Source organism: Oncorhynchus masou, chromosome 28 (genome assembly GCF_036934945.1).
Source record: "Oncorhynchus masou masou isolate Uvic2021 chromosome 28, UVic_Omas_1.1, whole genome shotgun sequence".
In the NCBI taxonomy this organism is placed as follows: domain Eukaryota; kingdom Metazoa; phylum Chordata; class Actinopteri; order Salmoniformes; family Salmonidae; genus Oncorhynchus; species Oncorhynchus masou.
In genome coordinates this window covers 58,391,953-58,464,041 of record NC_088239.1, presented here as the reverse complement: position 1 = coordinate 58,464,041, position 72,089 = coordinate 58,391,953, and the positions used below count along the sequence as shown (strand labels likewise).

General features: G+C 42.5%; 1 long non-coding RNA gene across 1 annotated transcript; it reads left to right on the top strand.

Moving 5' to 3' along the window:
• Positions 1–40,858: 40,858 nt before the first annotated feature.
• LOC135518642 (uncharacterized) lies at positions 40,859–67,175 on the top strand. Its single transcript, XR_010452195.1, has 4 exons — positions 40,859–40,999; positions 51,036–51,254; positions 66,635–66,719; positions 66,944–67,175. It is a non-coding gene; the product is annotated as an uncharacterized LOC135518642 (long non-coding RNA).
• The last annotated feature ends 4,914 nt before the right edge of the window (positions 67,176–72,089 follow it).

The window sequence follows — 72,089 nt, the reverse complement described above, 5'->3', positions numbered from 1 at the left end:
ATTCGGAATAACAAACTAAGTGCGTTTGGGAAGAAGGCTCTTTTACAAGGGCATAAAAAAGTATTGTGTGTGCGTTAATGTGTGTGCGTGTGTGTGTGTACAGTCTTGTAATCATATACATTACAGTGACCTTTGTTAAACAGCTAAACCACTGGGAAAGTATTGGTATTTACAAACTACAGGCCACTAAGTACCCTGGTTTAAATTAAGATATGGATTTACAAACTACAGGGTGCTAAGTAGCCTGGTTTAAGTGAAGATATGAACTTCTTACCTTTCTTGTAGGGTTGTGAGAGGTCCATTTACTGTCATCTGGTGAACTTTTAGCTCTATTGCCTTCAGCTATGTCTAGACTGTTGTGGTCATGTTTTCACATGTTCTAGTGTACTATAAAATACATGGCTCTCCTATTCTTAGCACTTTGCCCAGTCATATTCAAGGTTAGAACTACCTTTCTATGGGTCCTGATCATTCTAGCCTTGAGTTGCATTTTTGATAACATAATTTCAGTATATCCCTTTTGAATGTGTATAGTATTGCTTACTAGGTGTTGTCCAATGAATTCTGTAACCACTCCCTCTTCAAATCAAGGTTGATTGGGAAAAGCTGTTTAAAAGAAGACATTGTATTATCATATCGTTGTACTCCCTGACGAAGGCCATGCAGCCGAAACAAGTCCGTTTTTAAACTTTGTTTCCATTGAACATGCCATACAAATAAAGGCATTTGAATGTCCACTAATACACAACAAATACATTCACAGTCATGCAACCATGCACGCACAAATACACACACACACCAGGGTTGGGCTCAATTAAATTGAAATTCAAATTGAATTGGCCCCACCCCACAGGATGTAGAATTTTTATTTAATTTTGAGTGACGGGAAGTAGAATTTAATTCAGTGCCATTCAAATAAATTCTACTCAGTAATAGAACATGAGTTTCATTGAATGTGACAGGCCTCACCAAAGAATACGTCACTTCTCTCTGGTAACAATGTCCATATACTCTTTCAACCTTAGTGCTTAGAATAGCCAAATATATTTCCACCTTCTTTATGAAGGCCTTAAACTAATGCCTTCTAGGAAATGTGGTATTTCCTCAATATTGCAGAAAATTGAAGTGATTAATTTAATATCGGCCAAAAAGTTATACTTTGGACTCATCTGTCCATAAATCATTCTTCTAAGTCTTAATGATCATCCAGGTGCTTCCAGATGCTTTTTGGCAAACTTGAGTCAACTTTTTTGGATGAGATTGGTCCCATTATGTCTGGCGAAAACCAAACACTACATTCCACAGTTAAACCTCATACCAATGGTCAAGCATGGTGGGGGTAGTTTGATGGTTTGGGAATGCTTTGCTGCCTCAAGACCACTTGTCTTAATAAAAGTAACCATGAATTCTGCTCTGTATCAGAGAATTCTACAGGAGAATGTCAGGCGATCCGTCTGTGAGCTGAAGCTGAAGCACAGCTGGGTCATGCAGCAAGACAATGATCCAAAACACGCATTGAAGTCTACATGACAATGGTTAAAAAACAACAAATTAGACATTCTGGCATGGCCTAGTCAAAGTCCAGACCTAATCCCAATTGAGATGTTGTGGCAGGACTTGAAACGAGCAGTTCATGCTTGAAAACCCACAAATGTCACTGAGTTAAAGCAGTTCTGCATGCAAGAGTGGACCACAATTCCTCCACAGCGATGTGAGAGACTGATCAACAAGTACAGGAAGCATTTGGTTGCAGTCGTTGCAGCTAAAGGTGGCACAACAAGTTATTGAGTGTAAGGGGGCAATTACTTTTTCACACAGGAAAATTGGGTGTTGCATGATTTTGTTAATTAAATACATCAAATGAGTATCCATGTTTTTGTGATTTGTAAACTCAGCTTCCCTTTATCTAATATTAGATTTTGGTTGAAAATGCAAAAATAAGAGAAAATCAGAAAGGGGTCAAATACTTTTTCATAGCAATGTATTTGTATAGAGTACACCTAATACAGAAAATAATAGGCATTTCAATTTCACTGAATTCAACTGTAATTCATTTCATTCAAATTTGAATTGCAATTCTGTATCCTGTTTACGGCTTCAATATTTTTATGGCATCATGAATTCAGCAATCACTCAGGTTAATGTCAGTAATTGCAAGAGCAATATGACACTTCACACAGTAGAGCCCATAACTAGCCATGACAGCCTGCTTTTCTCTCTCAACAGATGTTTCTTGTAACACATCCCAGCTGTCATGTGTTTACACACACTTCATTATGGTCATTTTGTCATGGCACGTATAGTGTACAACACACAAAGAACACAGTTCAACAAGGGACAACTTATCGAAAATCTGAAATTGTAGTAATTGAAACATGAATTATGTCAGTGATAAACAATGGCAAAATATTCATTTGATTTAAATTAAATTAAAATACATCTCAGATCTGGTGACATGAAATTAGGAAAATTAAGATTTAACTAAGAAGAGGCATCAAGTGCAGCTAAATGCAGGAAGTCTATTTAAGGAGCAGAGTAGATTGCACAGCTGGAAGATCGAGAACTCAGGGAGAGAGGACAGACTTCACGAAGAACTACAAGCCATATACAATCTATTCTTTGTACTCATCTTTTAAATCCAATTATGCCGTGCGACATTTCTCAGGGGAAGAAGCTATAGGAATACAGAACATCTGCTACTGTTTTGTGACTGGTTCACGTGACGTCGGTCCCTTGAGCCTCGGTAATGCGGTGCAACCGTACCCCATCACACCATGTACTTCTGTATCATCTACCTGTGTGTGTGAGACAAACACGGAAACATACAGACACAAATAGGACCTACAGAAAAAAGCCTCCATGTCCCTCTGTCTGAAGCACCTCTTTATGTATGCCCTACAACGGTGCCCTTTGATATCTACACCCAGGTAATGATTTACCTCTCATCACCCAACTTTCTACTTCAGTTGTCTCACTGGTGGTGAGTCAGAAATGACCAAGTGAGTTCAATTCCACCTCCACAAATGTCAAACCTCTGCAGTCTACTTCTCTGCCCTCAGCGGGGACTTTTATTCCCGTCAGAGATAATTGTAATCTCTGTCTGTTCAAAATGGCGGCTGATATATTGAATGTTAAATGTTATTCCTGTGTAACAATTTGGGGATGTTATTTCCTGTAGTCTGGATTAGGGTTGTGAGTCACATCATCATAAAATGGATGAAATCACTGCTGTACATAAGACAACGACCATAAATGTACAGTACAGCTGTTTATGTGAATAAGGTTAAGGTCTTTAAGTGGAGGTTCTGAATGTTGCATCACTGAGGATGTGGGATAGGACAATTACATAATGTTCCATACAGTACCTCTACTCAGGGTATTTTCAGGCGTTAAATACAGAAGCTACCTCTTAGAGTTACCGTAAAAATAGATCTGGACATCCAAAAGTATTGTCTTACAAGTCCAGATAATAAGTCCTTAATTGACTTTGAATGGGGAAGTACAAACCTTCACCGTCCAATAACAAGCATTTCAATGGGGCTCCTCAGCACTTCAGCCCTCTTCACTGTCCCTACTCCCCTGAGCCTACATTGTATATAGGTGAATCCATTTCAACATCCATGTTCCTCCCAGTCTATTCCGGAGTTGCGTCATGCTCTTTGAAATTCAGGTTTACCAATGGAAAATAAATAAACACCTATTGCTACTATGGGCTGTCAATGTCTGGAATAAAACTCAATTTTCAACCACTCCACAAATTCCTTGTTAACAAACTATAGTTTTGGCAAGTCGGTTAGGACATCTACTTTGTGAATGACACAAGTAATTTTTCCAACAATTGTTTACAGACAGATTATTTAATTTATAATTCACTGCATCACAATTCCAGTGGGTTAAATGATTACATACACTACGTTGACTGTGCCTTTAAACAGCTTGGAACATCCCAGAAAATAATGTCATGGCTTTAGAAGCTGATGGGATAATTGACATCACTTGAGTCAGTTGGGGGTGTACCTGTGGATGTATTTCAAGGCCTACTTTCAAACCACCATCAAAAATCCAGACTACGGTTTTCAACTGCACATAGAGACAAATATCGTACTTTTTGGAGAAATGTCCTCTGGTTTGATGAAACAAAAATAGAACTGCTTGGCTATAAGGACCATCGTTATGTTTGGAGAAAAGGGGGGAGACTTGCAATCCAAAGAACACCATCACAACCGTGAAGCACAGGGTGACAGCATCATGTTGTGGGGGTGCTTTGCTGCAGGAGGGACTGATGCACTTCACAAAATAGATAGCAACATGACGCAGGAAAATTATGTGGATATATTGAAGCAACGTCTCAATACATCAGTCAGGAAGTTAAAGCTTGGTTGGAAATGTATCTTCAAAATGGACAATGACCCCAAGCACTTCCAAAATTGTGGAAAAATGGCTTAAGGACAACATAGTCAAGGTATTGGAGTGGCCATCACAAAACCCTGACCTCAATCCCATAGAAAATGTGTGGAAAGAACTTAAAAAGGGTGTGTGAGCAAGGAGACCTACAAACCTGACTCAGTTACACCAGCTCTGTCATGAGGAATGGGCCAAAATTCACCCAACTTATTCTGGGAAGCTTGTGGAAGGCTACCTGAAACGTTTGAGCCAGGTTAAACAATTTAAAGGCAATGCTACCAAATACTAATTGAGTGTATGTAAACTTCTGACCCACTGGGAATGTGATGAAAGAAATTAAAGCTGAAATAAATAATTCTCTCTGTTATTATTCTGAAATGAAGTGGGGATCCTAACTGACCTAAAACCTGGGCTCATTCATCCCCCTCCTCTCCCCTGTAACTATTTCCTAGGTCGTTGCTGTAAATGAGAACGTGTTCTTCGTCAACATACCTGGTAAAATAACGGAAAAATACAAATACATAAAAACAAAGCATGTTTACGAGGATTAAATGTCAGAAATTGTGAAAAACTGAGTTAAAATGTATTTGGCTAAGGTGTATGTAAACTTCTGACTTCAACTGTAAATATATGTGTGTTCTCTGTAGCTGGGCAGCCAAGCGTCTAGTCCCCTCTCTGACCCACCAACTAGCAATCAATAGGAGTTTACTCATGGATTAGATGTACTGTACCACATCTGCAGGTGGTTATTGCAGATGAATGAACTCACATCCCCCCACCCTACCTAGCTGGGCCACTCTGTTATGTAACCAGAGAGCACTAGCCCTTCTCCATCCACTCTGTTTGTCCTCTATCTCCCCCTCTCTCTTTCCCCTCTCTTTTCTGATATCTTATTGAGTCAGTGTACACATCATGCATCTTTGTGCTCCCAGTACATTTTAGATGTAGAGACGGAGACGTAACAGCATTTTGTCTGCCCTCAATATCCACTGTGTGAAGAGGATAAAGGCAAAGGAAGGCAGGCAGGTAGGCGGTGCAAACATACAACTCCAACCAGGAAGGAACATCTGAGTCAGTAATAGCAGACCATAGAGATAGAGGACTCATCTTTATATCTGTGCCATTATAGCATCTGTGACAGCATGGACAGCGCCATTGGGGCTATTTGGTAAAAGAACAGCTCAAATGACAGTCTCTGCTGCAAATGATAAGTTCATTAGAGTTACCAGCCTCAGAAATTGCAGCCCAGATAAAAAACAGACACATCTCAACATCAACTGTTCAGACGAGACTGAGTGCTAAACACCAGTTTGAGGTCATGGTAACACTCGGGAACTCGGGTCAGGTCGATGGATTCTAAAGACTCGGAAGTAGAACTCGGGGAATTCTGGAAAATACAAGTAGCTTGGCACGTAGGACCCCACTGCTTGATAGTGCCCACAGACCAGTCGATGTGAGGGTTATGGCTGTGAAGCCAGGGGTATCCAAGGACGAGAGGGAACTCGGAACAGGAGATCAAATGAAAGTTCATCAATTCCTGGTGTTGTGAAACTGAAAGTCGCAAGGAGGTAGTGACATGAGTGACAAGTCCAGATCCCAAAGGGCTTCCATCCAATGTAGTGACCCTCATGGGTTCACTTAGAGGTTCAGAGGGAACGCCATTCTCCTTCGCCCAGACACCATCCATGAAGTTACCTGCGGCTCCAGAGTCTACCAAGGCTTGAAGGTGAAGCTTGTGGTTGTCCCAGGAGAGGGTGACTGGAATGAGCAGACGGGAGTTGGACGGATGGGAGGAGGTTATGTTTCCCGTTACAGTTCCCCCGGTCTGTACGGGACAGAGCGTTTCCCTGGAGCCCGGGACACGTGGAACGGAAATGGCCCGGTTTGCCGCAATATAGACAGCGTCGCTCCCTCATCCGGCGGTCTCTCTCAGCCTGGGAGATGCGTCCAATCTGCATGGGTTCCGATGGAGACAGCGAGGATAAAGGTGGGGACTCGGAGCTGGGACTGATAGGGGCTAGAGGTCTACGGTTGAGTTCTCTCTCTCTCAGACGCTGGTCAATGCGTGAGGCCAACTTGATCAGGGACTCGAGATTGTCCGGTGGATCCCGAGTGGCCAGTTCATCTTGGATAGTGTCGGAAAGGCCTTTCAGAAAGCACACCGTGAGCGCCTCGTTGTTCCAGCCACTTGCTGCTGCCACCGTGCGGAACTGGATGGCATAGTCCGTCACGCTGCGCCAACCTTGGTGGAGAGTCAGGAGCTGTTTGGCTGAGTCAGAACCACTGCTTGGGCCTTGAAACACTCGTTTGAATTCCTCAGCAAAGGCAGAGTAGCTGGCACAGCAGGAACTATGGGCATCCCACACAGCAGTAGCCCAGGCCAGGGCTTTTTCCGACAGCAGGGTGATGATATAAGCGATCTTAGACCGGTCGGTGGGAAACGACGAGGGTTGTAGCTCAAAGGAGAGAGAACATTGGGTGAGAAACCCTTTACAAGCACTTGGATCACCTGAGAACCGTTGGGGAGGTGGAAGACGAGGTTCAGCCAGGGGGTTAACTGCCATGGGTACGTGAATCTGAGGTACTGGGACGGGAACTGTTGCCGGGGTAAGACGATCAGATATTTGCTTAATGGAAGTCAGCATCTCCGACAGAAGATGAGAATGTCTAGCCATTAAGGCCTCTTGCTGAACCAGGGCGGCTTCGTAGCGTTGGACAGTCTCCTGGTGGTGGGACAGCATGGCAAAAAGGTCCTGGGAACTGGCTGCCTCTGGGTTCATTTTTGGCTCTGTGTTTCTGTCAGGACCCGGTTACGAACCTGGGTCTCCGGAGTGAGAAACAGTCACTTAACCAACTGAGCCACGAATAGTCAGCAGAACCCAGAAGATGAGGCAGACACAGCAGTACTTAAGACGGTGTATTTAATTAAGTAAAAAGGAGAAGTCCTTCAATACAAAAATGGCAAATCCAAAAGGTGGTAGGAATAGCACAAAAAAGCCTCAAGAGATACTCAAAAACAAAAACAGAATTCCACAAGAGCATCCACCGGAATCGACAAGAATACACAGAACACTAGGGCTGGGTGCTAACATACAAACACAGAGCACAGAACTGAGGGAAACTAAGGGTTTAAATACAATCAGGGGAAACGAGGCACAGGTGCAAATAATAATGGGGAACAAGGGAAAAAACATAAGGTCAAAAAGCACAATGGGGGCATCTAGTGACCAAAACCCGGAACAACCCTGGCCAAATCCTGACAGTTAGAGGCAGAGAATGCGGGTGGAGAGAGGGGAACCGGCCAGGCAGAGACAGCAAGGGCGGTTCGTTGCTCCAGGGCCTTTCCGTTCACCTTCACACTCCTGGGCCAGACTACACTCAATCATATGACCCACTGAGGAGATGAGTCTTCAGTAAAGACTTAAAGGTTGAGACCAAGTCTGCGTCTCTTACAATCGGTAGGCAGACAATTCCATAAAAATGGAGCTCTAAAGGAGAAAGCTCTGCCTCCAGCTGTTTGCTTAGAAATTCTAGGGACAATTAGGAGGCCTGCATCTTGTGACTGTAGCACACGTGTAGGTATGTAAGGCAGGACCAAATTGGAAAAGATAGGTAGGAGCAAGCCAATGCAATGCTTTGTAGGTTAGCAGTAAATCCTTGAAATCAGCCCTTGCCTTAAAAGGAAGCCAGTGTATGGAGGCTTGCACTGGAGAAATATGATCAAATATTTGGGTTCTAGTCAGGATTGTAGCAGCCGTATTTAGCACTAACTAAAGTGTATTTTGTGCTTTATCCAGGTAGCCGTAAAGTAGAGCATTGCAGTAGTCTAACCTAGAAGTAACAAAAGCATGGAATAAAGTTTCAGATTTTTGCAATGTTACGCAGATGGAAAAAAGCTGTCCAGTCTTGATATGTTCGTCAAAAGAGAGATCCTGGTCCAGAGTAACGCCGAGGTCCTTCACAGTTTTATTTGAGTTGACTGTATATTGTCAGATTCAACAGAAGATCTCTTTGTTTCCTAGGACCTAGAACAAGCATTTCTGTTTTGTCCGAGTTTAAAAGTAGAATTTTTGCAGCCATCTACTTCCTTATGTCTGAAACACAGGCTTCTAGCGAGGGCAATTTTGGGGCTTCACCATGTTTCGAATTTTCGAATGACATCCCCAATAGGTAAAATATATAGTGAAACCAATAGTAGTCCTAAAACGGAACCTTGAGGATCACCAACATTTACAGTTGATTTTTCAGAGGACAAACCATTCACAGAGAAAAATTGATATCTTTCCGACAGATAAGATATAAACCAGGCCAGAACTTGTCCGTGTAGACCAATTTGGGTTTCCAATCTCTCCAAAACAATGTGCTGATCGATGGTATCAAAAGCAGCACTAAGGTCATGGAGCACGAGGACAGATGCAGAGCCTCGGTCTGACGCCATTAAAAGGTTATTTACCACCTTCACAAGTGCAGTCTCAGTGCTAAACCAGACTGACACATTTCATATACATTGTTTGTCTTCAGGAAGGCAGTGAGTTGCTGCGCAACAGCTTTTTCAAAAATGTTTGAGAGGAATGGAAGATTCAATATAGGCCGATAGTTTTTTTATATTTTCTGGGTCAAGGTTTGGCTTTTTTAAGAGAGGCTTTATTACTGCCACTTTTTGTGAGTTTGGTACACATCAGATGGATAGAGAGCCGTTTATTATGTTCAACATAGCCTCCTAAGATTTGTGAAGTTATTTGGCCAATCACAGGAAGCAGCTCTTTCAGTAGTTTAGTTGGAATATGATCCAGTATGCAGCTTGAAGGTTTAGAGTTCATGATTATTTTCATCATTGTGTCAAGAGATATAGTACTAAAGCACTTGAGTGTCTCTCTTGATCCTAGTTCCTGGCAGAGTTGTGCAGACTCAGGACAACTGAGCTTTGGAGGAATACGCAGAGAGGTGTCCGTAATTTGCTTTCTAATGATCATGATCTTTTCCTCAAAGAAGTTCATTAATTTATTACTGCTGAAGTGAAAGCCATCATAATTTCTTGGGGAATGCTGCTTTTTAGTTAGCTTTGCGACAGTATCGAAAAGAAATTTTGGATTGTTCTTATTTTTCTCAATTTAGTTGGAAAAATAGGATGATCGAGCAGCAGTGAGGGCTCTTCGATAGTGCAAATGTAATAAAATGGTGGTCCGATAGTCCAGGATTATGAGGAAAAACATTAAGATCCACAACATTTATTCCATGGGACAAAACTAGGTCCAGAGTATGACTGTGACAGTGAGTAGGTCCAGAGACATGTTGGACAAAATCTACTGAGTCGATGATGGCTTCGAAAGCCTTTTGGAGTGGGTCTGTGGACTTTTCCAAGTGAATATTTAAATCACCAAAAATGTGAATATTATCTGTTATGACCAGAAGGTCCGATAGGAATTCAGGGAACTCAGTGAGGAACGCTGTCTATGGCCCAGGATGGCTGTAAACAGTAGCTATAAAAAGTGATTGAGTAGGCTGCATAGATGTCATGACTCGAAGCTCAAAAGACGAAAACGTCATTTTTTTTTTGTAAATTGAAATTTGCTATCGTAAATGCCTTTGCGGGATGCACGGGGGATATGGTCACTAGTGTAACCAGGAGGCGAGGCCTCATTTAACACAGTAAACTCATCAGGCTTAAGCCATGTTTCACTCAGGCCAATCACATCAAGATTATGATCAGTGATATCACGATCTCTTTCAATAATGGCAGGAACGGAGGAGGTCTTTATCCTAGTGAGATTGCTAAGGCGAATGATGGAGGGATTGTGCATTCCTTGTGTAACTCGGGGCTGTTGATGTTGATGTTGCCATCCTGTACATGTCCCACAGATGTGATGTTCGGATGTACCGATCCTGTGCAGTTGTTGTTACACCTGGTCTGCAACTGCGAGGACGATCAGCTGTCCGTCCTGTCTCCCTGTAGCGCTGTCTTAGGCATCTCACAGTATGGGCATGGCAATTTATTGCCCTGGCCACATCTGCAGTCCTCATGCCTCCTTGCAGCATGCCTAAGGCACGTTCACGCAGATGAGCGGGAACCCTGGGCATCTTTCTTTTGGTGTTTTTCCGAGTCAGTAGAGAGGCCTCTTTAGTGTCCTAAGTTTTCATAACTGTAACCTTAATTGCCTACCGTCTGTAAGCTGTAGTGTCTTAACCACCGTTCCACAGGTGCATGTTCATTAATTGTTTATGGTTCATTGAACAAGCATGGGAAACAGCTTTTAAACTCTTAACAATGAAGATCTGTGAAGTTATTTGGATATTTAAGTATTATCTTTGAAAGACAGGGTCCTGAAAAAGGGACGTTGCTTTTTTTGCTGAGTTTAAAAATATATGGATGAGCAATGTCAGACTAAGATAAAGTAAAATAGAATACAGTATATTTAGGAAATGAGTAATGCTAAATATGTTAACATTATTAAAGTGATTAGTGTCCTATTTATTAAAGTTGCCAGTGATTTTAAGTCTATGTTAAATAGGCAGCAGCCTCTAATGTGCTAGTGAAGGCTATTTAACAGTCTGATGGCCTTGAGAAGCTGTTTTTCAGTCTCTCGGTCCCAGCTTTGATGCACCTGTACTGAACCCGGCTTCTGGATGGTAGCAGGGTGAACAGGCAGTGGTTCGGGTGGTTGTTGTTCTTGAATATTTTTTTGGAGGGCAGGTAATTTGCCCCCGGCGAAGCATTGGGCAGACCTCACCACCCTCTGGAGAGCCCTGCGATTGCGGGTGGTGCAATTGCTGTACCAGGCGGTGATACAGCCTGACAGGGTTGCTCTCAATTGTGCATCTGTAAAAGTTTGTGAGGGTTTTAGGTGCCATGCCAAATTTCTTCAGCCTCCTGAGTTTGTAGAAGTGCTGTTACACCTTCTTCACCACAATGCCTGTGTGGGTGGACCATTTCAGTTTATCAGTGATGTGTACACTGAGGAACCTCCACTGAGGTCCTGTCCATGTGCATAGGGGGCTGCTCCCACTGCTGTTTCCTGAAGTCCACGATCATCTCCTTTGTTTTGTTGATGTTGACTGAGAGGTTAGTTTCCTGGCACCACACTCCCAGAGACCTTTTATAGTCTTGTCATTGTTGGTAATCAAGCCTACTATTATTGTGTCGTCTTCAAACTTGATTGAGTTGGAGGCGTGCGTGGCCACGCAGTCATGGGTGAACAGGGAGTACAGGAGGGGGCTGAGCATGCACCCTTTTGGGGCCCCAGTTCAAGGCACACTTAACCAGCGTGGCAACCACAGCATTCTCCAGTGATACACCATCCCATCTGCTTTGCGCTTGGGACTATCATTTGTTTTTCAACAGGACAATGACCCAACACACCTCCAGGCTGTGTACGGGCTATTTAAACAAGAAGGAGAGTGATGGAGTGCTGCATCAGATGACCTGGCCTCCACAATCACCCAACCTCAACCCAATTATGATGGTTTGGGATGAGTTGGACCGCTGAGCAAATTAAAATCAGCCAACAAGTGCTCAGAATATGTGAGAACTCCTTCAAGACTGTAGGAAAAAGTTTCCAGGTTAAGCTGGTTCCGAGAATGCCAAGAGTGTGCAAAGTTGTCATCGAGGCAACAGGTGGCTACTTACGTAGAATCTAAAATATATTTTGATTTGTTTAACACTTTTTTGCGTTACTATGTTATTCCTTATGTGTTATTTCATAGTTTTGATGTCTTTACTATTATTCTACAATGTAGAAAATAGTTTTTCTTAAAAGGCTTCCCCCAAAAATGTATCTTTCGTCTCTCTGTGTCTCATAATTTTCCTTCAATTCGCAAGCGGCTGAATGTATCTCACAGGAGAAAGCATCCAAGTGAGCGAAACAGCACCCCTCTGTCCTCCTATGTGTAGGCCATCTATCTAATGCTGTATGGTCCAAACGAGTATGACATTGTTGCCTTACGTAGCATTGAAGGTAAGGGAAGCCAGCGAGCATCTGACCTTCCTTGACAAAAAATATATACAAAATTTGCCAATCAGCGTTTTAACTCGACTGAGCGAGCTCAACTGTGAATGGTCCTGGTGCACCCAAATAATTGTCAAGGACCCAGCTTGGATCATGCATCAATCCTATCAAATCCCATTGACAGCGTATGACATTGACAGAAAAACTTGAATTTTTGCATCTCGCTGTGTTGTTATCCTCCAGTGGCTAGCCAGCTAGGTAAAATGTTGCCCTTTCCTCAATTAGCCATGGATGGGGATAGGGATTTGGACTTGTGGTTTTACTTAATTCTCCGAGACTGGCCAATGATTATAACATAGATTCTGATCTAACCATTAATTCATACATTGTTATGCCCCTGGCCTAAGAGGATGGAAGTTCAATATGTAGGTACTGTAGATGTAGAAGGCTAACGTTAACACGCTGAATGGAAATTAGGCTAGTGACCAAGCATTTTATTCAGGTAGCCTAGGACAACAAAAAAATACAATTGTGTACTGTATGACAGAGTGATAGACCATTTTGTCAACATAAAAGAGAGCAGGATGGCATTGCCGTTTCTTTACAAGTAGAGTGAGTCAACATGTAGTTCTACTTGGCTTCCCCAGTGATTATACCCACACACCGCTACTGCATGTTCCACTTAATTCAGTTTGATATGCTCTTCACAAATGTTTCTGTTAGATAATATAAAGGGCTGCTCGTCATCTAATTTAACCCTATCCAATTGATATGTAAAAAACAGAGCGAACAGAACAGAGCAAAAATAACAGACTCTAAAATAGAATGTGTTTATGATCCTTTCAGTTTGTGAAGAAAAAGGACAGGAGTTTTCAAACATAACCAGGAATAAAAAATTATATCCAAAGCGTTGCACATCTGCACCGACAGAGCTTTGCCGAGAATACAGGATTGCACTCACACTTCTCAGAAATACATCTGGCCCACCACCCTCTCTCCACCCCTGCTACCCCGCTGATAGAAAAACCTCCTTTTAGAAAGATAAATATTTGGAAGCTGCGCGCCAACGAGAATCAACCTTTACTCAATTGTATAAAGTTTATCTTCCATCACTAAGAATGTGGTGAATGATGGTTTTGGCCGGTGCTAAGGGCTCAAAGCGGAGTCCAACCTGGCAGGGAGGCTGTACTGTCATTGGCTCATCTTCCCCCAGAGGCCCAAACCAAATGGCTAACTGTCTCTCACAGCGTTGCTAGGAGGCGAAAGGTCTTCGGAGCAGAGACTGTAATTATGTAATACAAATTGTGACATGTATCTTTCTCTCTGTCTGGGGTAGACTAATGATACAGCGCATTCGGGAAGTATTCAGACCCCTTGACTTGTTACGGATTTCGTTGTACTTTACTCCGTTCGTCTTTCCTTCGACCCTGACTAGTCTCACAGTCCCTGCCACTGAAAATCATCCCCACAGTATAATGATGCCACCACCATGCTTTACTGAAGGGATGGTGCCAGGTTTCCTCCAGACGTGACGCTTGACATTCAGGCCAAAGAGTTCAATCTTGGTTTCATCAGACCAGAGAATCTTATTTCTCATGGTCTGAGAGTCATTTAGGTGCCTTTTGTCAAACTCCAAGCGGGCTGTCATGTGCATTTTACTGAGAAGTGGCTTCCGTCTGGCTACTCTACCATAAAGGCCTGATTGGGGGAGTGCTGCAGACATGGTTGTCCTTCTGGAAGGTTCTCTCATCTTCACAGAGGAACTCTAGAGCTCTGTCAGATTGACAATTGGGTTCTTGGTCACCTCCCTGACCAAAGGCCTTCCCCCTGATTGCTCAGTTTGGCTGGGCGACCAGCTCTAGGAAGAGTCTTGGTGGTTCCAAACTTCTTCCATTTAAGAATGATGGAGGCCACTGTGTTCTTGGGGACTTTCAATGCTTCAGACATTTTTTGCTACCCTTCTCCAGATCGTTTCCTCAACACAATCCTGTCTCTGAGCTTTATGGATAATTATTTCGACCTCATGGCTTGGTTTTTGCTCTGACATGCACTGTCAACTGTGGGACCTTATAGACAGGTGTGTGCCTTTCCAAATCATGTCCGGTCATTTGAATTCAACACAGGTGGACTCCAATCAAGTTGTAGAAACATTTCAAGAATGATCAATGAAAACAGGATGCACCTGAGCTCAAATTCGAGTCTTATAGGTTCTGAGAACTTATGTAAATAAGTATTATGTATTTTTATTTGTAATAAATTTGCAAACATTTCTACAACCCTGTTTGTTCTTTATCATTATGGGGTATTGTGTGTAGATTGAAGATTGAACATTTGTAATTAATCCATTTTAGAATAAGGCTGTAACGTAACAAAATGTAGAAAAAGGGAAGGGGGCTTGAATACTTTCCAAATGCACTGAATATGTCCAAGTGTGTGACTATGTCTCCTTAGGGACAGCACCATGGATCAGGCAATAATGTGAGAGTTGTGGTTTAGAATAGGATCCCCTGATTATCACAAGGATAATTTACGTGTAATTACTTATATCCATGACTCATAAGGAATCACAAATCCTAGCGTCTGTCCTAATAAATATGGTTCATTCTTCTTTAGGGACCAAGTCATCACTGGGGCTATAATGTGAGTTTTGTGTATCAGAATTAGAAGAATGTGTGTGTGAATACACATTTTATAATATATTGTACTTTATATGACATAACAAAAAGTAAGGGTGACCTTTCTGTCCATTATCTGTAATGTCTGCATGTACAGTACAAGATGTGCTTTTACTGGAAAGCTAAATCAGCTGATAAGAACAGAGATTTGAATGGAAGGGGACAAGGAACATCCATTACAAAGTGTACCAAACTGCACAAGATATATTAGTCTGTGATTATAGCAGTTCAAAATACTCAGTGAAGAGTAATCCGGAACATATTGTGAATCTGTATTTTTAAACCCCTGGAGTTGATAGTGTGTCAATCTAAGTAACATAATGAAAAAATCCCCATCAAATTCTTGGATGCGTCTCAATCCATCGCATCCGCCGATGTCGCACTTCCGCATCTGTAAGTGAAAGGTGGCAGAGCGGCAGCAGTGTTTGTAAGACCATGAGACGCCTTTTCACGAAAACGTCTGTAGCGTCCGAACGGTTGGACGACAAACTATTCTGACCACACTATGGAAAGGGGAGACTATCAACAACCCCCACAAGTGTCACGGATGGAAGTATGGAGGTAGTTTTGTGCCAAAAACAGTCAACAGTGAAGTCTCAACAGTCAACAGTGAAGAGGCGACTCTGGGATGCTGGCCTTCTAGGCAGAGTTGCAAAGAAAAAGCCATATCTCAGACTGGCCAGTGAAAAGAAAAGATTAAGATGGGGAATAGAACAAAGTCGCCTCTTCACTGTTGAAGTAGAGACTGGTGTTTTGCAGGTACTATTTATTGAAGCTGCCAGTTGAGGACTTGTGAGTCATCTGTTTCGAAAACAAGACACTCTAATGTACTTGTCCCCTTGCTCAGTTGTGCACTTGGACCTCCCACTCTTTCTATTCTGGTTAGAGCCAGTTTGCGCTGTTCTTTGAAGGGAATAGTACACAGTGTTGTACGAGCTCTTCAGTTTCTTGGCAATTTCTCACATGGAATTGCCTTCATTTCTCAGAACAAGAAAAAACTGACGAGATTCAGAAAGAAGAAAGTTCTTTGTTTCTGGACATTTTAGCCTGTAATCGAACGCACAAATGCTGATGCTCCAGATACTCAACTACTCTAAAGAAGGCCAGTTTTAATGCTTCTTGAGAACAACAGTTTTCAGCTGCGCTAACATAATTGCAAAAGTGTTTTCTAATAATCAATTGGCCTTTTAAAATGATAAAGTTCGATAAGCTCACACAACTTGTCATTGGAACACAGGAGTGATAGTTGCTGATAATGGGCCTGTCACGTTCTGACCTTTATTTCCTTTGTTTTGTCTTTATTTAGTATGGTCAGGGCGTGAGTTGGGGTGGGCAGTCTATGTGTGTTTTTCTATGTTGGGGTTTTGAATTCAGCCTAGTATGGTTCTCAATCAGAGGCAGGTGTCGTTAGTTGTCTGATTGAGAATCATACTTAGGTAGCCTGTGTTTCACTTTTGAGTTGTGGGTGTTTGTTTCCGTGTCAGTGTTTGTTGCCACACGGTACTGTTTCGTTCATGTTCAAGTTTATTGTTTTGTATTTTCATAGTGTTCAGTTTATATCTTATAATAAACGTTATGGACACTTACCACGCTGCGCTTTGGTCCTCCGATCCTTCTCGCTTCTCCTCCTCAGAAGAGGTGGAGGAATGCCGTGACAGGGCCTCTACGCCTATGTAGATATTTCATTTAAAAAATATGTAGTTTCCAGCTACAATAGTCATTTACAACATTAACAATGTCTACACTGTATTTCTGATCAATTTGTTATTATTTTAATGGATAAAAAAGGTGCTTTTCTTTCAAAAACAAGGACATTTCTAAGTGACCCAAACTTTTGAACGGTAGTGTGTGTATGTATACAGTGGGGCAAAAAAAGTATTTAGTCAGCCACCAATTGTGATAGTTCTCCCACTTAAAAAGATGAGAGAGGCCTGTAATTTTCATCATAGGTACACTTCAACTATGAAAGAGAAAATTAGAAAAAAAATCCAGAAAATCACATTGTAGGATTTTTAATTAATTAATTTGCAAATTATGGTGGAAAATAAGTATTTGGTCACCTACAAACAAGCAAGATATCTGGCTCTCACAGACCTGTAACTTCTTCTTTAAGGGGCTCCTCTGTCCTCCACTCGTTACCTGTATTAATGGCACCTTTTTGAAATTGTTATCAGTATAAAAGACACCTGTCCACAACCTCAAATAGTCACACTCCAAACTCCACTATGGCCAAGACCAAAGAGCTGTCAAAGGACACCAGAAACAAAATTGTAGACCTGCACCAGGCTGGGAAGACTGAATCTGCAATAGGTAAGCAGCTTGGTTTGAAGAAATCAACTGTGGGAGCTATTATTAGGAAATGGAAGACCACTGATAATCTCCCTCAATCTGGGGCTCCATGCAAGATCCACCCCATGGGGTCAAAATGATCACAAGAACGGTGAGCAAAAATCCCAGAACCACACTAGGGGACCTAGTGAATGACCTGCAGAGAGCTGGGACCAAAGTAACAAAGCCTACCATCAGTAACACACTACGCCGCTAGGGACTCAAATCCTGCAGTGCCAGACGTGTCCCCCTGCTTAAGCCAGTACATGTCCAGGCCCATCTGAAGTTTGCTAGAGAGCATTTGGATGATCCAGAAGAAGATTGGGAGAATGTCACATGGTCAGATTAAACCAAAATTTAACTTTTTGGTAAAAACTCAACTCGTCGTGTTTGGAGGACAAAGAATGCTGAGTTGCATCGAAAGAACATCATACCTACTGTGAAGCATGGGGGTGGAAACAACATGCTTTGAGGCTGTTTTTCTGCAAAGGGACCAGGACGACTGATCTGTGTAAAGGAAAGAATGAATGGGGCCATATATCATGAGATTTTGAGTGAAAACCTCCTTCCATCAGCAAGGGCATTGAAGATGAAACATGGCTGGGTCTTTCAGCATGACAATGATCCCAAACACACCGCCGAGGCAACGAAGGAGTAGTTTCGTAAGAAGTATTTCAAGGTCCTGGAGTGGCCTAGCCAGTCTCCAGATCTCAACCCCATAGAATTTTTTTGGAGGGAGTTGAAAGTCCGTGTTGCCCAGCGACAGCCCCAAAACATCACTGCTCTAGAGGAGATCTGCATGGAGGAATGGGCCAAAATACCAGCAACAGTGTGTGAAAACCTTGTGAAGACTTACAGAAAACGTTTGACCCCTGTCATTGCCAACAAATGGTATATAACAAAGTATTGAGATAAACTTTTGTTATTGACCAAATACTTTTTTTCCATCATAATTTGCAAATAAATTCATAAAAAATCCTACAATGTGATTTTCTGGATTTTTTTCTCATTTTGTCTGTCAAAGTTGAAGTGTACCTATGATGAAAATTACAGGCCTCTCTCATCTTTTTAAATGGGAGAACTTGCACAATTGGTGGCTGACTAAATACTTTTTTGCCCCACTGTGTATATATATATATATATATATATATATATATATATATATATATACGTTCTGAGCTTTCTTATATCTCCTAGATAGGACAAACACTTCAAAACCTTGTGTCTTATTATTATTTTTTTTTACTGTCTTTTTTGCCAATTATGAATTTGTTATTCAATGTGTTTCTCTGGGCTATTGAAGAAAAGGCCAAATTCAATATTTGATCAAATCATTTTTCATATTATTTTTTGATACCTAAAGGGGTCCTAAAATGAAAATGAAAATATGAAAATCTTAAAACAATTCCATGTCAGCTTAGAATCTTGGTCAGGATGAGGAAAATTGTAGAGTAGCTCTACGATGACCACCCATCACTCTCTCAGAAATGGGAAGCTCCCAATTCTGGTGTGTGTGTGTGTGTGTGTGTGTGTGTGTGTGTGTGTGTGTGTGTGTGTGTGTGTGTGTGTGTGTGTGTGTGTGTGTGTGTGTGTAATACATATTCATCTTAGGAGAACGGGGATTCAATTTTATTTTCAAGTAGTTCATAGTTCACCCAATAGCAGCTTTTCATTTTTACATGAAGTGGGTAAAGTTAGTAATAATTTTACGAGCAGAGAGGCATGGTTGGGAGAATCTTCTTTTCAAAAAGTTCCAAGCAGTCAGAACCATGTCTTTTTTGAGACAAGGGTGTCACCAAAGCTGTGTTTTCTTCATTAGGTGTGTCGTAGGTCATTTTCAAAGATAGATAACATGCTCAAAACATTGTTTAAAAAACAACAACATTTTCTTGAGAATCAATCATTACCCCATATTCCATAATCGTCACAGCCCTATCTGCACCACACTGCTTTCAGAAGTTTTTAGCATGGGAACAAGGTACGCTCGTGAAGTAGCTTTTGGCGGTGACATCATCAAATGTGGCCCGGGACTGCTGGGGGATTTACTGGCTGCTGAGTGGATGTTGATGCTACACAGCACTCTTACTGCCAAAACACTGCAGACCTCATGGCTGAAATATTTGTTATTAGCTTTGTATTTTCACCATCAAAGGTACACTCAGACAGGCAGCCTTCAGGCCCATTAAGAGCTGAGAGGGGTTTTAATCGTCTGTAGTACAACTTCTCCCACTGTAACTCAGCCTTTGTTGACATTGTTCAGTGTTTCTCTCAGCTGTTTTTGAATTTCGAAAAAAGAACATTTACATTTACTGATAATTTCAAATAATGTTTCAGTTCTGTCTTAAACCATTTAAAGAGGGTTTTGTTTTCTGCCCACTTCATCTTTTGAATAAAGAATCTTCCAAGAAAAATTATCAAATTAACTATTAAAATGTAAATCGGGGTCCATAACAGTTGGGTTAAAATAAAACATAATATCAGTCTTCCAAATAAACATTAACAGTAGAATCCATTTCAAATAAAGTATTCTAACTAATCCCAAATCTTCTGACATGAGATTAGTCTCAAAATAAACAGTCAATAGTTTCTGGATCACAAGCACAAAACACACATTTGTCATCTATAGCCATTTTGAATCCATGTACAATAAAGGACTTTACAGGAAACACTCTGTGAATTAGTTTATATGATACTTCTTCCACCTTGTTAGATATACAATATTTGCTAGACAACAACAAAACGTTGTTCCAGTTCACCTGTCCCGGGCTGCATTCCAGTACATTCTAGCAGAGGGAATAGTAGCACCTTGACAGAGCTTTATTATATACATGTTATTACATTCAGAGTTTAAAATGTTAAATTCTTCAAGCTAAATTGAGGCTACAAATGACTCAACAGTTGCAGTTGAAGTAGCACAATATTATCCTAAAAGAAGAACAACACTTTTAGGGAAAGCACTAACCATTATTTAAAACTCCTCGGGAGTGATTGGAACATGGTGTGTCTTCATGCATACAGGATAATTATATAGTTGTCCATCGTTATGCAATAATTGTTTATCCCAGATAATGCTGTTGTCAACCCAGTTCTGGAAAAACAAAGACTTGTTTTTGTATCTTATGTCTTTAATATTCTAGATTGTATATCTGTAGGGAAAAGTTGTGTTTGTACATGATATTCCAAGTCAGAAGTACTTGTTTATGAAAGTTGACAAGTTTAAAAAAATACGACACAAATGAATCATAATGTGTCTGATTGTTTGTTTGATGCGGTCTAACAAAGGAATAAACATGTGACACAGTTTCTACAAACTTTTTGGACACATTCTGTACAGAAGTAGCCTGCATAATATGATTACTTTTCAATGATGTTCTGCAAGGGGAGGACTCCACATCATTTCCAACAGTGAGCTCATGTGAGGCTGTCAATAAACATTCTATACAACATTTTGTGACACATTCCATACAAAAAGTAGCCTACTACATAATATTCATATTCTATGAAGTTCTCCACGGGCACGGCAGTGTTGGTTGGGTAGGTGAGTCATCACAGTGTTGGGTATGTGAGTCACCACAGTGTTTTGTAGGTGTGTCATCACAGTGTTGGGTAGGTGAGCCATCACAGTGTTGGGTAGGTGAGCCATCACAGTGTTGGGTAGGTGAGCCATCACAGTTTTGGGTAGGTGAGCCATCACAGTGTTGGGTAGGTGAGCCATCACAGTGTTGGGTAGGTGAGTCATCACAGTGTTGGGTAGGTGAGCCATCAGTGTTGGGTAGATGAACAACCACAGTGTTGGGTAGGTGAGTCATCACAGTGTTGGGTAGATGAGTCATCACAGTGTTGGGTAGCTGATTGATCACAGTGTTGGTAGGTTGGCCATCAGAGTGTTGGGTAGGTGAGTCATCATAGTGTTGGGTAGTTGAGCCATCACAGTGTTGGGTAGGTGAGTCATCATAGTGTTGGGTAGGTGAGCCATCATAGTGTTAGGTAGCTGATTCATCACCGTGTTGGGTAGATGAACAACCACAGTGTTGGGTAGGTGAGCCATCAGAGTGTTGGGTAGGTGAGTCATTATATTGTTGGTTAGGTGAGCCATCACAGTGCCACTCAGTGAATGAGTCATCTTCCAGCCTGCCAGCCAGTGGTTGCTAAAAACGTTACCTTTTGTATTTTCACAGTTTCCATTGTTACACACTGTTATCATTCCTGTCCTTGGCTGTCTGAGAGAGGTCCATGCTCAACCTTTGTATGGCAATCAACACAACCAGAACACAACACAATCACACTGAAGTAAGACCCGCCTGCAAAACACAGACAGCCAATGTATGTTACTCCAAAATGTGTTCAGAGCCAAGAAATGATGGTTGTGTTGTATACGGTGTGTAACCATAATAGCATTAGACATGTCTGGTGATGATGTACTGTGATAATGTACTGTATGTGTGTGGTGGGTCTGAATTGTGAGGGCGTGTGTAACGACGTTCTTCTGTTGAAGGAGGACCAAAATGCAGCGTGATGGTTACTCATGTTTATTGATGAAAAATGACTTGACATGAAATAACTGAAATGTACAAAAAACAACAGACGGAAACGTGAAAAAACTATACAGCCTATCTTGTGACTACAAACACAGAGACAGGAACAATCACCCACGAAACACTCAAAGAATATGGCTGCCTAAATATGGTTCCCAATCAGAGACAACGATAATCACCTGACTCTGATTGAGAACCCCCTCAGGCAGCCATAGACTATGCTATACACCCCACAAAACCCCAAGACGAAACACACCACAATAAACCCATGTCACACCCTGGCCTGACCGAATAAATGAAGATAAACATAATACATTTTGACCAGGGCGTGACAGAACCCCCCCCTCCCTAAGTTGCGGACTACCGGACGCACATCAGAACAATAGGGAGGGTCCGGGTGGGCGTCTGTCCATGGTGGCGGCTCAGGCTCCAGCGCGGGACGTGGAACCCACTCTATAAATGTCTTAGTCCCCCCTCCTCGCGTCCTAGGATAGTCCACCCTCGCCGCCGACCATGGCCTAGTAGTCCTCACTCGGAACCCCACTAGACTGAGGGGCAGCTCGGGAACTGAGGGTCAGCTCGGGACTGAGGGTCAGCTCGGGACTGAGGGGCAGCTCGGGACTGAGGGGCAGCTCGGGACTAAGGGGCAGCTCGGGACTGAGGGACAGCTCAGCACTGAGGGGAAGCTCGGGACTGAGATGAATCCCAGCACTGAGAGGAAGCCCAGCACTGAGAGGAAGCCCAGCACTGAGAGAAAGCTCAGCCAGGTAGTTGAATCCGGCAGATCCTGGCTGGCTGGCAGTTCTGGCAGATCCTGGCTGACTGGCGGATCTGGAAGAGTCTGGTTGACTGGCGGATCTGGAAGAGTGTGGTTGACTGGCAGATCTGGAAGAGTCTGGTTGACTGGCAGATCTGGAAGAGTCTGGTTGACTGGCAGATCTGGAAGAGTCTGGCTGACTGGCAGATCTGGAAGAGTCTGGCTGACTGGCAGATCTGGAAGAGTCTGGCTGACTGGCAGATCTGGAAGAGTCTGGCTGACAGGCAGATCTGGAAGAGTCTGGCTGACTGGCAGATCCTGGCAGACTGACGGTTCTGGCTGCTTCATGCTGACTGGTGGCTCTGGCTGCTCCATGTAGACTGACAGCACTGGCGGCTTCTTGCAGACTGGCAGCTCCTTGCAGACTGGCAGCCCCTTGCAGACTGGCAGCTCCTTGCAGACTGGCAACTCCATGCAGACTGGCAGCTCCGGCTGCTCCATGCAGACTGACAACTCTGGCTGTTCCATGAAGACTGACATCTCTGGCTGCTCCATGCAGACTGACAGCTCTGGCTGCTCCATGCAGACTGACAGCTCTGGCTGCTCCATGCAGACTGACAGCTCGGGCTGCGCTAAACATGCAGGAGACTCCATCAGCGCAGGAGAGGAGGAAGGCTCTGGCTGCGCTAAACAGGCGGGAAACTCCAGCTGCGCTGTAGAGGAGGAAGGCTCTGGCTGCGCTGAACAGGCGGGAGACTCCGGCAGCGCAGGAGAGGAGGAAGGCTCGGGCAGCGCTGAACAGGCGGGAGACTCCGGCAGCGCAGGAGAGGAGAAAGGCTCCGGTAGCGCTGGGGAGGCGATGCGCACTGTAGGCCTGATGCGTGGTGCTGGCACTGGTGGTACTGGGCCGAGGACACGCACAGGAAGGCTGGTGCGGGGAGCTGCCACCAGAGGGCTGGTGTGTGGAGGTGGCACAGGATGGGTTTTTGTATGTGGTGTGTTTTGTCTTGGGGTTCTTTCACAGGTATTGGGATTGTAGCTTAGTGGGGTTTTCTAGGTTAGTCTATGTCTGTCTGAAGTGGTTCTCAATCCGAGGCAGGTGTTTATCGTTGTCTCTGATTCGGAACCATATTTAGGCAGCCATATTCTTTGAGTGTTTTGTGGGTGATTGTCCTTGTTACTGTCTGTGTTACTTTGCACCAGTGTAGGCTGTTTCGGTTTTCGTATTACGTTTCTTGTTTTGTAGTGTTTGTGTTTTTAATTGTTTTTTTAATTAAACATGAATCTCAATAGCCACGCCACATTTTGGTCCGACTCTCCTTCACCTATAGAAAACCGTTACAGCGTGTTATATGTTATATTTGTTTGACCTGAGCTATTACTTTGCTCAAAGGTCAGAAATGTAAAAAAAGATGGCTTTGTTGTAAAAAAGCATATTTCTGTGTTTATTCACTCCCTGGCCTTTTACGAAAATGTATTTTTTCCCAGCTATATTTTGTAACCATGGTGACAGTGGTGTGGTTGGCAGAAATGCACAACAGTAAAGTAATGATTTTATTTTCATGGTGCCTCCAACACATTGAACTGGGTTTTTTTCTCTGTATGTTTAGACGGGAGAAGCTGAGGAACGGATACAGCAAGAGAGAACATGTGGGACTGGGAATGTCAGCAGTCAAGGACACATCATCCCAAACCACCCTGAGAAAACTATCCAGTAACATTACACAGAATTCCACAATACTCAGAACTATCCTTGTGTCATCTAATGTAATACAGTATTTTGCTAATTTGGTATATCAATTGTAATTTTGAAGTTACTGTCACGTTCTGACCATTGTTCTTGTGTGTTTTCCTTGTTTTGGTAGTTGGTCACGATGTGAGCTGGGTGGGCATTCTATGTTGTGTGTCTGGTTTGTCTATTTCTATGTTTGGCCTGATATGGTTCTCAATCAGAGGCAGGTGTTAGTCATTGTCTCTGATTGGGAACCATATTTAGGTAGCCTGTTTTGTGTTGGGTTTTGGTGGGTGGTTGTTCCTGTCTCTGTGTTTGTTTGACCCAATAAGGCTGTTTCGGTTTTTCACGTTTCTTGTTTTGTAGATTGTTGTATTTTCATCTTTATTAAAGATGTACAAAAATAACCACGCTGCATTTTGGTCCGCCTCTCTTTCACCAGAAGAAAACCGTTACAGTTACAAACCTTTAATAACAAACGTGTCAGTGTGCAGTGGTGAGGACGGAGTCAGGCGCAGGACACAGAACTGAGTAAAATAACGTACTTTATTCGAAAAAGAAAGAACCATAAATTACCATGCAGGGAAAACACACCATAACAGAGCAGTCTAACACTCAACAAGGATCAAACACGCACAAAACGTATTGGGAACCAGAGGGTTAAATAGGGAAAATAATATGAACGTAATGGGAACCAGGTGTGTACAATCAAGACAAAACAAAATAGAAAAAGAAACGTAGATCGGTGGCAGCTAAAAAAGCCGGTGACGACGACCGCCGAACGCCGCCCGAACAAGGAGAGGCACCAACTTCGGCGGAAGTCGTGACAAAACCTTTAATAACAGAAAGTAACAAACTTTATGTCTAATGTGGCAGTATCAAAAAAATGTGGACATAATTCTCTGAAGCATCTAAAAAAGCTTTGTAGATGTTGTGTGTACACTACCAATGGCAGATACAAATATCTCAGCAAACACTCGAGTCATCCACCAATGTCCTGCTAAATTCATATCGGAGACCTGTTGAACCTGTTGAACTAAGTGCATATTCATGTGATAGCTAATCATTGATGAGCATATGGGAGATCAACAACAAGACCTGGTGACGTAGATAATAATAATGTATCTGTAAAACAGACAAAATTCTGATAAAAACACATCAAAACAATGATATAACAAGCTCATAATGCCACTTACAATAGACCCTGGCCAAATTTGGTGGAAATAAGACTTCAAAGGCCATCCAGATTATTTGTAGTAGTCTTGTGTTATGTTTTCCACAGTAGGATCACATTATGCTGGTGGTTAAGTACATAAAAATATTACCACAGACAATTAGCTTAATGCTGGCTATGCAGACTGAGGCAGATAGCCAAAGTAATACTGCAAAAAATGTGGCAAAGCAATATACTTTTTTCCCTGAATACAAAGTGTTATGTTTGGGGCAAATCCAGGGCAACACATTACTGAGTACCGCCATTATTTTGCACGCCCAATTTTTCAGTTTTTGATTTGTTAAAAAAGTTTGAAATATCCAATAAATGTCGTTCCACTTCATGATTGTGTCCCACTTGTTGTTGATTCTTCACAAAAAATACAGTTTTATATCTTTATGTTTGAAGCCTGAAATGTGGCAAAAGGTCGCAAAGTTCAAGGAGGCCAAATACTTTCGCAAGCCACTGTAGGTGGCCATTTTCCCTTTTGTGTTTGTGGGTTCTTGTTCTATGTTTAGTTGCCTGTCTGCACTACTCATATTAGCCTCACGGTTCGTTTTGTTATTTTGTTTGTTTGTTCAGTGTTCATTCATTTAATAAAGAAGAATGTATGTATACCACGCTGCGCCTTGGTCTCCTCCTTCGTAAGGAGGAGCAGCATTTTATGTAGAAATAGACCTGGGAGGAGATACTGGATGAAGCAGGACCCTGGACGCAGGCGGGGAGTATCGCCTTCCTAAGGAGGCGATAGAGGCAGCGAAAGTGGAACGGCGATATTACGAGGAGTTGTACCGAGGAGACAAGCCCGAGAGGCAGCCCCAATAATTTTTGGGGGGAGATTGGCTGAGTCAGGTTGGAGACCTAAGCCAACTCCTCGTGCTTACCATGGGGAGCGTGTGACTGGTCAGGCACCGTGTTATGCAGAGATGTGCACAGTGTCTCCAGTTCGCATTCATAGCCCGGTGTGATCTATTCCAGCTCCTGGTATTTGCGGGGCTATAATGGGCATCCAGCCAGGACGGAGGGTGCCGGTCAGCTCTTCTGGTCTCCAGTACACCTCCTTGGACCAGGATATCCTGCGCCGGCTCTGCCTACTGCGTCTCCGGTGCGTCTGCACAGCCCAGTGCATCCTGTGCTAGCGCCCCGCACTTGCCAGTGAGCATCCAGCCAGGACGCGTTGTGTCAGCTTCACGCTCCAAATCTCCAGTGCACCTCCACAGTCCAGTACGTCCTGTGTCTGCTCCTCGCACTCGCCCTGAGGTGCGTGTCTTCAGCCCGGTGCCACCAGTGCCGGCACCATGCACCAGGTATCCAGTGCGCCTCCACAATCCAGAGCTTCCGGCGACAGTTCCCAGTACAGAGCTTCCAGCAACAGTACCCAGTCCAAAGCTTCCAGTGACAGTACCCAGTCCAGAGCTTCCAGTGACAGTACCCAGTCCAGAGCTTCCGGCGACAGTACCCAGTCCAGAGCTTCTGTCGACAGTACCCAGTCCAGAGCTTCCGGCGACAGTACCCAGTCCATAGCTTCCGGCTTCCGGCGACAGTTCCTAGTCCAGAGCTTCCGGCGACAGTACCCAGTCCAGAGCTTCCGGCGACAGTTTCTAGTCCAGAGCTTCCGGCGACAGTTCCCAGTCCGGAATCTCCATCAACGGGCCACAGTCCGGAACCTCCAACGACGGACCACCGTCCGGAACCTCCAATGACTGGCCACAGTCCGGAACCTCCAACGACGGGCCACAGTCCGGAGCCTCCAACGACGGGCCACAGTCCGGAGCCTCCAGTGACGATCCCCTGCCCGGAGCTTCCAGCGACGGTCCGGAGCCTCCAGCGACAGTCCCCAGTCCGGGGTCTCCAGCGACGGTCCCCAGCCCGGGGTCTCCAGCGACGGTCCCCGGTCCGTTAATATCTATGTTTTCTTTATATTTTGATTAGGTCAGGGTGTGACGAGGGTGGGTATGCTAGTTTTTGTATTGTCTAGCGTTTTTGTATGTCTAGGGATTTTGTAGGTCTAGGTATTTATGTGTCTATGGTGGCCTGATATGGTTCCCAATCAGAGGAATCTGTTTATCGTTGTCTCTGACTGTTTTAAAGGCAGCTCCCTGGATCACAGTTATTGATGACATGGAGCAGATGCTCCTCAGAGAGAGAGAGATGAGCGTGACTATATGGGATTGAAGCTCAGGGTCATTCTCATTTAGAGGAAATCAACAAGCAGACCAGAGTTTAGGGGTGGGTGGGTGGGTGAGGGAGGGAGGCATATGGGAAGAAGGAGGGTCTATGTCCATATGAGAAGGTCTATGTCCCGATAACATAGCCTTACATCCTACCTTCAAAGTCCTTGTCCTTACTGACCTGTAAAACAACGAGCATGTTCCCCTTTATCCTCAGTTTGAGCTGAAATAGGGCGGGCCAAATACAGTACACCTACTACACACTCTCCAAGGAGAATAGAGTGTTGCAAACTGCAGCTGTGACTCCTGAAATACCTGCCCTACTTTGACCGCTCACAGACAAACACAGGTGATACAGGCTGGACAGAGAAATAATTGTTTATGTGCATTGATAATATCAAAGCTGTTTTTGAAGCAGCCATTCCCTTTTTTGAGCTGCAGTGTATATTTTCATTGTGTTCATTCTCCAACTTCATTCTCTCTTGGATCTCATAAACAAAATGTGTTTGTTCATAATGTGAGTGGGATGTGTGTGTGTGTGCGCACATGTGTGTGTGTGCATTCAAATTGTATTGAGCCTACAAGGTTCTCAAGCGTGTGTTTTCTCTCACCTCCCTGTCACAGATCAGAGGTGAAGTTCAATTCCAAGGTAAACTGAGGAGACGCAGAGCTTTGCCAAAACAGGGAAACATGACTTGGAGACATGACTGTACCTCCCTCAATACACAAACCTGCTCCAAGACAGATCTTTCTCATCTAGAAGAGTAGCTCTTAAGGTCAGTGCTGTGTGACCCATCTAATGTCTGTTGGTTGTCTCGTGATCCACCAAACTGATAGAACAACGAATTGACACACTCCTCGTTCACTCGACCACTTAACTACTCGATCACGGAGGAGAGAGGATGGAGGAGAGAGGACGGAGGAGGGTCTTTTTCCCAAACGAGACAACTCCTATGTTGTTGCACCTGTTTGTATGGGGTGACATGAGACTGGCACCTGGTTTTCCCGTCTTCATTCACTTTTGTGCAGCGTGACTGTTTGGCTAAGGGTCGGTCAGCGAGACTACACTGCTCCCCTCCACACCCCGAAAGGCTACCCTTCTGCTTCACTATGTGTCAATGGAGTAGTAGAGGTGTGTGTGTTCTTACGCCCTTGTGTGTGTGTGGCGTGAGAAGTGAGTGTGTGAATAGTGTTTGTTTAAGATGGTGGGGTGGCAGTGTTCTAGGTCTAAGACATATTTTACAACATGATCGTTTGGTTATGTTTATTCAAGTCATTTCATATCATAATCATTCAATCTAAATGGAAGTTTGACCTTTGCTCTCAATTTGTTAATAACCCCTTGGTTTGCAGAGTGTGTAACGCGTGAGTGTGGGTGTGTGTGTGATAGCCATGTGTGGTGTGTGTAGAGAGTGCGACAACAACCGTGTACATGAGTGCTGTGTGTTTTTAGCATGTGAGTGTTATGATGACACTAGTGATCTGAAAACTCCCACTGTTCTTTGTTCAATAGCTCTGCGGTCGTCTATGATCACACTGTCCACTATGGACCTTCGTCCAGCTCTTTTCGGTCTTAATAAGAGACGGAAGCAGCAGCATTACGTACAAATGAATTACAAACAATGCGAAAAAACAAACATAATAGCACAGTTTGTTAGGAGCCCGTAAAACAGCAGCCACTCCCTCCGGTGCCATTATTATTATCAGAATTCAAGGCAAAAGGGTGTGTGCATGTACATGTATGTACATTGTTTGTGTACACACACTTGAGCATGTGAGAGTGTGTGTGTGTGTTCAATGTGTGGGCATGGGAAGAGCTGAAAAATTACCACTGGACCCACGGGGCGGCAGGTTGACCTTTGTCAAGGAAACAGCTTGAGATAGATGAACTGAGCTCTGCACCAAGGTTCACTAGAACACATGTTCCCCTCTCCCACACACAGCATGCCTAATGACTGCTAACTGTCACTGTGTACAACAGGTGGCTGGCTGAATGGACATCCTATTTAAGGCACGTCAAAAATACCTAGAGTAGCAATGAAAAGGCAATGGACTCAATAGGTTCAGCAGACCATGAGATTATTTCAAAACCAAGGGAGGCTCAGTGATGTGGATGAGGAAGTTTGACCCTCAGCCCTCCCTCACTAAGTGGTTCTTTATTCAAGTATATACATGATACCAGGAACTGGTAACCCAAGAACAATTCATTATCTGATTACAAGTCAAGAATGAAAAAATAAATAAAAACCTGTCCCAGCCTTACACACAATTTCCCAGTGAGTCTGTCGCCAAGTGACATAGCCAGACCCCTCTGGTGAATTTTGGTACAATACAGCACTGATCTGAAAGGCGCCATTGGATCTTTTATAGAGCCCGGAGGACCAATAGTGAGTATCAGACTTATCCAACCTACTAGTCTGAGTCTCACACTATTTCTGGATCCGATCGATCTGTGTTGAAAGGCATGGATGGAGCTTCCACTGAGCTCATTAAGACTGCTACTGCCCCTGCATTTATATTACCTTCTCAATATACAGCTGATACCTTTCAGCCACACGCACGCTCTATTTTCCCCAGCTCCCACTCTCTCTATTCAGGGAAAGCTATCTAACAATATGGTGCCTGAGTTTGGAGTCCAGTTGTTGTATTTTAAGCCCAGTGTTGAGGACTATTCTTACTACTCCCCGGGAAAGAGAAGACTAGATGTATTGGTTCAATCCAACCAGTCCTGTTTTGGCCAGAGGTTGTGTTTGGGTATTATAGTGGGCATGTGGTAAAGGAGACACAAAATCCAAACGAAAGGGGAGGCATGTTTTGTAGACCCCGGAGTGGATGACATATTATAGAGTTTACATCATCATCAGAGAGATCATTATTATCACCGTTGGCTTCTGTCTCTCTCCGTAATAGAGTACAGGCGGGTTGTTTGGTGTTGTCAACAGGCGATTAATGTATTAAACTGCTAAAATAGACACCCCAATTGGCAATAATTGGTGTTTTTAAGCCCTGGCTATTCTAGTATTAAATAAACGGGTGCAAACACACACACACACACACATACACACTCTGCGGTCAGTGACTCATTCAAACCATTCCACGAACCATTGACTTTCATTAGTCTCTTAGCAACAACGGCTTCATCCCCAAGCAGCCAAGGCATTGCATTTCTCTTTTCTTCTGATGTCAAATTTGAAAACAGTATTATTGAGTGACTGGTCCTGTAACTGTTTTAAGCTCTTGGCTGGGTTACAAAGCCCATAGGCACCATTACAGATTGGACTTCATCGTGTCACAGAAGAAAATGCCTTCCAGGACGTACCAATCAAGTGTCTGTGTTTTTGTTTACAAATTGCTCCCGATACATAAACGCTAATAGAGCACATCCATATACCTGTGAAGGGAATCAAACATTTTAATCATAACCTAAACCACTCTGGAATTTGAAACTAGGGTTAGGTTTAGGGTCAGGGTAGGGTTGCAAAGGGAGGGTATATTACTGGAAACTTTCAAAGTTTACCAGTAAACTACTCGAATTTTGCTAAATTACATCTAGTGGCCTTTTTTGGTTACTTCAGATTATCACAGATAATTGAATGCTGTAATTACCTCTGGTCCTCTGGGTGGCCTTATCACATAAATGTATAAAATAATATATATATTTTTTAATGAATGACAAAGCCATTAAACATTATCCTAAATATAGTATAAACCATCAACTTCGTGAATACCATTGGTGTTTTCTCCTTTATTCTTGTCCTTACGTCCGTCAATCTAAGTAACAAAATAGAAGAAAAAACATGAAATATCCTTCAGTTTTTTTTACACACTTTTATTTATTTTACTATGTCAATATGTCTTCGTTGTACATGTTTTGCTGCCAAACTGGAGGCAGTTGTGAAAAAAAGTAATTAGTTAGAAGACTTGCAGTGGTGTTAAGTACTTAAGTGAAAATACTTTTGGGGGGAATCTGTACTTAACTTAAGTATTTATATTTTTGACAACTTTTACTTTTACTTCACTACATTCATAAGAAAATAATGTCATTTTTACTCCATAAATGTTTCCTGACACCCAAAAGTACATTTTGAATTGTTAGCAGGACAGGAAAATGGTCCAATTCAGGCACTTATTAAGAGAACATCTCTGGTCATCCTTACTGCATCTAATCTGGCATACTCACTAAACACACATGCTTAGTTTGGAAATTATTTCTGAGTGTTGGAGTGAGCCCCTGGCTATCTGTAAATAAATAAAAAACAAGAAAATGGTGCCGTCTGGTTTGCTTAATATAAGACAATTTGAAATGATTTATTTGAGGAATTACATTTACTTTTGATACTTAACTATATTTAAAACCAAATACTTTTATACTTTTACTCATGTAGTATTTTACTGGGTGACATTCACTTTTACTTGAGTCAGTTTCAATTGAGGTATCTTTCCTTATACTCAAGTATGAATTTGAGATGCTTTTATAGTGGAGATCAAGTTTAGAAATGTATAAAACGTCATAGATTTAGCTGGTGGTACATTTTCTATTGAACCATATGGTCAATCTACTAGAATCTCATGGACAATATGGACACAGATATAAAAAATGTAAACTACGCACTGAGCATACCAAACATTAGGAACACCTTCCTAATATTGAGTTGCACCCCCTTTTGCTCTCATAACAGCCTCAATTTGACGGGGCATGGACTCTACAAGGTGTCCAAAGCGTTCCGCGGGAATTCTGGCCCATGTTGACTCCAATGCTTCCCACGGTTGTGTCAATTTGGCTGGATGTCCTTTGGGTGGTGGACCATTCCTGATACACATGTTTTTTTAAAGTTCAGCAGTTGCCCAGCAGCATTGCAGTTCTTGAAACACTCAAACCGGTGTGCCTGGCACCTCTGGTTCAAAAGGCACTTAAATATTTTGTCTTGTCCATTCACCATATGAATGGCACACATACACAATCCATGTCTACAATTGTCTCAAGGCTTAAAAACCCTGTCCTCTCCCCTACTTTTACACGGATTGAAGTGGATTTAACAAGTGACATCAATAAGGGATCATAGCTTTCACCTGGATGAAGATGGCGCCAGGGAAGAAGCCCCCAACCGATTGTGTTTCTTTGTTTGTTCATCTACGTAGGTTGTAACTTATTTTTTGACTCTTTTTGTACATAATGTTGCCGCTACCATCTCTTAGGACCGAAAATAACTTTTAGACATCAGGACTGCGATTACTCACCACGGACGAGAAGAATCGTTTTTCTTCTTTCACGACTCTGACGAGCCCGAGGCGAATGATATACGGTTCCCTCGAGAATAGGCCCGACCCCAGTGATCTGCGTGAAGAGGAGGCGGAGAAAGAGAGGCCGGAGAGCGGGCTGCCTTCTGAGAAGTCAGAGGCGATCGAATAAACCCTCAATTCTTCTAGCAAATACACAATCTTTGGACAATAAAATGGACGAGTTACTGGGAAGATTGAAACCTGAAACATCTTATGCTTCACGGAGTTGTGGCTGAACAATGACAATATCAACATACAGTTGGCTGGTTATACGATGTACCGGCAGGATAGAACAGCGGCTTCGGGAAGACAAGGGGCGGCGGTCCATGTATTTTTGTAAACAACAGCAGGTGGACGATATCTAAGGAAGTCTCGAGCTACTGCTCGCCTGAGGTATAGTTTCTTATGATAAGCTGCAGACCACACTACCTACCGAGAGAGTTATCATCTATGTTCTTTGTAGCTATTTACATACTACCACAGTTAGAGGCTGGCACTAAGATAGCAATGAATGAGTTGTAATACGCCATAAGCAAACAAGAAAACGCTCACCCAGAGGCGGTGCTCCTAGTAGCCGGGGACCTTAATGCAAAGAAACTTAAATCAGTTCTCAATTTTTTTGCAGCATGTTAAATGTGCAACCAGAGGGAAAAGAACTCTGGACCACCTATACTCCACACACAGAGATGCATAAAAGCTCTCCCTCACCCTCCATTTGGAAAATCTGACTATAATTCCATCCTCCTGATTCCTGCTTACAAGCAAAAATTAAAGCAGGAAGCACCAGTGACTAGATAAATTTTAAAAAATGGTCCGATGAAGCAGATGCTAAGCTACAGGACTGTTTTGCGAACACATACTGGAATATGTTCTGGAATTCCTCAAATGGCATTGAGGAGTACACCACATCTGTCACTGGCTTCATCAATTAATGCATTGATGACGTCATCCCCACAGTGACCGTACGTACATACCCCAACAATAAGCCATGGATTACAAGCAGCATCCGCACTGAGTTAAAGGATAGAGCTAACACTTTCAAGAAGCAGGACTCTAACCCGGAAACTTATAAGAAATCCCGCTATGCCCTCTGACGAATCATCAAACAGGCAAAGCATCAATACAGGACTAAGATCTAGTCGTACTACATTGGCTCTGATGCTCGTAGGATGTTGCAAGGCCCGCAAACCAATACAGACTACAAAGAGAAGCACAGCCGAGAGCTGCCCAGTGACACAAACCGGACGAGCTAAACTACTTCTGTGCACGCTGCAAGGCAAATAATACTGAAACATGCATGAGAGCACCAGCTGTACCCGGAGACTGTGATTACACTCTCCGCAGCCGATGTGAGTAAGACCTTTCGACAGGTCAATATTCATAAGTCCGCAGGGCCAGATGGATTACCAGGACGTGTACTGCGAGCATGAGCTGACCAACTAGCAAGTGTCTTCACTGACATTTTCAATCTCTCCCTGTCTGAGTCTTTAATACCAACATGTTTTAAGCAGACCACCATAGTGCCTGTGCCCAAGAACACTAAGGTAACCTGCCTAAATGACTACCAACCCATAGCACTCACGTCTGTATCTATGAAGTGCTTTGAAAGGCTAGTCATGGCTCACATCAACACCATCATCCCAGAAACCCTAGACCCACTCCAATTTGCATACATCCCCAACAGATCCACAGATGGTCTCTATTGCACTCCACACTGCCCTTTCCCACCTGGACAAAAGGAACACCTATGTGAGAATGCTATTCATTAATTACAGCTCAAGGTTCAACACCATAGTACCCTCAAAGAACATCAATAAGTTAAGGACCTGAAGACTAAACACCTCCCTATGCAACTGGATCCTGGACTTCATGGCAGGCCGACCCCCAGATGGTAATGGTAGGTAACAACACATCCGCCACGCTGATCAACACAGGGACCCCTCGGAGGTGTGTGCTCAGCCCCCTCCTGTACTCCCTGTTCACTCATGACTGCATGGGCAGTCATGACTCCAACATCATTATTACATTTGCCGATGACACAACAGTGGTAGGCCTGATCACCGACAACAACGAGACAGCCTATAGTGAGGAGGTCAGAGACCTGGCCGTGTGGTGCTAGGACAACAACCTCTCCCTCAACATGATCAAGACAAAGGAGATGATTGTGAACTACAGGAAATAGAGTACCTAGCACGCCCCCATTCTCATCGACAGGGCTGCAGTGGAGCAGGTTGAGAGCTTCAAGAAACTTGGTGTCCACATCACCAACAAACTAACATGGTCCAAGCACACCATGACAGTCGTGAAGAGGGCACGACAAAACCTCTTCCCCCTCAGGAGACTGAAAAGATTTGGTATGGGTCCTCAGATCCTCATAAGGATCTACAGCTGCACCATTGAGAGCATCCTGACTGGTTTCATCACTGCCTGGTATGGCAACTGCTCGGCCTTCGACCGCAAGGCACTACAGAGGGTAGTGCGAACGGCCCAGGACATCACTGGGGCCAAGCTTCCTGCCATCCAGGACCTCTATACCAGGCATTGTCAGAGGAACGCCCTAGAAATTGACAAAGACATCAACCACCCTAGTCATAGGCTGTTCTCTCTGCTAACACAAGGCAAGCGGTACCAGACCACCAAGTCTAGGTCCTAGTGGCTTCTAAACAGCTTCTACCCCCAAGCCATAAGGCTCCTGAAAATCTTGTCAAATGGCTACCCTGTCACGTTCGCTGGAATGAATATCGGACCAAGGCGCAGCATATGTTGAGTTCCACATAATTGTAATGAAAAAAATTAAACTTAAACAAAGACAAAGAACAAATTAACAATAAACTAACAACGAACCGTGACTACAGAGATGCTACATTCAATAACTCAAAACAATATCCCATAACACACAGGTGGAAATATGATCCCCAATTAGAGACAACAATAGCCAGCTGCCTCTAATTGGGAATCATACTAAAACACCAACATAGAAAAAACAAACTAGAACCCCACATAGAAAATATAAACTAGACTAAACCCCTAGTCACGCCCTGACCTACTCTACCATAGAAAATAAAGGCTTTCTATGGTCAGGACGTGACAGTACCCCCCCAGAGGTGCGGATGTTGAGTTCCACATAATTTTAATGAAAAAAATGTAACTTAACAAATACAAAAAACAAATAAACAATAAACTAACAACGAACCATGACTACAGAGATGCTACGTGCAATAACTCAAAACAATATCCCATAACACACAGGTGGAAATATGATCCCCAATTAGAGACAACAATAGCCAGCTGCCTCTAATTGGGAATCATACTAAAACACCAACATAGAAAAAACAAACTAGAACCCCACATAGAAAATATAAACTAGACTAAACCCTTAGTCACGCCCTGACCTACTCAACCATAGAAAATAAAGGCTTTCTATGGACAGGACGTGACACACCCAGACTTCTTGCAAGCCTCTCCACACCACTGTCACTCTCTGTTGTCATCTATGCATAGTCACTTTAATTAACTCTACCTACATGTACATACTACTTCAACTAACCGGTGCCCCCGCACATTGACTCTGTGCCGGCACCTCCCTGTATAAAGTGTTCTTTTTTACCCCTGCTCTTTAATTACTTGTTACTTTTATCTCTTATTCTTATACCCTGTAAGTTCTACACCTGTTGTATTTGGCTCATGTGACTAATAAAGTTTCATTTGATTTGATTCACCTGGGTAGTCTATGTCATGGAAAGAGCGCTTATTCCTAATGTTTATACACTCAGAGTGTGTGAATAAAAAAACAATAAGTTATTCTAGTATAAATTACCAAAGTTACCATAGATTGCTGTAGATTACCTTTTAATTCTCAAAATTCCTCAAGATTTTGGAATCATTGGTCAATTACTGTTAGTTTTGCAACACGAGGTCAGGGTTTTGGCTAGGATTGAACTGGGGTGAGAACATGAAGCTAGGGTTAGAGTTAGTGTAAAAGACTAGCTTAACCAGGAAATAATAGTTAAACATAAACTTAAAGACCCCCGAAGAGGGATGCAAACTGGGAAGCTTTGTCTTTGCAGACCAGTGGGTTACAGCCATCCTACACGACCACTCAGTCTGGTCTCATAGACTAGATGTAACATGAAAAACTGGGACACTCAAATTAGTATGATATGTTACGTTTGGTAAGGTTACAAAAGACAGAAGGTTACATAAGACAGTATGTCTAGCAACCCAAAGGTTGCGTGTTTTGAATCTCACCACGGGCAACTTTAGCATTTGAGTTAATTAGCAACTTTGCAACTACTTAGCATGTTAGCTAACCCTTCCTCTAATCGTAACCCTTTAACCTAACTCTTAAACTTAACCCAAACCTTAAATCAACACCAGCACATTTCGGACTTCGAACCCATTTTAAACACTGTGTGTTTGAGCTACAGACTTATGGGTTGTACCATTGCATTTGTCTATTTCTTCAGCATCCACATATACCAACCATGAGTCTAATTAACATGGGCCGAGCTAGAGCGGTGACTGTGAGACAAAATTAGTATCTATAATACTGTAATAACCTCACATAGTTGTCACAAATCCAAACTCCACGCAGTGTTACAGTTGCGTATTCATTTCTCAGTGAGCAAACCATTTCTGCACTTACAGCATGTATTTTTATCAGATTTTGCTTTGGCAGACCTTATATTTTCATTGACATTTTCAACAAAATTTGAGAATGCAACTGTTTATGTGAATTTTGTGTTCTACTTGTAGCCCTGGTTTCCTGAAAAGAAAATGGTCAAACACTTCATTTTTAGGCTACATAAAAAGGTTGCAGATAAATGAATGTCAGATGAATGAAAATACGCTTTTTGCTGGGACTGACCTTAGATCCCAGCAACCTTAACCCCTAATCCTAACCCTTAATAACCTGGCTAACATTAGGCACCTAGTTAACATTAGCAGTAGCCACCTAGCCACTTAGCTAACATTAGCCACAACAAATTGGAATTCGTAACATATTGTACAAATTGCAATTTGTAACATACCATACGAAATGAATGCTCGACATCCACAAATTAATATACATCATACAAAATGTAACGTATCATACTAATTTGAGTGTCTTAGATTTTCGTTTACCATGTTGTGTCTAACCCCGAGTCCAGGTTGCACCACTAGCTATCAACCTGCATGTACATTTTTTGGTTTTCTATTTTCACATGTACAAATTACCCTACTTCAGAAATGTGTTTCAAGTGACTGGGCTGTGCAATGTGAATTTGATTGAATTGAACTTGGTATCGATGGGTAAGATAATGCATTTGTTTGAAATTGCTTGAAGTTCATAGGCGATATGGTCCATTTTGCAATGGCTTGCAGATTTGATGACGATGACACTTGCGATACAATGTAGGTGATGGTTATCTTGTATTGTACACACTGTGTTCCCTTCCTTCCTGCATTTGCACTGACTGTTTGGTTTTGTGGTTTGTTCAGGATATTGGATCCAGTTGTGAGGGTATAGTATTGCGTTTGTTTATTCTCCTCCATTTGCCAGGGTCTGCTTCCTTCTCCAGTGGCCAGAATCACTTTAATGGTCTCTCGGGGTAATGGATCATGACAAAGACACACTTGGAAATGAAATACACATATAACTTGCCTAGTTCATCAACATAAGGTTATAACCGCTAATACCCTCCCATGCGCTTGACTGAGATTTCTATTTGCTGTGATATGGAGTTTTACAGCTGAGCCATGCAGGGCTGTATGAGAATCAGCATCACACACACACACGCACACACACACACACACACACACACACACACACACACACACACACACACACACACACACACACACACACACACACACACACACACACACACACACACACACACACACACACACACACACAGGTCTTACAGCTGTTTTGAAGCCATCATGCTTCCATCTAGGCACTCCACCAACATTGTAAAAATATATTGGAAGCTGTCAAAATGCATTTGTTACAGTTTTTTTTCAATTGCTAACATGCATTGGTCAAAACTGAAGTCACATTGTCAAAACTCTTCACACAGTCAGCGAAACAGAAGTGCATGTGGAACAAACTGAATAATTTTTCATTGCTTTCAACCAAAATGCATTCAATGACCACATTCTCTGAAATCCATCCACTCTTTTCTCATTCATACTCCACCACCTGCAAAACTATATATTCGCAGCACGTTTTCAAATGCAAACACTGAGGACGTTGGTAAAAATGAAAAATGCAGAGTCAGGCGTAGGACACAGTTCTGAGTAATCATACCAAATTTACTCCAAAATAAGTAAGATTACAACAAATAACAAATATAATAATCCCAAGCACAAACAGCGAGAACCCACATGACAAACAATAACGCACAAAACAGAGAGAGAAATCAGAGGGTTAAATAAGGAACATAATTAATGGAATAGAAACCAGGTGTGTATGATCAAGACAAAACAAAACAAAAATGAAACAGGATAGTGGTGTCTAGAAAGCCGGTGACGTCGACCGCCGAACTCCGCCCGAAGAAGGAGTGGGACCAACTTCAGCCGAAGTCGTGACAAACACACTGTTTTCATAACTGTTAAAAACACATTCAAAACATAATTATGACAAATGTCCTGCATTAACCAGAATGAAACATATAGAAAATCTCAGCAGAATATTGAATCATTCCTAACACAGCTGATTGCAATTTCAGCTGAAAGCCTACCCAAGTGTCCTGTTTTTAGTCTCGTTACCAAGCAGACAAAAGAGGACGGCTTCGGAATGATTTAGTTTGGAAACATGGATCAAGGAAGACAGGTTGGTGGGGAAAGAAGAGTGGCAGGGAGAAGGAGAATGTGTGGAGGACAAAGGAGAGGAAGACCAAGAGCAGTGGCCTCTGATGAGATAAGGGCCAAAATGATTGACCATGTTGTAAACCAATACAATACATTATGTTCACATTTTTACATGTGAAGGGGTTAAACCAAGGCCTCATACCTTTTAAATTGTTAATAAATTGTGTTATTATAAACTGCAAGGTCTCCTCTTCTAGGAGTGTGTGTGTATTAACACCTGTTTAGAGTGTTGTGCCATTCAGACACTATCAGAAGGCGGAAACCTCCTATGTCCATATACATACTCTTCCTGTCTGGGCCCCAACCGGCTATCTGAGGTTCTGAGAATACCACTGGTTTTCTGAGAACACAAGGCTGCCGCAGGTCTGATGAAAACAGCCACCTGTTAGAAGATGCTTCGACTCGTTCACCTTGTTATGACCCTATTCTTGTGATGAAAGGTCAAGTTTCGGTCAAACCCACTTCTGAGCTTTTAATTGCTGACAAGATGGTTGCTGCTGTCAGGGGGAGGTTAGATTCATTAAAATGTTGTTGCCAGGAAAACTCATGCAAGGAGGACTGGGAGAGGGTATATGAGTTACAAGATGTCTTAGACATATTGCAGAACCTGGGGAGAGCTATTAAGAACTGTACTCAGTACCAACTTCGGCCTACAATTGTATTACTAAAGGAATACTTTAATACTTAAAAAAAGAGTGTGTGTTTCCTTTCCATTACTAATGTATATTTGATAATTATATAGACCTGATCATTTGTTGAAGAAATTGACCAACACATGTACCGACATTTTGAAATATATTGATTGTTTTGTGTTTTTTAATAGGATCCAAAGGTTGCCTCCCACAGGTGGGAGAGGCAGAATATATAATCAGATGCGCAGGAAATTGCCATTGTTGACATGGTAATTGGCAACAATGCAATAATACTCCGGGAAATTCAGGACGGAGCGCTGACAGACTATAACTTTTGAGAATGTGAATACGGTCAGCACAACGACAATTGCCAGAGTCCCAGAGAAACACCAAATAAGGATGAAGCAGTTGTACACTGTACCCTTTGAGAGAAATGGTGAACGTGTGAAAGAACTCCGGTATCAATATGTCCAGGTAAGATGTCTGTTCAATTACCAAACAGGGTACATTTACAGCTATGCATAATGTAAAGTACTGTAAAACTGTGGATGTGTTGTATTTTTGAGCGTCATGGAGATGGAAGCCAGGCAAACTGCACATACATTCATCTTTGTGGATGAAGTTGGATTCAACTTAGCAAAAACATGCCACAGCGGAAGAAATGTGATTGGACAGAGAGCAACCGTGGATGTCCCAGGCCAGATAGGATCTAACATCACAATGTGAGCAGCACTGTCCAATGATGGTTTGCTGTTACACATTTATTTTCTGGATGACCTGCATAATCATCTTGTGCCAGCGGAGGAGAGAGGGGCATGAAAGTCCCCTACCTTCGTTGTTGTGTGGGATAATGTGGCATTCCACCACTCTGCTGCAGTCACAGACTGGTTTGCTGCACATCGGGAATAGTGTTGACTCCATACTCCCCCTTCCTAAACCCCATAGAGGGGTTTTTCTCTGTGTGGAGGTGGAAGCTTTATGACCAGATGTCCTTACAGGATGCCATGAATGTGGGGTGTGGAGACACTTCTCCTGAAGACTGCCAGGGTTGGATTAGACATTCCAGAAGATACTGTATTTACGATAGCATGGCTTCTCCCTCTGTTCCTCAGTCTTCCCGCTCTTTCACTCAAACCCAGCCCCTTTTCTTTGTGTAACCAGCTGTCATATCTGTTCCGTCCGCTAGGGACTTTTTCCTTTATGATGTAATTTGTAATCAAGGTATGATTCATTCTGTGTATATGTAATTCTGTTTGATTTATTAGGTATTTAGTAAATAAATAATTAAACCCAATTGTGTATTGCTGATTCAATCCGGTTCCGGGTTGGAGCGAGCGGTCGCATCTACACTTCGGTCCGCAGGTAGTATAACTTTTCATTACATTTCATTATAGTACAACGGTTTGATTTGTCTAATCTTAGCAATTTCTTCTTAGCTAGCTACATAGCCGCTACATAGCCGTCTTTGTATCAAAGATAATTGCATAATTATCGTATTTCGTCGTCCTAACGTATCTGCCCAGCAGCTAGCTAAGCAGCTAGCTAACATCCACTGTCCACCAGCACTGTAGAAACTATTCACTCGACTGAACGACTCGATTAGCGTAGTGTCAGCTAGCTACATAGTTGTCTTCGCTGTCTTCGTATCCAAGATAATTGTGTAGTTTAGAGTGTGTAGACTTAGAGTGATTATCTTAATTTACCGAGGTTAGCTAGCCAGCTATTTGTCGACCTTAACGTAGGAGATGCTGCTAGCTAGCTAGCCAACAGCTAGCCAACCTCTACCGAATTGAACTTCAACTACCCGGTCAACATTCCGCGTCGCTCCACAGGTAGTATCACATTTTCATTTCACTTCATTACAGTACAACAGTTTGATTTGTTTGATCGTAGCTAGCCAGCTACATAGCCGTCTTTGTATCTAAGACAATTGTGTAGTCTAGAGCGATTTTCTAGGTTAGCTGGCCAGCTATTGTCGTTCTTTTAACGTAGCTAGCCAGCTAGCCCCCGAATAGCAGCACTGTAGAAACTATTACAGTACAACTGTTTGATTTGTTTGATCGTAGCTAGCTAGCTACATAGCCGTCTTTGTTTCTAAGACAATTGTGTAGCCTAGAGCGATTTTCTAGGTTAGCTAGCCAGCTATTGTCGTTCTTTTAAGGTAACGTAACGCAATCAACCTGCTAGCTAGCCAGCTAGCCCCCGAATAGCAGCACTGTAGAAACTATTACACTCGACGGAACGACTTGATTAGTGTAGTGTCAACATCGCAGCCACTACCAGCTAGCCTACAAAGTCAACAACGCAGCCACTGCCAGCTAGCCTACTCCAGCAGTACTGTATCATTTCAATCATTTTAGTCAATAAGATTCTTGCTACGTAAGCTTAACTTTCTGAACATTCGAGACGTGTAGTCCACTTGTCATTCAATCTCCTTTGCATTAGCGTAGCCTCTTCTGTAGCCTTTCAACTATGTGTCTATCTATCCCTGTTCTCTCCTCTCTGCACAGACCATACAAACGCTCCACACCGCGTGGCGCGCTCCACCCTAATCTGGTGGTCCCAGCGCGCACGACCCACGTGGAGTTCCAGGTCTCCGGTAGCCTCTGGAACTGCCGATCTGCGGCCAACAAGGCAGAGTTCATCTCAGCCTATGCCTCCCTCCAGTCCCTCGACTTCTTGGCACTGACGGAAACATGGATCACCACAGATAACACTGCTACTCCTACTGCTCTCTCTTCGTCCGCCCACGTGTTCTCGCACACCCGAGAGCTTCTGGTCAGCGGGGTGGTGGCACCGGGATCCTCATCTCTCCCAAGTGGTCATTCTCTCTCTCCCCTTACCCATCTGTCTATCGCCTCCTTTGAATTCCATGCTGTCACAGTTACCAGCCCTTTCAAGCTTAACATCCTTATCATTTATCGCCCTCCAGGTTCCCTCGGAGAGTTCATCAATGAGCTTGATGCCTTGATAAGCTCCTTTCCTGAGGACGGCTCACCTCTCACAGTCCTGGGCGACTTTAACCTCCCCACGTCTACCTTTGACTCATTCCTCTCTGCCTCCTTCTTTCCACTCCTCTCCTCTTTTGACCTCACCCTCTCACCTTCCCCCCTACTCACAAGGCAGGCAATACGCTCGACCTCATCTTTACTAGATGCTGTTCTTCCACTAACCTCATTGCAACTCCCCTCCAAGTCTCCGACCACTACCTTGTATCCTTTTCCCTCTCGCTCTCATCCAACACTTCCCACACTGCCCCTACTCGGATGGTATCGCGCCGTCCCAACCTTCGCTCTCTCCCCCGCTACTCTCTCCTCTTCCATCCTATCATCTCTTCCCTCTGCTCATACCTTCTCCAACCTATCTCCTGATTCTGCCTCCTCAACCCTCCTCTCTTCCCTTTCTGCATCCTTTGACTCTCTATGTCCCCTATCCTCCAGGCCGGCTCGGTCCTCCCCTCCCGCTCCGTGGCTCGATGACTCATTGCGAGCTCACAGAACAGAGCTCCGGGCAGCCGAGCGGAAATGGAGGAGAACTCGCCTCCCTGCGGACCTGGCATCCTTTCACTCCCTCCTCTCTACATTTTCCTCCTCTGTCTCTGCTGCTAAAGCCACTTTCTACCACTCTAAATTCCAAGCATCTGCCTCTAACCCTAGGAAGCTCTTTGCCACCTTCTCCTCCCTACTGAATCCTCCTCCCCCTCCCCCCTCCTCCCTCTCTGCAGATGACTTCGTCAACCATTTTGAAAAGAAGGTCGACGACATCCGATCCTCGTTTGCTAAGTCAAACGACACCGCTGGTTCTGCTCACACTGCCCTACCCTGTGCTCTGACCTCTTTCTCCCCTCTCTCTCCAGATGAAATCTCGCTTCTTGTGACGGCCGGCCGCCCAACAACCTGCCCGCTTGACCCTATCCCCTCCTCTCTTCTCCAGACCATTTCCGGAGACCTTCTCCTTACCTCACCTCGCTCATCAACTCATCCCTGACCGCTGGCTACGTCCCTTCCGTCTTCAAGAGAGCGAGATTTGCACCCCTTCTGAAAAAACCTACACTCGATCCCTCCGATGTCAACAACTACAGACCAGTATCCCTTCTTTCTTTTCTCTCCAAAACTCTTGAACGTGCCGTCCTTGGCCAGCTCTCCCGCTATCTCTCTCAGAATGACCTTCTTGATCCAAATCAGTCAGGTTTCAAGACTAGTCATTCAACTGAGACTGCTCTTCTCTGTATCACGGAGGCGCTCCGCACTGCTAAAGCTAACTCTCTCTCCTCTGCTCTCATCCTTCTAGACCTATCGGCTGCCTTCGATACTGTGAACCATCAGATCCTCCTCTCCACCCTCTCCGAGTTGGGCATCTCCGGCGCGGCCCATGCTTGGATTGCGTCCTACCTGACAGGTCGCTCCTACCAGGTGGCGTGGCGAGAATCTGTCTCCTCGCCACGCGCTCTCACCACTGGTGTCCCCCAGGGCTCTGTTCTAGGCCCTCTCCTATTCTCGCTATACACCAAGTCACTTGGCTCTGTCATAACCTCACATGGTCTCTCCTATCATTGCTATGCAGACGACACACAATTAATCTTCTCCTTTCCCCCTTCTGATGACCAGGTGGCGAATCGCATCTCTGCATGTCTGGCAGACATATCAGTGTGGATGACGGATCACCACCTCAAGCTGAACCTCGGCAAGACGGAGCTGCTCTTCCTCCCGGGAAGGACTGCCCGTTCCATGATCTCACCATCACGGTTGACAACTCCATTGTGTCCTCCTCCCAGAGCGCTAAGAACCTTGGCGTGATCCTGGACAACACCCTGTCGTTCTCAACCAACATCATGGCGGTGGCCCGTTCCTGTAGGTTCATGCTCTACAACATCCGCAGAGTACGACCCTGCCTCACACAGGAAGCGGCGCAGGTCCTAATCCAGGCACTTGTCATCTCCCGTCTGGATTACTGCAACTCGCTGTTGGCTGGGCTCCCTGCCTGTGCCATTAAACCCCTACAACTCATCCAGAACGCCACAGCCCGTCTGGTGTTCAACCTTCCCAAGTTCTCTCACGTCACCCCGCTCCTCCGCTCTCTCCACTGGCTTCCAGTTGAAGCTCGCATCAGCTACAAGACCATGGTGCTTGCCTACGGAGCTGTGAGGGGAACGGCACCGCAGTACCTCCAGGCTCTGATCAGGCCCTACACCCAAGCAAGGGCACTGCGTTCATCCACCTCTGGCCTGCTCGCCTCCCTACCACTGAGGAAGTACAGTTCCCGCTCAGCCCAGTCAAAACTGTTCGCTGCTCTGGCCCCCAATGGTGGAACAAACTCCCTCACGACGCCAGGACAGCGGAGTCAATCACCACCTTCCGGAGACACCTGAAACCCCACCTCTTCAAGGAATACCTAGGATAGGATAAGTAATCCTTCTCACCCCCCTCCCCCTCCCCCTTAATGATTTAGATGCACTATTGTAAAGTGGCTGTTCCACTGGATGTCAGAAGGTGAATTCACCAATTTGTAAGTCGCTCTGGATAAGAGCGTCTGCTAAATGACTTAAATGTAATGTTAAATGTTAGTCAGGGTTCATGAAGATAACCACAGAATTTACAACTTTCAGATGAGACAGAATTAAGGTGACAAATAATATTTACTGCTATTAATGTAAAATATTACTAGGGCATTTTATTCGGAAGATAACTGCTCTATAAATATTATTTTGTGGTGCCCCGACTTTCTAGTTAAATACAATGACATGATAAGCTCAATCAGGTAATATTAATTACAGAGAAAGGATTTTATAGAATAGCATGTCATATCACTTAATCCGGCATAGCCAAAGACACGACAACACAAAAAGGTTTACTGTTACTGTCCGCACATCAACAACAAAAATACCTAAAAACATGTAATATTGTCCTATAAATATTTCATTGAAATACTGTGAATTCATTTCATTCCTATTGGAGGACTGCTTCTACTGGGAAGTGCCAATATTACTGACCTGTGGTTCAAAGCCTCTAACTGGCCAATACACAGCATCAGGAATCCAGGTTTAATATACAGTACCAGTAAAACGTTTGGACACACCTACTCATTCAAGAGTTTTTCTTTATTTGTTATATTTTCTATTGTAGTAGAATAATAGTGATGATATCAAAACTATAAAAAGCACACATGGAATAATGTAGTAACCAAAAAAGTGTTACATTTTATATTTGATATTCTTCAAAGTAGCCATCCGTTGCCTTGATGATTTCCAATCACTGTGTCTTTCTGGTTCCAACCACCGTGTCTTTGTGAAATGCAGAGTACGTGAACGGAGGGTTTCCGAATGTGTTGTTCCCACCGTGAAGCATGGAGGCGGAGGTGTGATGGTGTGGGGGTTCTTTGCTGGTGAAATTGTTGGTGAGTTTGCACACTCTTGGCATCCTCACAACCAGATTCATGAGGTAGTCGCCTGGAATGCATTTAAATTAACAGGTGTGCCTTGTTAAAAGTTAAATTGTGGATTTTCTTTCCTTCCTAATGCATTTGAGCCAATAATTTGTGTTGTGACAAGGAAGGGTTGGTATACAGAAGATAGCCCTATTTACTAAAAGACCAAGTCCATATTTGCCTAGTTGACTTGCCTCGTTAAACTTAGGTTAAAATATATATTATGGCAAAAACAGCTCAAATAAGCAAAGAGAAACGATAGTCCATCATTACTTTAAGACATGAACGTTAGTCAATCGGGAACATTTCAAGAACTTTGAAAGTTTCTTCAAGTGCAGTCGAAAAAACCATCAAGCGCTGTGATGAAACTGGCTCTCACGAGGATCGCCGCAGGAAAGGAAGACACAGAGTTACCTCTGCTGCAGAGGATGAGTTCATTAGAGTTACCAGCCTCAGAAATTGCAGCCCAAATAAATCCTTCAGAGAGATCAAGTAACAACATAAACTGTTCAGAGGAGACTGTTTGATTCAGACACCAATAACAAGATATTTGAAATGTTTGGTTCCAACCACTGTATCTTTCTGGTTCCACCTCCAACCACCGTGTCTTTCTGGTTCCAACCACCGTGTCTTTCTGGTTCCAACCACCGTGTCTTTGTGAAATGCAGAGTACGTGAACGGATGATTTCAGAATGTGTGGTTCCCACCGTGAAGCATGGAGGCGGAGGTGTGATGGTGTGGGGGTTCTTTGCAGGTGAGATTGTTGGTGATTTATTTGGAATTCAAGGCACACTTAATCAGCATGGCTGCAATTGCAGCGATACGCCATGCCATCTGGTTTGCGCTTAGTACTATCATTTGTTTTTTAAAGGACAATGACCCAATACTCCTCCAGTCTGTGTAAGGGCTATTTGACCAAGAAGGAAAGTGATGGAGTGCTGCATCAGATGACCTGGCCTCCACAATCACCTGACATCAACCCAATTGTGATGGTTTGGAATGAGTTGGACAGCAGAGTGAAAGAAAAGCGTCCAACAAGTGCTCAGCATATGTGGGAATTCCTTCAAGACTGTTGGAAAAGCAATCCAGGTGAAGCTGGCTGAGAGAATGCCAAGAGTGTGCAAAGCTGTAATGAAGGCAAAGGGTGGCTACTTTGAAGAATCTAAAATCTATTTGTTTAACACTTTTTGATCACTACGTGATTCCATATGTGTTATTTCATAGGTTTGATGTCTTAACTATTATTCTACAAAGTAGAAAATGAAAAATGAAGAAAAACCCTTGAATGAGTCCAAACCTTTGACTGGTACTGTACCTCATTGGTAGTAACTCAACAGTGTATGAAGGACTGTTTTTTTGTTTCTCCTCAAAGGTTATAGAGTTGCTAGGCTATTAGACATTTTCTGGAAAAATGTGATACACAGAGAGAGTTTCCCCCCTACTGCTTTCCCCATAATTATTTTGGTGTTGCATAAAGGCCTCTCCCTGGGCCTGAGCCAGTCAGAACGCTGTGACTCACCTGCTGGAACTGTCCAGACGTGGTTCTCTCACTCTTCCATGGCACACATTTTCATAAGTGTGTTTTCATCTTATTTTTTTGGAACAGAGAGGGAAAGGGAGAGGGAAAGGGAAAGGGAGAGGGAAAGGGAAGGGAAAGGGAGAGGGAAAGGGAAAGGGAGAGGGAAAGGGAGATGGAGAGTGAAAGGGAGAGGGAAAGGGAAATGGATAGGGAAAGGGAGAGGGAAAGGGAAAGGGAGAGGGAGAGGGAAAGGGAAAGGGAGAGGGAAAAGGAGAGGAAAGGGAGAGGGAAAGGGAAAGGGAGAGGGAGAGGGAGAGGGAGAGGGAAAGGGAGAGGGAAAGGGAGAGGGAATAAGAATGAGAGCAAGAGGGAGATAGAATGCGAGGGAGCAAAAGACAGACAATCACTTTTTTAAACTGTTGCATGTATATTGTCAACCGAGTGTAAAAAAAAACTGTTCTGCACAGCAGATAAAGTATTGATATATACAGGAAGACATTTATCATAAGAGGGATTGAATGAATGCACGCTAGAAGCCCTTCACTCCAAATGTTATTACAGTGTGACACTAGATGACATTTTATTACACTGCATTCTCACAGCACTCCTATGCACAGGGGAGAGTGTTGAGTTTTGTGCACTTATGGAAAGCATCTTTGAAGCACTTTTGAAGCTTTGAATTCATAATGAAAAGTATAACTTGAAAAAAAGCCATGACAGGCCTGATGGAAAGAGAAGAGGTGGGATCATTTTGTGTTGGTAAAAAAATGTATATTGCAAGTATCTGTGGAAATGATTTTATGCGCAAATATTGATGTAATAAACATCATATCAAAGTAAACTTGGAAGTCACAAGACTAGGGCGGCAGGTAGCCAAGTGATTAGAGCGTTGGAATAGTAAACGAAAGGTTGCAAGATCAAAGGCCGCCATTGAAAATAAGAATATGTTTGACTTGCCTAGTCAAATAGAGGTAAAATAGACATGTTTTGTGACCCTCTCACTACGACTCATCTGGGAAAGCATGCTGTTTATTAGGCTACAGATTAAATGAGTTATGATGAACTTCGCAGGATGGTGAAAGTGCATTGTGATGAGCTTGATGCTCCTTTCCAATAAATACCGAGGGTCTTATTCTGGTGACATGATCATCGTTGCTTCGCTGCCGTTTGTCAAATATAAATAGGTATTTCTATATGTTCTATGAGCTACATGGTGACATTCAACCACACGTTTCAACCGGAATATAGCGAAAAGGATTTGAAACATAGAGTTGGATCTAGAAGCTCATCAACAGCAGATGACAAATACAAATACGGTTGCTAACTAAGTATGTAATGTTTCCTGCAAGTCACCTAGCTTGCTATATATCTTTAGTTTATCTATTGAAACCCATATTGTGTATTGCTGGCAAACATACTACTGTGTTACAGTGGGGGGAGATCGAGAACAAAATGTGTTTGCTAACTTAGGTAGTTAGCTAGGTAGGTAGCTAGCTAAGTTAACTAAACAACTATGGGTAGCCATAACTATGACAGAAAATAGAGGAGGTTTTACAATCTGAGATCATCACTGAGTTTATCAAACATTAGGACCCCCTCAGTACCCCATCTTGGACTCTACAAGGTGTCCAAAGCATTCCACAGGAATGCTGGCTCATGTTGACAACACTGCTTCCCACAGTGTCAAGCTGGCTGGATGTCCTTTGGGTGGTGGACCATTCTTGATACACACACAAAACTGTTAAGTATGAAAAACCCAGCACTGTTATAGTTCTTGACACAAAACGGGGTGCCTGGCACCTACTACCATACCTCATTCAAAGGCACTTCACCCCCTGAATGGGACTCATACACAATCCATGTCTCAATTGTCTCAAGGCTTAAAAATCCTTCTTTAACCTTTCTCCACCCCTTCATCTACACTCATGGACGTGGATTTAATAAGTGACATCAATAAGGGATCGCAGCTTTCACCTGAATTCACCTGGTAAGTCTATGTTATGGAAATAGCAGGTTATCTTATTGTTTTGTATACTCACTGTATTGTATCTCGATTGTAAAACCTCTTCTCTTTTTAGTTGTTGACATGGCTACTAATCAGGAAGCTACAATGTTATAACCAACCACCTAAAGCTAGGTTTACCAGCAAACATTAGCACTTGACTGGAGTCGGCTAGCTAGCTGGCCTGGCACCTGCTAAATTGTTATGTGCCACGCCTCATGCCTGTTAGCAAACATATGTAACATCAGCAATGGTAAATCATTTCACTAGCTAGCTATGTAACATAATTGATGAGGAATGACATTGGTTATGATTATGACAGTGAACGCATTTTAATAACACAAAATTATAAGCATGACGCAAAATAGAATTCCAAACCATTATGGCTATCCATCTACCTAGCTAGCTAAGTTGTTGCTAGCTAACAGTGAGGAGAAACATTGATACAGCAATTTGCTGTTGTAAAAATCAAACTGATCAGCTGGTTTTACTACATGTTATGCTGGCACATTACAACTGTTGTTCAAACTGTACAATTGAATATATTCTATATTTTCTTATCTTAGAGACAATACCATGTGGTGCCTGGGCTTCTTCCTGAGTCGATTCCAGATAGAGAGAAACATAATTCCTCTGACTTCCTGCGCCATTGTAGCATAACTGTATCCCGTGATCTGTATCCCTCTGGATGGATTGGACATTATGCTGGATTTCAAGCAAAAAATGACTCAAGAGGAGCTGAATGGCAGTTTGATCATGACAACACTCATCTCACAGCTGTACACGTATTTCCTGAACTTTACTACACCAATCATACTGTATTTTCGTACTGTATTTTATTTGTGAATGACAATTTCATCATGACTCTCCCATCATCTGCTGATCACCAGTTCTCTTTGCTACAGATTGTTACACAAGGTAATGTGATTAAACCACATAGTTTTGGTATCCATTACTGGCAGTTACAGGATAGGTACTGTTTGGTGTAGCACAGAGAATTTTAGACCAACCTTAGCTTGGCAATTCTCTCTAGGTCCTTGATTTGTGGAAACAGGAGTCTCATAAAATGTCCGTGTCCAATTGCAGGGGGTCAGTTTGAATTCAGAAGATGCTCCGTTATTAAAATGAATAGCATTTTTTGCTCCATGAAGTAATCCAACAATGTGTACGCTGCTATTTCAAGTCTTCTCTCTTTGATCGAGACAAGTGTCTGTCATCATTTTACATTTACATTTAAGTCATTTAGCAGACGCTCTTATCCAGAGCGACTTACAAATTGGTGAATTCACCTTCTGACATCCAGTGGAACAGCCACTTTACAATAGTGCATCTAAATCATTAAGGGGGAGGGGGGGGGGGGTGAGAAGGATTACTTATCCTATCCTAGGTATTCCTTCATGACATGCAGCACTTTGGGGTGGAAAAAATATTAGAATTGGGCTGCTTATGTAAATGCAGCTATAGTCCTTTATCTGGCTTCGGTATACTGGCAATGGTGTTTGGCATGGTGTGCTGGTGTGCTGGACTCTGCGGTGTAGGGTGTAGGATGTGGTGTATGGCTTCTAGACCGTAGCCCATTCCTGCAGTCAAATGGCCTAGTGGCCTGACGGGTGGAATGAGTGGAATGGTATTTTATAATTAATCAAATAAAAACATTTTAAACAGCCACAAATCCAGTGTTTCTATGTCAAGCTGTTTTTGTTATATTTCAGTCTTCCGTGACGTATATAAAGTGTAATATTGGGATGAAATACATTAATACATTTCAGCTATACATCTGACATGGTACATGTGCCTTATTCTTTTAAGACTACTGTTGTAGTCTTGATTTTATACGTTTCAATGTCCCTTGCTGGTTTTTTGTCCCATAATCTTGTTGTGCTCCATAACCGCGAGGTGTCCGCTCCCTCATACTCGTATAGCCAAAATTCCACCACTTTGGGGTATTTTTCAGCAGGGCCTTTGGAAGGACTCCATGTAACCTGAGTTTAACAAAGAGAAAAGGTCAAAAGAGAAAAGGGGTAGACTAAATTGATTACATGGTCTGGAAGGTACTCTGCGCTCCTCGGGCTACATCTAACCACCTGTAACCATATAACACAAACACAAACCCATATAAACACTAGCCAATTCATGTTTTTTTCATTTTCTTTATTTCACCTTTATTTAACCAGGTAGGTCAGTTGAGAACAAGTTCTCATTTACAACTGCGACCTGGCCAAGATAAAGCAAAGCAGTGCGACACAAACAACAACACAGCGTTACACATGAAATGAACAAACGTACAGTCAATAGCACAATAGAAAGGTCTATATACAGTGCGTGCAAATGAAGTAAGATTAGGGAGGTAAGGCAATACATAGGCCGTAGTGGCGAAATAATTATGCCATGTTTATGCCATGCTTGGTTCACTATGAGCAGCCGAATACACAGGAAGTCGAAAAGTATCAATTCTACCAGTGAAATTAAAATGAGCTCGCTCTAGACTGTGGTTTCGATAATTTTTATGTTTATGACAAAAACGTAATGTTGTTAATATAGTAACTACTATATGCCGTGGCAAAGCCAGGGTGAAATATCCCTTTAAGACCCACAACATCGGCTCTGACCTAAGCTATTGGCTCATGTGTGGGGGGGTTTCTTAAACTAGTTTGATTGTAATGATTATTATAAGTGACAAGAAATCATTGGATGAAATTATCCCTGAGTATTTGTACGCAACCTGTTCTTTTTTACACAGATGTCTAATGAAACATAAAAAAAACGGTAACTTTATCTCAAATAGTCCGTCTCTGTCTCTGGAGAGGAGGCCTACTGGTTTCCAGATGACCAGTAGAGTATTTATGAAAGGAGAGAGGCCAGTGATAGGATGTAATGTTCCATTGTGCATAAATGATCGAACCGGGCCAGGCTTGTGTGGCTTGGCTGGGGAGGATCTGTGTGTGTGGTGGGATATGTGGCATGTGTGTATGTGTACGTGTATGTGTGCATGCGTGCGTTTGTGTGGAGGTTTAACAGGTTGATACTAGCTGCTATTTCAGGATATTTTCCTGTTCATCTAAAACTAGGCTTCCATCTGTTGGCCATAAGACCACTTTTGTCATCCCTACACCAAGGTCATATGGCTCTGTTAGGTACAGTATGTAAGTTAGGTATGTGAGTGACTGAGTAACTGTGTGAGTGTGGGTAGGCTATAAGTGTGTGTGACACAGATCCTTGCCAATAGTGCATCAGTGGAAATGTGCCTGGTTTCAGGCTAAATTGTGGATGGGGTTGATTATTGACAACTATGAAGTGGTCAGAAATACAGAGTATTCTGGTCTCTCCAAGATGAGATACTTGAAAAGAAAAACACTGAGGGGGAAATCCACCCACTATGACGGTGCAACCAGGAGTCCTGTATTTACATTGTCCGTTCCCTAATACACTCTAAGATGACCCTAGACAGTTCATATAAAATACAACATACTCTGTGATATTCCAGAAGGATAACACTAACCATTCATTTGCTGATTCATATCCAAGCTAATAGAAGTGGACACGTGTGCAGCATGCCAAATTACATATCGTTACGCTGTATCAACAGAGCTCTGGTGCAGAATTCAGATGTTCCATATATACTTTCTTCTTTTATTTGAGCTTTGACAATGGGAAAGGCAAGGGAATCATAATGCACAGCTTTTCTACATCGATCTACCCATGTGCAGTTTGATTTGTTAGGGGGAAGCGTAATGGGCTAAAAATAGAGCTGTTTACCCAAGACCTCTGGTAGAGATAATATCTTTGTTTCTGACAAACAAATGCATGTGAGACATTTGGGGGACTCAGTTGTGGCAAATAGATAAGTTTCCCCTCTTTTGGATTATTGATATACTTCACACTGGCGGTCTAAGTTTCAGCGCCAAGAAACACCAAGTGGAACAGTAACTGTGAGAACTGTTTCTGGGGAGGAATACATCAAAAATTACTGAAAGACTTCCAAAATGTCCGCCCCATGTGTTTATTATTACCCCTTCTACATATTTCCAGAATCAGACCTCCTCCGACAATAGTCCCACATCAGTAGCTCCAGCAGAATACTCTTGATTGATTTACAAGTTGCTGTGACAAGGCCAAAAATAAGCCTTGACATTCTCTCTCCCTCTCTCATTTTCTCTCACACTTGTTTTTTCTCTCTCTTCTCTCTTCTCCTCGCACTCACATACAAACTTGCACAAAACTGCTTGACACACAAATACTGTAAAAGAAAAAAAGAGTGTTTCGTAGCCCCCATGCAAATTCTCTCCATTACAATGCAGTTAGTTAGGTGCAGTTAGTTAGGTTGAGTATTATGCAGGTGGTAGTGCATGTTCTTGGCTTTGATGTACTTTAATTATTGTTTAGAGAAGGATGAACATCTCCACTCACCACCTGCTGGACAAAAACTGGTTGAGTCAACATTGTTTCCACGTCATAAACATACAATTATGTGATGATGATGAATCAATGTGGAAAACTGATTGGATTTACAAAATATCATCAAAGTAGGGGAATATTTTTTCACCCAACTTTTAACCTAAATCAATGACGTGACATTTATTTTCTGACTTCACGTTGAATTCAACCAAATGTAAATCAAAACTAGACATTGAAATGACGTCTGAGCCCAGTGTGCAGATGTTCTCTTTCTCTCTTAGCAGGCTGATCCCTCTGAACCACCTGACACGCTACTCTACTGATTGGCTAATTCTCCTCAGGAAATGGAAAACAGATGCTACTGTTTCTATATTGAATTTTTAGGTGAGGTACAGTATCTCCCCTCGTTTTGGGACATGTTCATGAGCGATATTATATTGGAACTGAATCTGGCCCATGGGGTCCACTGAATGTACGTACGTTTTATCTCTGGGGTTCATTGAAATGTTTCTGTTTGGCTTATATTCCGAGTGTTGTTTTAGAGAGAGTGAGAAAGAGAGAAAAAGAGAGAAAGCGGGAGGAAGTTCGAGGTCTATTCCATGAGACTCCTGAAACTGTGGACAGTCTTTGCGGTCAACTGACCCTGAGCCTGTCTCCCTCTGCGTGCCTCATCATGTGTCTCATGAATGGACTGAGCAAGTGCCAGCCAGCCCTACTCCATCCTTGTCTGTTGTGCCTGAAATGGGTCGTTGCGTTTTAATTGCTGCCACCAATGCAACCCCGGAAACCAGGCTGACCACACAAATCATAATTTCCTGTTTATTAGTTTGGACATATTTTTTCATGGCTTTAAACATGATGAGCTCACTATCTCAACAATGGAGAGTCTTCAAATTGCAAAAATATTATATAAAGATTTTAAAAAATCACAAGCTGTCCAGATTTGGAAGAAGGCTGTGTTAAATTTCCTTTAGACAAAGTAAATAAAGGCTTACTCTTCCATTTGGGTTCCAGTGGTCACTTGACTTGACCCAATTATTTAAGTGGACTAGTGGAAAAAATAAATGTTGGACTGTGTTATTTGTGGGGGGAAAGGGCTCATATAACAAGGGTAGTAGGAGCACTTCACTGCATCCAAGCTCAGACAGAGCCAAGAAATGTCTTTGATCCCACCAAATCTTGACAAGAAAAGCATCTGTGTTTTTCTTCAAATATAATGGTACATACTGTTTGCCAAGGCTACCTCGGTGAACGCTAGGCGTCACCTACTAGTTGACATGTTGTTGTTGTCATTGAATAGAACAACACGTGTTGAGCCAAAAGCAGACACTGCCAGGCGTTGTTGAGGTGTTGAAACTGAAACGAATCTAAGCTTGGTCTCACTGTCAGCTGGTTTTGATAAAGAAAGGGTAACGTAAATATGTTTGTCATGTATTTAGAATTCACAGGGTGTGTTAGGAAGCAATACTACAGGCTGCAAGGGAAGGATCTATGGCATTAATCAAGTTCATTATCAAGTGATTCCACTTCACAGAACCAAGGCTGAGGCCCCAAGAGGAAGAGTGGGGATTCTCATTGACAAACCCCTTCTGTCATTCACACTCATTCAGTGCTGCTACCCCTGTTGACTTGGACATACTGTATTGATATGGTTCAGCCGGATGGTAAACATTGAGAGGCACATGCACGCGCACACACACACACACACACACACACATCAGATCATCAATTACACATACAAAAAGTATGGTTAGGGACTGATTGAAATTTACAGAATGGTTGCCTGGAGGAAAATGGGGGAGGGTCATGCTTTTTCAATTTCAGTCAAGGGGATTTTTTTAAATCTAGGCCAGAGCAGGGTCATGTCATTTGTAATTGATGAAAGTTCAATATTTCTTAGTGTTTAGAGTTAGTTGCTTATTAGGCTATATATTGATGTGTGCCCAATGCCGCCACTCATCTCTGATCTTCCGCTGGGCGCACAATATCAAGTGTGCCTATGGGCTATTTAGTGTGGTCTCAATCAAAAGATCCATATCCTATAGGCTATAGGCTACGAAGTACATGCTTGGAGAAGCACAGAGCAAAGTTATATTTCTAAGATAGCTGCTGGGATGGTGTAAATACAACTGGGCTGCATTACACACTGCACTGGATATTCCAGTCCTAGGCCTCTGCCTGCTCTGCTCTTGATGATCAAAAACTTTGTGTGTTGCCTAACCAATGGCTGTGCTGTGTAGGCCTAAGGTGGCAGTTCAGGAGAAGAGTCAAAGACTGCTTCCAAAAATAATTATTGATAGAAATGCACCATCTTGCACTCAGACTTGCCTATAGCCTATGTTCTGTTCAGTTTGAGAAGGAGAGCTCGAAGATGAGAAGGAGAACCGGAGGACAACAGAGTTATTGACCTCACAATAAGCCTGATTCGAGTAACTTACATTGTGGTGCTGAAACTTGAAGCAGCAGCCACAGCACAATCAATCAGAAATTAACAGGTCATGGTGCTGAAAGTAGCCAAAGTAGGCACTGATTTGGCATTGGAGAAATATGATAAGATGAACAAATAGGCCTCTCTCTCTGTCCATTCTAAAACTGTCATTTTGGTAATTTGTGTGGTATTAAAATAGTTATTAGGTAGAATTGCATGAAATGTTTATAAAAGGCCCTTTTTTCCCGGACCTGCAAATATGGTGAAAGATTTATACAATGCTTTTACTATAAAGGAGATCTTTCCACCCTACTCTTGTCTACAGTGGTCTGCAAACCCACAACCGTCTGGTCCACAGCCCTGTATGCTATCAAAATTATTCTATTGCCATGTAATGCTTACAGGATGAAAAACAGTTTCTAAAACTGCATATCGAAGGCTCTGGTCTGTTCAAGACATGAGGGTAAAGGGTAGACATGTTCTCTGCTATCCCCTTTGTTTAAATTATTATTTTGGGTATAGGGGAAGATCACTTGCTTTTTAAGCATTCAGGGAGGGTTTAGGCAAAATATATTTTCTTGAAGGGAGTGGCCATTTTCATTTCAGAGAGGTCTGATTTTCTCCATGTAACCCTTATTATAAATAAATGTTCACTCCCTAAGATTTAGGAGGCCAAGGCTGTGGGGAGGGGGATGTGTAGGGAGTAAGGTTTGTGTGTGTGGCTTATGACAAGGGGGGGTCAGAAGTTGTGAAAGAGGGTACATGCCATGCAAACAGCCCCGGGAGCTCTAATCTGGTGAGGGGTGAGGAGGAGATGGAGAGAAATAGTGAGAGAGAGAGTGAGAGCAAGAAAAGGACATAACATCTGATGTCCGGTGCCCCATGGGCCCCCAGTCAGACATCCTATCCCCACACACCACTTATACAACTGCATGCACACACACACTGGCATGCACACACACATGCATCCCACTCACAGATGCCCAGATACAGACATCAAGATGTCCCCTTTATACCAGTCCACCTCTGTTTTCTTTTGTCTGTCTGAATCCATCGTTGCATTTTTCTCTATTGACATCAGGGGTGTGTGGAAATAAACTGCCTTAGCTTTGTATCACCAATGTTTGTCTTGGAAATGAGAAAGCAGCAACCTTTTTTTGGGTCCCCCAACATAACTAGAGAAAGAAACAGTACTTTTCGACTGATGTCACAAAAGTTGGATTTGTTTGGCGAGGCCTGTCTATTAGAAGTGTGGCCAAGGCATACGATCGCAGACAGATGTTTTGGAGCCTCACAGGGCTCGCGAGATGGGAACACTCACAGTGGACTCACAACAGCATCCAGGAACTAAAGTTTTTTGTAAAGCATTATTATGATTTATTTATTTATTTTTGTAAACAAAGACTGTATAATCACCAGGAATTGAGCTGAAAATCTGTTCAAATATATTCCGACAAAATAAGAAATGTGATAATGTCTCAACGTGATATGAAATAATGTCTCAAGATATGAAATGGTTGTTGTTTTCAAATGCAATCTATTTGGGGCTTAGATGTAGTCAACTTGCAGTGTACAAATTATAATAACTATGATCTGCAAGGAAATTGAGAGGGATGATTGTCAAATACAGTAGAGACATGGAACCAAGTTCACTGAGTCACTGTAGAGATGGAGCAATGTGTCTAGAATAACATGTTTCCACAGGGGGAAGGATTTGCCCTTGGTTCTGTCATGGTGTTGGGAGATCACATCAAGATTTATGACTTACAACACAGAAGGCTAAAGTGAGATGTGAATTTAGAAATGTATTATCATTCTGCCATGCATCAAATATACCTTAGAGCTGATGGGTGGAAAAAAAATGCTTTTCTCAATCTCTTCACTGTTCTTTCCGGGGTTCAAGCATTTCAAACAGGGCCCCTATAATGACTTCTTCACAGCCCAGCACCTTTGCGGTGTGTATGAATTCAGTGTCTCAGCACATTACAAGGGACCTCTGCTCTCAACAGCAAAACCAACGCTCGTTGCCACAGCAGTGCCAACGGCCACGGGAGACTGGAATAGCCCACTGCATTCAATCTCGCTCTCGCATTCCTGAGACCCACCATGACGTTCCGTCCCTCAGGCCCACTGGCGTGAAACCCACAGCACTGTGGCAGAGTTATGTCCCATGGCCATACCATTAGAATTGAGACTTATTCAGACCTTTATGGGGGGCTGTGAGTAAACAAACACCCCATGTGTTTCCTCCACCCCCTTGTTCCTCCTCCTTGCCCACTACTGTATATTTGGGGCATTTAAGGTAGGCCCCAAAGCAGTGGCATAGGGGCGTGAAGATGGCAACAGGGTGTAAGGTTGGCTGGCAAGTGTTGATTCGTGGACTGGAAATTCACCAGGGGACTAGTTGAGGCTTAGCCTAGCAGCTGGGATGCTGGGCTAGAGAGGGCGCTCATGGGACTTGGCTGAAAGAGTGTCCTCTTGGTGGAAATACAGTACAGTACATGGATAATAGCTTTCACCTGGTTAATCTACACCATGGAAAGAACAGGTGTCCTTCATGACGACAGATTATACTGAAAGGTTGCGAGTTCAAATCCCTGAGCTGACAAGGTACAAAATCTGTCGTTCTGCCCATGAACAGGCAGTTAAGCCACTGTTCCTAGGCCGTCATTGAAAATAAGAATTTGTTCTTAACTGACTTGCCTAGTAAAATAAAGGTAAAATAAAAATAAATAAATACAAATGTTTTGTACACTCAGTGTAAGTGATAATGTACAGCTGTTGTTACATTTTAAGAGTAAATGTATTTTCCCAGTGCCATGTATCTTTTGGAAGTGAAAGCATGGGTACGACAAGTGCAGTACAGACCAGCCTTGTCTTGTAAGCAGGAATTGCTGCTGAAGTCTTTCCGAAGGTCAGAGTCAGACTGTGATTGCTGAGTGGTTGTATCATCACGTCGTCTGGGGCTTTTTTGTCAGGTGTGGCTTTGGCTTGGCAGGATGTTACATCATAGGATGAATCATGCCTGTGTGTTTCTAGCCGTCTGGCCTATCAAGTATGCAGTGAATTTCCTTTGGAACCCCCTGTTCCTCAAGCATCTCAAACACCAGCTGGGAGTGTCGTCTTGTGTCACTGTCAGCATCTATTCTCAGTGTCTGTCTGTTTCCATTGAACACTGATTGACCTGAACTGTTCTGTAGATACAATCAGAGCTCTTAGCACTGCAAAAGGCCTGCCACTCAATGCACTGAAGTGCTTGTACTTCACATGTGTTATCCATTCCCCTTCTGGTACAGCAAGAAAGTGGTTGGGGGGATGATACCTAAAATATCTAAATAGAACGTACATAAAGTGCAAAGATGATTTAACACTATTTTGAAAGATTGTATGAGTGAGTATGTGTGCTTATGTGTGAGAGAGAGTATGCAAGAATAGAGAGTGAATGAGAGGGGCTCTGTAGGGATTCAACTAATTAACTCATTTGCAGGTTATTCCGGGGACTCGATCTAGCATTTGCTGTGCAATTGGGTGTCCTGAAATCGATTCCCAATGCACCGCTGACTGCAGCCTGTGGGACTGGGGAATCTAGGGTTATCTGGGTGTCACTTCTGCACAAGGGTATGGTCTTACATAACTGCTAAGCCAAGTATCCCCGTGAGTACACACTCTAGCAAAGATGAAAAAATAGGAATTGTGCCATTCTAAAAACATTTGCTTCCCACTCCTCACCCTTTAAGCCGCCGATAACACCCACTGAGTACCTTGGGAAGTGGTTTGAAGGAGATGTGGCTGGGAGTTTGTTTGAGAGGTGATTCCCGGTGCCTGATTCACAGTGGCCCCTGCTTCCTCTCCAAACAGGGTAAATCTATGGCATGCTGATCAGGCTAGCTAATCATGAGTTAGCAAGCCACCAGACAGGCTGGAACTAAAAATATCTATAGTCATTCAGACACAAGTCGCCTGCGTTATTTTTGGCAACCCACAGGAAGTTTGTCAGCAGTCGGATGACTGAAATAGTTAAGACAAAAAGGGGGTTAAAGGATCCTTTCTATCTGGATGATCCCCATAAACAATAACACTCTTTGATACATCCTCCCTCTCTTCTCTCCTTCATTTCCTAGGCCAGTAGTTTACTAGGGGTGAGTTGGATGCAGTGTGAGAAAGAAAGGATGTAAATTAGAGGGAAGAACAGAGGAAAGCAACTGCCAATGAGGCAGTGGGTGTGAGAGACACAAAGGTCTCATTGTTACATTTGCTACAAACATTGCCAACTGGGCCTGTATGGGCAGGATGGACCGAGGGTTATGAAATCTGCCGATATATACGCCCTCCTGCACCAAACGTCACTTTCAGCACGAAAAAAGGAATCATTGTTGTTAGGATTTGGATTGATATACTCAAACCAGAGGTTTGTTTTGGGGTCAATACAGCAATAGGTCAGAGGTCAAGAAAACATTGCCCGAGCTACCCAATGTGAATTTCAGGTTCCCATCCAACATTATTGTTTACTTAGCTAAACATATACAATATACAGTAGGTGTTCATCTCATCTCTCAAGGTCTAGGTCTACAATTGTGTTACAATATTTGGGTTCTCTATTATGTAATATCTGCTCTATTCCTTTTGAACACGTTTGACCTTCACCAAGTCCTGTACAATCACCATTTCTGTCTGGGAGGTCCTTTAAATTCAAAGCCCAATGTCTGTATTGTCGATCTATGATTGCATTTGAATGAAGTACTGTACACCCTCCATCAGTGCTTAGTTATAACCCTCTGAGACGTTTTGTCAATACATTGAATTTAAATCATGTAGACTGATGGAATTTGTTATTGTCTGAAATATGTCAACATGTACTGCAATATAATTAAAGGATTTATTAAAGGGATGTTGCTAACCTAAATGATATTGTAGGAACATATAGGGTGACCACATTTAAAATACCCAAATGCGGTACAACAGGATGCCACATACAAACACACACACAAAAATAAATCTCCCTCCCATGCATGGTGTATTGCAAATGTTTAAAGGTGCCGGAGGCCAATACAAATGTAAATGACATCATCATTTCTCAACATTTCTACAGACAGAATGTCATTATAGGAATATTGTTATAGGATATGCATAAAATACATCCTCCAACTGTAACGTCTGCCTATGCCCACCCACATACTTGGAGCTAGGAACACAAGCATTTCGCTACATCCGCCATAACATCTGCCAAATATGTGCAATGCCTTGCGAAAGTATTCGGCCCCCTTGAACTTTGCGACCTTTTGCCACATTTCAGGCGTCAAACATAAAGATATAAAACTGTATTTTTTTGTGAAGAATCAACAACAAGTGGGACACAATCATGAAGTGGAACGACATTTATTGAATATTTCAAACATTTTTAACAAATCAAAAACTGAAAAATTGGGTGTGCAAAATTATTCAGCCCCCTTAAGTTAATACTTTGTAGTGCCACCTTTTGCTGCGATTACAGCTGTAAGTCACTTGGGGTATGTCTCTATCAGTTTTGCACATCGAGAGACTGAAATTTTTCCCATTCCTCCTTGCAAAACAGCTCGAGCTCAGTGAGGTTGGATGGAGAGCATTTGTGAACAGCAGTTTTCAGTTCTTTCCACAGATTCTCGATTGGATTCAGGTCTGGACTTTGACTTGGCCATTCTAACACCTGGATATGTTTATTTTTGAACCATTCCATTGTAGATTTTGCTTTATGTTTTGGATCATTGTCTTGTTGGAAGACAAATCTCCATCCCAGTCTCAGGTCTTTTGCAGACTCCATCAGGTTTTCTTCCAGAATGGTCCTGTATTTGGCTCCATCCATCTTCCCATCAATTTTAATTTCATTTATTTCATTTAAGTCATTTGGCAGACGCGCTTATTTTAACCATCTTCCCTGTCCCTGCTGAAGAAAAGCAGGCCCAAACCATGATGCTGCCACCACCATGTTTGACAGTGAGTATGGTGTTGTCAGGGTGATGAGCTGTGTTGCTTTTACGCCAAACATAACGTTTTGCATTGTTGCCAAAAAGTTCAATTTTGGTTTCATCTGACCAGAGCACCTTCTTCCACATGTTTGGTGTGTCTCCCAGGTGGCTTGTGGCAAACTTTAAACGACACTTTTTATGGATATCTTTAAGAAATGGCTTTCTTCTTGCCACTCTTCCATAAAGGCCAGATTTGTGCAATATACGACTGATTGTTGTCCTATGGACAGAGTCTCCCACCTCAGCTGTAGATCTCTGCAGTTCATCCAGAGTGATCATGGGCCTCTTGGCTGCATCTCTGATCAGTCATCTCCTTGTATGAGCTGAAAGTTTAGAGGGACGGCCAGGTCTTGGTAGATTTGCAGTGGTCTGATACTCCTTCCATTTCAATATTATCGCTTGCACAGTGCTCCTTGGGATGTTTAAAGCGTGGGAAATCTTTTTGTATCCAAATCCGGCTTTAAACTTCTTCACAACAGTATCTCGGACCTGCCTGGTGTGTTCCTTGTTCTTCATGATGCTCTCTGCGCTTTTAACGGACCTCTGAGACTATCACAGTGCTGGTGCATTTATACGGAGACTTGATTACACACAGGTGGATTGTATTTATCATCATTAGTCATTTAGGTCAACATTGGATCATTCAGAGATCCTCACTGAACTTCTGGAGAGAGTTTACTGCACTGAAAGTAAAGGGGCTGAATAATTTTGCACGCCCAATTTTTCAGTTTTTGATTTGTTAAAAAAGTTTGAAATATCCAATAAATGTCGTTCCACTTCATGATTGTGTCCCACTTGTTGTTGATTCTTCACAAAAAAATACAGTTTTATATCTTTATGTTTGACGCCTGAAATGTGGCAAAAGGTCGCAAAGTTCAAGGGGGCCGAATACTTTCGCAAGGCACTGTATGTGACCAATAAAATTTGATTTGATATTGTCTCAATATTTTTATGTTATTTTTAATACCCTCAAGCACCAAGATAGACATACCTCAATACAAAATAGGCCTATGCATCATCACTGTCAATGGTGAATGATAATTCTTCACATTTTCCCTGTAAAATGTCCCAACTGCATGTGCCTGACATTCATTTGATCTCAAACAGTGTCATTTTAATATGCATATAGATCTTCTTGAGTTACTGTTTTGTGAGCAAAGTAGAGCAGATAGTGTTAACAAACAAGGCTATATAGCCTTCCTGTTTTTGTTTCAATCCAAGCACATTCTGCCAAGTGGTGCACGTTGTTGAGTTTTGGCCGTATGATACATCATAAAATCTATTAAGAAATGAGGTGGTGTTTTTCGTGTAACAGTAAGGTTGCTTTTATATTTGGTTCTGTTATGTAGAATACTAATTAATCATTATGTGCTATTCCAAGATCTTGATTCAGCCTTGATCTAACTCTACTAAAAGAGCACCATTGTGAGAAGTGGGGGCTCAGGCGGATAGGTGGGGGCTCTCAGAGTGAGTTTTTGCGCTACAGAGTAAAGCCGCCATTATTCCTCCCTCTATTATTGAAAAACCTATACAGTTGGTTGATATATTATCGAATATATATTTTAAAAACTAATTGAGGAATGATTTTAAAAAAAAACGTTTGACATGTTTCTGTGGACATTATGAAGACTATTTGGAATTTCCGTCTGCGTTGTCGTGACCGCTCTTTCCTGTGGATTTCTGAACATAACGGAGGTATTTTGGGTATAAAAATAATCTTTATGGAACAAAAGGAACATTTGTTGTGTAACTGGGGGTCTCGCGAGTGAAAACATACGAAGATCATCAAAGGTAAACGGTTAATTTGATTGCTTTTGTGATTTTCGTGACCAAGCTTCCTGATGCTAAGTGCTATGCTAGGCTATCGATAAACTTACACAAACGCTTGGATTGCTTTCGCTGTAAAGCATAATTTCAAAATCTGAGACGACAGGTGAATTAACAAAAAGGCTAAGCTGTGTTTTGCAATATTGCACTTGTGATTTCATGAATATGAATATTTTTTAGAAATATTATTTGACTGTTGCGCTATGCTATTCAGCGGTTGCTGACGAAAATGATCCCGCGACAGGGATGGGTAGCATCAAGAAGATGGTTCCAGTCTGCCGGAAAGCATTCATTCATGTATACGGGTAACAATCTAGCTACATTTTCAGATATTGTGATTGCGCCAGAGGGGAAGGCTGCCATCTTATCGACTCTTAACCAACCATGCTATTTTGTTTGTATTTCGTATTGTTCGTAACTTGTTTTGTACACAATGGTGCTGTTACCGTCTCTTATAACCGAAAAGAGTTTCTGGACATCCGAACTGTGATTGCTCACCTCAAACTGGATGAAGAGTTCATATTCAATGAGTCGGATGGGAGATATATAATACAGACACCTGACCAGGCCCAGATCCCCATTATTCGCTGGAGAAGGAAATGCAGATTTCGCAGAAAGAGATCAGGGTTCCTTGTGAGAAATATGCGACGAGAGGGTAAACTGCCCATGCCTTCCGTCCTGCTAGCTAAAGTTCAATCGCTGGAAAATAAATGGGACGAACTGAAAGCACATTTATCCTACCAAAAAAACTGTAATATCTTATTTTCTACCAAATCGTGGCTGAACAATGACATTAAGAACATAAAGCTGGCGGGTTATACACTCTATCGGCAGGACAGAACAGCAGCCTCTGGTAAGACACGATGCAGGGGCCTATGCATATTTACAAACAACATCTGGTGCATGATATCGAAGGAAGTCTCAAGGTTTTCCTCACGTGAGGTAGAGGATCTCATGATTGGGGCGGCAGGGTAGCCTAGTGGTGAGAGCATTGGACTAGTAACCGAAAGGTTGCAAGTTCAAATACCCTAGCTGACAAGGTACAAATCTGTCATTCGACCCCTGAACAGGCAGTTAACCCACTGTTCCTAGGCTGTCATTGAAAATAAGAATTTGTTCTTAACTGACTTGCCTAGTAAAATTAAGGTAAAAAAAAATTCTTAAAAAATGATAAGCTGTAGAGCACACTATCTAATAACTAGAGTGGTTACATCTGTATTTTTCATAGCTGTCTACATACCACCACAGACCGATGCTGGGACTAAAACCACACTCAATGAGCTGTATACCGCCATAATCAAACAGGAAAACTCTAATCCAGAGGCAGGGGACTTTAATGCAGGGAAACTTAAATCAGTTTTACCTAATTTCTATCAGCATGTTAAATGTGCAACCAGAGGGAAAAATTCTAGACCACCTTTACTCCACACACAGAGACTCGTACAAAGCTCTCCCTTACCCTCCATTTGGCAAATCTGACCATAATTCTATCCTCCTGATTCCTGCTTACAAGCAAAAAACACGAAATTGTATGCCCATGGTGGAGGTCCGAACAAAGGATCCTCTTCGGGAAAGACGTATTCCTGGTCGTAATGATGGTAAGTTGACATCACTTTTATATCCAATAGTTCTTCCCGGTTGTATGTAATAACACTTGAGATTTTCTGGGCTAACAATGTAAGAAATTGTAGATAAACATTTTTTTTTCAAATGCTTTATTCTCTAAGGACCTGAAGCGAGGTGACCATCTCTGTCGGCGCCATCACCTCAGGAGGCTGAAGAAATTTGGCTTGTCATCTAAAACACTCACAAACTTTTACAGATGCACCATCGAGAGCATCCTGTTTGGCTGTATCACCACCTGGTAAGGCAATTGCACAGCCCTCAACTGCAAGGCTCTCCAGAGGGTAGTGCGGTCAAAACAATATATCCCGGGGGCAAACTACCTGCTCTCCAGGACACCTACAGCACCTGATGTCACAGGAAGGCCAAAAAGATCATCAAGGACAACAGCCACCAGAGCCACTGCCTGTTCACCCCGTTATCATCCAGAAGGTGAGGTCAGTACAGCTGCATCAAAGCTGGGCCCGAGAGACTGAAAAACAGCTTCTATCTCAAGGCCATCAGACTGTTAAACAGCCATCACTAACATAGAGAGGCTGATGCCAACATACAGACTCAAATCTCTGGCCACTTAAATAAATTTACTTAATAAGACATCGACTTTGTGGATGATAAAAGTAATTTTTCCAACAATTGTTTACAGACAGATTATTTCACTTATAATTCATTGAATAACAATTCCAGTGGGTCAGAAGTTTACATACACTAAGTTGACTGTGCCTTTAAACAGCTTGGAACACTAGTCACTTTAAAAATCATTTAAGAATGTTTACACATCCTACATCACTCATCTCATATGTATACACTTTTCTATACCATCTACTGCATCTTGCCTATGCCACACGCCATCACTCATCCATATATTTATATGTACAGCTGAAGTTGGAAGTTTACATACACTTAGGTGAGTGTCATTAAAACTCTTTTTTCAACCACTCCACAAATTTCTTGTTAACAAACTATTGTTCTGGCAAGTTGGTTAAGACATCGACTTTGTGGATGATAAAAGTAATTTTTCCAACAATTGTTTACAGACAGATTATTTCACTTATAATTCATTGAATAACAATTCCAGTGGGTCAGAAGTTTACATACACTAAGTTGACTGTGCCTTTAAACAGCTTGGAACATTCCAGGAAATTATGTCATGGCTTTAGAAGCTTCTGATAGGCTAATTGACATCATTTGAGTCAATAGGAGGTGTACATGCGGATGTATTTCAAGGCCTACCTTCAAACTCAGTGCCTCTTTGCTTGAGATCATGGGAAAATCAAATGAAATCAGTCAAGACCTCAGAAAAAGAATTGTAGACCTCCACGAGTCTGGTTCATCCTTGGGAGCAATTTCCAAACGCCTGAAGGTACCACGTTCATCTGTACAAACAATCGTACACAAGTATAAACATCATGGGATCACGCAGCCTTCATACCGCTCAGGCAGGAGACACGTTCTGTCTCCTAGAGATGAATGTGCAAATCAATCCCAGAACAACAGCAAAGGACCTTGTGAAGACACTGGAGAAAACAGGTACAAAAGTATCTATATCCACAGTAAAACTAATCCTATATCGACATAACCTGAAAGGCTACTCAGCAAGGAAGAAGCCACAGCTCCAAAACTGCCATATAAAAGCCAGACTACAGTTTGAAGCTGCACATGGAAATCAAGATTGTACTTTTCGGAGAAATGTCCTCTGGTCTGATGAAACAAAAATATAACTGTTTGGCCATAATGACCATCGCTATGTTTGGAGGAACAAGGGGGAGGCTTGCAAGCCGAAGAACATCAACACAACCGTGAAGCACAGGGGTGGTAGCATCATGTTGTGGGGGTGCTTTGCTGCATTAGGGACTGGTGCACTTCACAAAATAGATGGCATCATGAGGATTGGAATATTTTGTAGATATATTGAAGCAACATGTCAAGACATCAGTCAGGAAGTTAAAGCTTGGTCGCAAATGGGTCTTCCAAATTGACAATGACCTTAAGCATTCTTCCAAAGTTGTGGCAAAATGGCTTACGGACAACTAAGTCAAGGTATTGGAGTGGCCATATCAAAGCCCTGACTTCAATCCTATAGAACATTTGTGGGCAGAACTGAAAAAGTGTGTGCAAGCAAGGAGGCCTACATACCGGACTCAGTTACACCAGCTCTGTCAGGAGGAATGGGCCAAAATTCACCCAACTTATTGTGGGAGGCTTTTGGAAGGCTACCTGAAACGTTTGACCCAAGTTAAACAATTTCTAGGCAATGCTGCCAAATACTAATTGAGTGTATGTAAACTTCTGACACACTGGGAATGTGATGAAAGAAATAAAAGCTGAAAAAAATCATTCTCTACTATTATTCTGACATTTCACATTCTTAAAATGAGGTGGTGATCCTAACTGACCAACGACAGGGTCTTTTTACTAGGATTAAATGTCAGGAATTGTGAAAAACTCAGTTTAAATGTAGTTGGCTAAGGTGTATGTAAACTTCTGACTCCAACTGTATATGCATTGTTTGCGACCGATCAGTCCCCCATCGACCGATCAGCCCCCCATCTAGCTAGCTAGATGTCTAAACAAAAGACTACATGTCTAAAGAAAACACTTTGCCAGATGATTACATGACCCATCAAGTTAGAGTGTCTGGGGGTTGGTTATAGCATTTCCTTCACATGACCCACCAATTTAGACAACTGTGTGTCAGATAAGTGTCATCTATTAATTTAAAAAAATGTATTAAATATTTTTATCTGGACACAATCTGTTTTTTATATGGCTACTATGCAAGTATCCATTTCACTGTACTGTTTACACATTCTGTATCCTGTGCATGTGACAATTCAACTGTTAATTTGATTTGATATGGTGTGTGTTTACCAGAGACAGTCATGTGAAGAACCACATGACCAAAGTCAGAGTTAGGATATAGACCATGGACTAAATAAAGTGTGTTTTTACCTGCAGTCTTTCTCGGTTACTGTTTTCAGCACTTTTAGTCTTGAAATATTTTGTTGTTTACTACACTAATCACTCTGTTTAGAAAATGCCTCACATGCAAATCCTTAAGGTGATGGGTGGGGCTTAGGCTTAAGAGGGTGTGAACTATGCTGAATGGGTGCAGACAAAGAAGGGCACTCTAGTAGGGGACCCAAAACATTTTAGGGCCATTTTCTCAACAGTGGTTTTACAAGTTTATCAACTTTCAAAGCAGAATTACTTTCCCATAGTCCTTCAACTGCAGTGTCTGATATAGCATTTTATAGCTCCGAGTCTATACTTTAATCCAAAGTAAAAAACACTGTTTCAAATTTTGCTACATAAACCCGAATTGAGGCGGTCGGTCAAAAATGTCCTCTCCAGAATGGATTTGAGAAATACTGTATGATTGGTTGATGATAGGCCTATGACATTGGCCTACGTCTCATCTTGCGCAGAATATCAGATCTCAACAACGATTGGAGACATATTTAACATCACCAGTAGGCTAGACTAGCACATCCTTATGATAACTTTATATATTTTCATAAGGGCAACGTGGCTGCAAGAGACAGGTTGGGATGTCTGACTGAAATATGGTAAAAATCTACTTTCATCTAAATTAGTGGTGTTTGAATTCATTGATAAAATGCGGGACATGATTGTTTGATTGCGTGACGTGAGACAAAGGGCCAAAATGCAGCATTGTCTGGGACAGTCTGGGACATGTGGTCACCCTAGGAACATTCAATATTACACTAACTGCATAACATATCTCTGAGACACAGAATTTACGACTTTGTAATAAATGCGTCTGCGTCACGTCAGGCGTTCTGTAAGCATGCCGGAGACTAGAGAAAATAACATTTTGGTTCAGCAAATAACATTTCTAAATGCTTCGGCTTGGTCGCATTCCTCTCTTTAGCACAAAGACACAACAAAGGCCGATGTGATCGTCCAATATCCTCTCTAGCACCCTAGTAACAGTACAGGGCACATTACGTTAACCGCAGGAGCGTCATATGTGTATAATATCCAGGAATGGAAAGTGTTTCCCCGAAGTGAGTAGAAGGTAAGTTCCCTTCTGGCTCACAGTTCATCTCAGCACTGTTTTCAATCGACCTAAAGGCATACTATAACACAAAAGCATACTGTGTGTCTTATTTAATCAAATAATTTTCCATATTAAATCTCAGCCTATCTTTCAGTGCAGTCCTAATATGATTTCCAGTAAAATAAACAATGTCTCCTTAAATATGTTTTTCATAGATCCTATCCACAACCCTATAAAACTCAACAGATAATCCCAATGAAGCAGAATTTGGGAAGTGGGACTATTCCCAGTTACAGTTACCCACTAGGGTGCATCCATGCTAGCCTGCCATGGAGAGCCCAGTCACAGACACACACTGACAATAGGCTACTGAAAGACTGACAGACACGTCACATATGTGTCGCTGCCTCAATTCGGCTTATGTAGAAACATTTTAAACAGTGTTTTTTACATTGAATAAAAGTAGAGACTCAGATATAGAAAATGGTATACCATACACTGCAGTTGAAAAACAATGGGAAAGTAATTATCTTTTGAAAGTAGATAAACCTGCTAACCTCCCTTTGGGGAAAATGAACCTTGAATATTTTGGTTCACCTACTGGAGAGCTCTTCTTTGTCTACACCCATTCAGCATCGTTCACACCCTCTTAAGCCTTAGCCCCACCCATCACCTTAAGGATTTGCATGTGGCATTTACTAAACAGAGTGATTAGTGTAGTAAACAACAAAACATTTCAAGACTAAAAGCGGTGAAAGTAGCAGCCTACAATAAGGAAAACTGCAGGTAAAAATACACTTATCTAGTAGTTGGCCTATGTCCTAATCTGATGTTGTTCTTCACATTACCGTCTCTGGTAAATACACACTATATCAAATCAAATAAAGTGTTTATTTGTCACATGCACAGGATACAGAAGGTGCAAACAGTACAGTAAAATGGTTAATTGCAAAGTAGCAATATCAAAAACAGAAAGTATCCAGATAAAAAAATATTTTCTAAATATTTTCTAAATAGGACGCTTCCCTGACACACTTGTCTAAAATGATGGGTCATGTGAAGGAAGTGCTATAACCAACCCACAGCCACATCTAGCTTAGTCTATAGGTCACTATTGTCTAGAGATGTACACGTGTTCATGAAATGTTGACCTGTTCAAAGGTCTTACTCACATTGGCTGTGGAGAACGTGATCACACAGTCTTCCGGAACAGCTGGTGCTCCCATGCATGTTTCAGTGTTATTTGCCTCAAAGCGAGCGTAGAAGTAGTTTAACTTCTGGTAGACTTGTGTCACTGGGCATCACTTGGCTGTGCTTCCCTTTG